This window comes from Eupeodes corollae, chromosome 1 (assembly GCF_945859685.1).
Source record: "Eupeodes corollae chromosome 1, idEupCoro1.1, whole genome shotgun sequence".
NCBI classification, from domain to species: domain Eukaryota; kingdom Metazoa; phylum Arthropoda; class Insecta; order Diptera; family Syrphidae; genus Eupeodes; species Eupeodes corollae.
Genome location: NC_079147.1, coordinates 230,645,523 through 230,706,470, shown reverse-complemented (window position 1 = coordinate 230,706,470; position 60,948 = coordinate 230,645,523). Strand labels below are relative to the sequence as shown.

The following is a 60,948-nucleotide window of genomic DNA, read 5'->3' as shown; positions in this document are numbered from 1 at the left end:
CATGCAGGCCAGCAACGAAAAGCAAAAAAAAACATCATTCGGAAACTAACTTAATTGAGAAAAACAATCACAGGAATAAGCTCAGGAGCCACCAGTTGAAGTATTAAGACAGAAACAGACACCTAAAAACACTTTCTTTTTCGATTCCAAGCTAATAACCTTCCATTCAATTGCCAATTGCTTCTAGACAAAATAGTAATTTCCTTACACAAGGAAATAAATAAAACAACAACCTATACAACTCAACTTGTGTACTATTTATTTACAAATTGATATTTTTTTTTACACAAATTATTTAAAATATTTTCAGAAGATTATTTATTAAAAATCCTTTATAAAGGTGAAAAAGAAGAGAAAAATAAAATGAAGGTTTAAGTAATAACACTCGCAACTGAGAAAAACTTATAAATGTATTTATAAAGATAACGTTTCATTCGCTTTTGTTGTTTTCTAGTTATTCATTCAACAGCTCGCTCACATCACGGAAAGGTGATCGGAAGGGATTGTGTTCATCACCTCCCGCACCGACTATGCAATTTAAAGAAGTTTAACATATGAGAGTCCCGAATTTTCGTCCTCAAAACATTTACCAATCTTAGCACATACTTTGCTAGGCTGAGTTTTACGTTTCATTAAGTTTTTCATACTTTCGCCATAGTATTTCAAAAGCTCCGAACACTTTTTGTAGTATTTTGCGGGCAAATCATTGCACACGGTTTCAATCATATTTTGGGATTTGTAAAGCTTACCCTGTTTTTCATTGATGTAAGTCCCGAGGCGAATTGATGCTCCATGACAAACTCCACATTCAATCACCTGCTCATTTAGTTGTCTTTTGACACCAACACCAAAACCAGCACCAGCTGGGCACAAACCTAGATTTTGACAGATTTCTTTTGGTGGTACACTCTGAGCCAAGGCAATTATGACATTTCCGTATTCCTCAATAAACTTGTCACACTTAGTAGTTAGGCTTTTGGGCATTACCTTGCAAATGTTTTCTATTACATGCTCAATTTCCTCGGTGGTGTTTTTGTCCTTGAGCTGATTTTGTAATTCTTTAGTTATGACTTCACAAAAAACACACGGTTCAGGACCAGCGGATTTGGCTGCAAGTTTACTCAAAGAGTTTTGTGAGCATAGCAGCATGTTCTCGCAAACTGCTTTTGGCGGCAAAGATCGCATCAAGGATACAATAAGGTCTCCGTACTTTTCAATAAATTCATTGCAATCAGTCTCGATACTGTCGGGCAATATAACACAAACTGTTTCTAATGCATGCTTTATATCATTTGTGGTTTCATTGTCTTTCAGCATTTTTTCCAGTTGATCTATTATTAATTCACAGAGTATACACGGTGGATCAGCAACTACTGAAGGTGAACTCTTTTGATTAGACAATGTTTTTGGGCATAACTCTAATTGTTGACAAATTTCTTTTGGCGGAACAGTTTGCAGCAAGGCAATAACGAGATCTCCGTACTTTTCGATAAACTGATCACAGTTAGCAGTCAAGCTTTTAGGCATTATCTTGCATATATTTTCCACTTCGTGTTTAATTTCATCTTCGGTCTTCTTGTCCTTTAAACGATCTTCCAGTTTCTTTATTGCAAACTCACAAAATACACATTGTGAAGGATCAACTTTACTATCGTCAGTGGTGGTTTTAGTATTCGATTGGTTTTGAACCTCTTCGGAGGCCATATCTTTCCATGAGCAATAGCCAAGTTCCTTGCAAATTTGTTTAGGAGTCATTTCCATTAAAATAAGCGCGGCTATTTTGTCTCCATATTCATCTATGTACTTATGGCATTTATCGGCTAACTTCTTCAACTTGCCGCATGCTTTATAGAGCTCTTTTTCGATTTCATCTTTAGTCTTGGCAGGACCCATTTTCTTTTCAGCTTCAGATATAACCTTTTCACATAAAAGGCATTCCGGGCTGAAGGTGTTTTCGCCTTCAATTTCACTAGATAAATCCTCTTTGCTAAAAAGATCATCAATCAGTTCCTCGTCGGCAATATTGATGTTCGCCCAATCCAATGATTTAGTATCTGACGTACAAAGTTTGATGTACACGCAAATCTGTTGTGGCGTGAAGTCAGTTATAAGCATGTCAACTAATTCGTTTGAGTAGGTTTCAACGAAGTCCACGCATTCATTCTTGACCTTTCCGGATAAATGGCTGCACAGGTTGTCCAAAACTGTTTTAATATTTTGCTTGGACTTGTTGTCCCTTATAAGTTCTTGAGCTTGTTGGACTGCAAAAAGGCACAATGGACATGTCGATTTGTTAGTTTCGACCTGTGGTTGTTGTGTCGGAGTACTGAGGGCGGGATTGGTTTCTGATTTTTTGGGACACAAATCAAATCGTGGACAAATTTCACGAGGATCAAATCCTTGAATCATTAAAGCAATCACGGCATCTCCATACATTTCCACGAAGTTGTGACAGTTTCCACGAACCGAAGTTGGGAACCTATCACATAAATGGACAACGGCGTCTTTGATCTTCTCATCGGTTGCTGGTGTAGCTAAGGTCTCTTGGAGGAAGTGCATAAAGTACTCACACATGGTACATAGTTCGGCATTTCCTTGTACTTGGTTGGTTGGAATTTTTTGTACCGTCAGTTCAATTGGAAGCTGCATAGAATTGACCTCTTCTTTGGTGTAAACTGGGTAGTTGCTTTTATCAATTTTGGAGATTTTAACATTGATTTTGGCTGGTTCGATGTATGGAATTAGGGGCATAAGGCTTTTCTGGCTTAAGAACCCACCTGCACTTCCTTTGGGACAGACTCCAATCAGGAAACATGCACCGTTTGCATCCAAGTTAGTAACAAGCATGTGGTAAATTTGATCGTAGTATTGGTCGACAATGCTGAGGCACTCTGCCTTGAAACCTTTAGTTTGCTTGCAAAGACCTTCCATTACTTGCTTGAATTCAAGTTCGGTCGTGTTTGCGGTAAGAACTTCTTGAAGATGATGCACCAACTGTTGGCATAGCTCGCATGGAATGTCGTCCTTTGAGGATAAAACACCTACACTCGACCAATTCTGAATGTGGACATCTTCTGGGTGCTGATGGTATTTTGCAACACACGTGCCAGAAAGATGGCAAATTCCGTTGGCATCGAAATTTTCACCCAAATACTCGTAAAATGTCTTGAAATAAGTTAGCACTATATTCGCACAAGCGTCTGAAAAGGATCCAGCATGTCCGCACCAATTCAAAAGTGATTCCAGAATATCATCGCGGCTGGTGATTTTGAATTTCGTGGAAATAATCGATGATACATATCCGCATTCTTCACATGACAAAGCGCGTTGTTTGTAGTTATCTGGTCTTTGTGTTGTCGTCGGTGCAAGTTCTGGTGTTGTAGCAATTGCAGGAGCTAAAGTTTTCACTGCATTGGCTGAGTCCAACAACATCTTGTCGATATTGGCATTGTTACAAAGTCCAGCAACTGAACAAACAACTTGAGGGTTCATTTGGGAAGCTAATGCTTCAATAAGTTCTGGAATGAAGTCATCGGCTAGTTTGATGCATTCCCTTTCAATTGGCTTGATCAACATAAGCCGACATGAGCCCTCGAATACTGCCTTCAAATCGTTTTGAGTTTCGTTGCTTTGCAGCTGGTCACGGGCTTGCTTAACCATGTCCAAGCAAATCTGGCAAATTGAATCATTATCTTCGGGGACATCCTGCATCTCCCATACCGTCTGAATGCAATGTCTCATAGCATTGCATTGTTTTGCAGTGCTGATGTTCTGACACCAATGCGCTGGACCCCTAGTACATTGATTAACATCATTTGATGAACTTTGCAGGGCGCTGGTCACACAAACCGATCCAATTACAATGAGCAAGAGTGCAAATTGTTGGGACTTCATTATTGCGTTTCTAAAATACCTCTATATAAATATATATTCGCGTATATATTGAAGATTATGCCATCAATAAGGCACAAAGAAAACTTTATAGACTGAGCGAACTAAGTCGCTTGTTTTTCTTTGTTCTTATCAGTACTTCAGCGTTTATTTTGTGGTTGACTGGATTGAAATTATTAATAGCTGGACAATGTTATTGCAGCCAAAGCATTAGTATAGCTATAGCTATAGGTGTTGAATATATGTATTAGGAAAACTTTGATCTATGGAAAGAAATGGAATATAAGACTTGTTTTCTTTATAAAAATGCACAGCTTATGAAAAACTCACCAACTTTTAGACCAATAACTTTTTGGAATAGCAGCAGATTCTTTTTGCCGATTGAAAATTTTATAAATCGTATTTCTTTGGCCGCACAGCCTAAAAACAAATAACCTTCTGCGGATTGTGGTATAATTAAATTTCTCAGTTTTCAGAAAAAAACCAAATGATGACAACTTCGTTGTGCTACGTTCGTTTGTCGTCTCGTCGTAGTCTGAGCTTCGGATTCGGAACGGAATCGAATAAAGTAACTGTGAAAGTGTGAAGTGAATAAAGAGTGAAAGAGTAAGAAAACAAAGTCGACAGTAAAACAGGCTTGCCATATTCTTTTATGAAAGAAAAAACAACAAAACTATTGCACTTAAACATTTTGTCAATCAATTGATTGTTAGGAAATGTTTCATTCCTAATTGGTAACTTTCTAGTGCATATTTAAAGTGTCGTCTTTGAGCATTTTAAGTGTTGATTAAAAGTTAAATCCGCATAAGAGAATCCAAAAATTGAACTTTAAGGTTTGAACGACTTTGAACAAACGGAAGCTCTTTCTGCGATTGCATTGGCTTACAGTAAAGTGAGGGTACTAAGCTCTTAAACTTGGGGTTCACCAAAGTGAAATTGTTTTTTTTTTATTTGAAATCTAAACTCCTTAAAATTACCATCTGTCACTGATAAGTCAGTTGACAATTGTGAGCTTTTTCCGTTGTACCCCTCCCTAAGCGAACGAAAATTTTGAATATCGCAAACTGAAATGTTCACCGGTCATGCTAGATTCCTTGGATTCAATCTTTGAGTGTGGCACCTTGAATATATTCCAAGGGCACTGACTCTTCTAAAGAATTCACGAATCCGTCAAGAGTAATTTTTGTCATGTAAAGTACCCCCCAACCCTGGCATTACTAGTTGTAAGTCACAAAGCCCTGGTTCTCTACGAGTTGTTGCGCCATGTACATATCGCACCCTTAGAAAATTGAAATTAAGTAAAAAAACTATTAATATAAACCTTTTCAAATAAACCCACTTTATTTTAAGAAAAAAATCGATAAAAAAAATAAAACAATCAAAACTACACTTTCTTGAAGGCTTTTGCTCATTTCCCACAAGTTGCAATTTTTGAGTTAGGACAATTTGATTCTAAGGGTACGATATTTAATTTTTTATTTCTGAAAAAGTATGAAGGCCTTTGTGATTTTTCGGGCGATATGGCAACCCTGCAGTAAAAAGATAAGAAAAAACAAATAGGCTGAGTCAGATTTAGAAACGGATGATTTAAGTTTGATTCACAATTAAACAAAAAAAAGAGACGTTTTTATATTTTTATGGTTTATTTACACGTAGGTATCATTTCAGTTCTACAAAACAAAAGTGATACTGCCATAGACATACTATACATGGACTGCTAGTGGTGTGAATTTTCAATACAAAATTTGAATAAAAATGATTACACTTCAAATTAGCTACACTAGCCCTTCCAGGCACAGTGGCAAAAAAAGTTATGGAATGTTTAGCGACATCTGTTTTTATATAGTTGAGATAAGCTTTTTCTGATATAGAAAGTATTGACATCTAGTATACTTTGTTAAAGACAAACGATGCCATTTTTTTTATGTTATTGAAAAATTTTGACAGTTCGTGCAATATGAAGCAGAAGAGGGCTATGCGCTGTGAGTATTTTGTTGAATTTATGTTTATTTTTCAAAATAAAACATTCTAAATTCCCATTCACAGTGAATACTTCAAATCACTTTCGTATGTAAAAAAAAACCACACAACTTCTAACCACGTTTAATTACCGCAACGGAACTGCCGGGTATAGGTATCTATGTGAAACTACCAGTCGAGGCTAATTAAACCGAGGCTAATTAAAAAAGAAAATTATGTAGAAAAAAAGAAAGAATCTCCAATGTGAAGTGTCATAAATGGTACACAATTTTTCCATATAGCCCTCTTTGCGCTAGTGTTTGGTCCGTTAAAAGTAGAACCATCGTGAAGTTGGCTACTAGCAGTCCATGTATATTATGTCAATTGCATTTAGTAAAATTAATTTTTGTGGATAGAAAGAAAATCCCTCCATGTAAAGATATTCAATTCTTGATTATAGGTAATTGGAGAAATGCTGAAGTCAATATTATAAAGTGTAAACACACATAATCACTTTTATTATAGCATCTTTGTTTGCGACAGTGTTGCTAAAATGTTACGAGTATTTTTTACATTTTTACGTTTTGACACACTTTTTTAAGAATTTTATTTAAATTTTCTCTTAACTGTGAGGTACTTTTCGGAATTTCAAAGAGTTTAAATTCATTCAGGTGTGCGTTAACATTGTATTGTCAAAAAGTAATTTATACGACGTTAGAAGTAATATTAGTATAAAATTTAAGTGCATTCTCTCTCACTTTCGGGTTTCGGCATATATCTGGATCCCTCTAATTTTCTGCATTATATGGCATGTGAAAATTTTCCTTAACTTAACCAGTTATTCTCAAAAACTTCTTTTAATTTCACTTGAATGTAAGAGTGTGTTCATAGTAGATAAATTTATCTCACAAATTTGGTGCGGAAAGTAGAGTAGTAAATTGTATATAAGGCAAATTACTTAATTGGACAAACCAATATACCAAATTACGGTGGTTTTAAGCTTGTTACTTTTTAAGAAAACGTCGTTCTCGCCTGCTTCAAGAAATACTTTTTTATATGTATGGAGAAACATTTTCAACCTTAAAATTAAATATAAATAAACTTTTTGGGTGGAGCTTTAATTTATTTGTCTGGACACTCTTTATATTTTCAATAAGTTCTGCACATATCTCCACTAATCCATTGAGGGACACTTAAAATATTATCTGTTAAAGACAAATTAATCTGGGGCAGAAAATCGTTGCCCGCATAATTTATTTGACATCATTGGATTTTATAACAATATTTTTTGTCACATCAATTGAAATTGTACGGCTTTCAAGATTTGAGACATAATAAAAGGATTTTAAAAAGCTTTCTCGATTTTAAGTTTGTACGTACAAAAATCTGTCTACTTGCTGCAAGAACAATAAATCCAGACCAAATACTAAAACAATCTGATAATAATCATTATCAAAAAATGCTTAACTTTATCAAGGCTGGGAATATAAACATGGTTAATTTAGGTTAGGTTAAAGTGGCTGTCCAAGATGGAAACAAGTTTGAGTCTCTTACGAAACGTGAGAAGCTGATTATATTGATATGGTTTAGATCGTTAAAGAAGAATTCTCCTAGGTAGTTTTTGCGTTTTCAAGCCAGAGCAGGGCATGTGCAGAGAAGATGAAGAACTGTTTCTTCCTCTTCCTCGTCCATACAGCTTCTGCAAAAGTTATTTGAAAATACGTCTAGTCTCGTGACGTGCTTTCCTATTAGACAATGTCCGGTTATGACACATATTATTGAGCTTATATGCGATCTGCTTAGAGAGAGCAAGCACCTTGAACGTTTTAAATCCAGTGTTGGCCAGATCTGTTTTGTGACTTGACACGTGGTAATGTTATTCCACCTAGTGCCTGCCCTCCTCACAGCGTCTTACATTAACAACAGTTTACAAGTAGCGATTGTTATGCCAGTACTTGCAAAACGTGGTAGGATGGGCTGTACTGTACCGTTCCTGGCGAGTTCTTCTGTCTTACAGTTACCTGGAATGTCTCTATGGCCCGGCACCCAGCAAAGGTGAATATTAAACTTTTGTGCCATCTCTATTAGAGATAATCGACAGTTATGAACTGTTATAGAGTTTGTAGAGACAAAGTCCAGAGATTTTATACCGGCCTGACTATCTGAGAAAATACGGATATCAGATGTTGATATCACGTTTTCTTTAAGCCATGACAAGACTTCCTTTATCACCAAAAGTTCTACCTGGAACACGCTACAATAATTATGAAGGAGGAATAAGAGACTAAATTTCAGTCATTCAGAGTACACACCTCCACCAACCCTTTCTTTGGTATTTGACCCATCTGTATAGAAATGGATTGACTCATCTTTCAGGAATGTCATATCCTCTGGGAGGTTTATAAATCTGGAAATTTCAGTCGAATCAGTCTCAAGAGGCAGTACCCGTGAAAAATACTTTAGATGGCATAAAAAGGGATCGAACCCAAGACAACTGGCATGACAGTCCAACGCACTAACCATCAGTACTAGTATTGTTTTCTACAGAGATTTATTTCATTGTATTAATTAATTAATTAATCAATCAATTAATTAATCAATCAATTTGAATTTTTCCTCAAATTACAATACAAACGAATTAATTTTTCACTTTACAAATTTCATCATCCATTTAAAGATATACTTCTGTAAAAATTCGACTCAAATCGTTAAGAATTAAAAAAGAAAGCGCAAAGTTTACGAGTTCGCAATAGAAATCAACTTAGTTTTAGTTAAGTTGAACAAGTTTCATCGACTTTAAGTTGCCGAAAAAAACATTGCTCAATGTGCGACAGGCCTAATATTTGTTGTCGAACGTGGTCATAGATAACATCGCTGCTTATTTAAATCAGCTGCTTTTGACTTATCCTGAATATAAAACAAACTTAAATATTTATACATTATTATTCAAATAAGTAAAAATCATCACCATCTTCATCAAACAAAATCCCAACATTATATATCAGGAGAAGTAGAAGTTTCCTTTCAATTTTCTATACAATAACTAATTAAACTATTTCAAAGCAACAATGCTTAATTCCATGGTCAAAGAACATCAAGCTAGACAAGCAAAACGCAAAGAAGAACAAGGCAATTACAATAAATATATTAATTTATAATTTCCATGATTATCTTTCAATCAATTTAGAAATTCGTCGCAAGGAAGCTATTGAATCCTCTAATGAACTTACTCAAGCACTTGTAGATCATTTAAATGTTGGGTTTGTTTCTTGAATTAATAACAATTGATTGTTTATAATATCTTTAATCAAAAACTTTATAGTGTGGCTCAAGCTTACCTTAATCAAAAACGATTGGATGCAGAAGCAAAACAGTTACACGTAGGTGCTACAAATTTTGCGAAACAGACCCATCAGTGGCTGCAACTAATCGATAATTTCAGCAGTGCTTTGAAGGTATGAAACTGAGTTAAATGTTCACTTGTTGCTTCATATCCTGGTTTCTAATTCTTGACCTTTAAATAATTGTAATATTCCTTTATCTCTTTGATTTGCTTAAGCAAGGAACTAGATTTGAAAAATCCTTAAGGCTTTTATGACTAGAATAATTTATCTAAGTACCTTCTTGTTTTTGGTAGTTGTACAATTAAAAGAGTTACCGATTTAATGCTTCTTACGGATTCTCACAATTTCCTATCATTTTTTTAATCTTAAGTTACTAGAAAAAGAACAAATAGGGGCGTTAACATTGACGAACATGCTCGACATCTATAGATGTTTCACTATCAAAACACTTAAACAACTGCTTGACGAACATCTTGAACACCTAAAGCTAATTTTAAGTAAAAGCTAAGATTTAGTAAAAGAAATAAACTATCCGCTTGTGCTTTCATCGGAAGTTAAAAAAAGTAAAGATCAGGTGCTGGAATAGACGATTTGGGCTGTCCAAGTTTGTGGTACTTCAACGAATTGAAGATATTGACAATCAAGAGGAGCAAATCATAGCTTTTTCATCTATGGAAGCTTAAGAAGAGTTTTAACCTGCGTTCTTATATAAGGCTTCACCATAGCCAATATCTTTTTATACATACATGTAGTAGCATCCATACGACAAAAGAGTCCGATGTTCATGGGCAGGTTCAGACAACATAAGGGACTTGAAAATAAGGCTAATTTCAAGTATCTGATTGGCCAGCTGCCAACAAATTAACTACCAATTAAGGCAAGTTAAATGGAGAGTTGACTTTGGAGGTTAGTCAAGAAAAATCTCCCTAACTATCAAGTCAAGTCTACTTCTGCCAAAATGACAGTTGATTATGTCTTTTTATCCAATTGAAAGCTGAACTTTTACTCTATGATTTATTTCTTTTCTCTACGTCTCCATTTAATGATTCTGTAAAAGGGTTCCTTGTCAATGTGGAAAAGAAATAAGTAATATTTCTTTACAGTACAAAATGCAAGATAAACTTGTAGTGTAGCTTACCTAAGGAGTGTTTCGTAGACAATAACACTTTTGGTAGTTTTTATACTATGAACTTAAAGTAGAGGTTTGTGAAGTAAATTTCTAAATTTGAAATTCATGGCACTTGAAAAACTAACTAGTTGCCTTAGTCAAAATTTACGTTCAAGGGTTAAAGTTGACTGCAAATTAAGGCCCTTATGTTGGCTGATTCTCCTACTCGAATAACAAAGTAATTGGACTATTATAAGTTTTTCCCTGAAGAACTACACCAAAAATCCTTCCTTAAATGATGATTGTTTTTCGATACTATCCCTTTTAAGAGCTATCATTTCGTTCGCATTAAAACTGGTATTCACACTTTGCTGTTTGCTTAGTTGTTAGAAATCTTATTTTCAATTAGAAGTGAAATTTCGTTAAGGTGGAACTTATAAGAGGTTTTAAAATTCTGGGTCAACACAAATGTTTCCGCAATAAGGCTCTTTAAGTTAGGGAAAAACATAACGAAATTAAAAATTGTTTAACACTAAATTCAATATAAGATCGAATGACGTCAAATGTATAACCCCGAAAAGCTCATCTTCTCCCTGGGTAGGGTTCACTTCGATGTACACCTGGGGTGGAATCGGCTAAGGTGATTGTTGATAAATACTTACTTATTTAAGGTGGTGCTACAGTCCTGTGTGAACTAGGGCCTCTCCCAACAAACTTCTCCATCTAGATCGGTCCCTAGCTAGATATCTCCAGTTTCGCGCTCCAAGTTGGGCAAGATCACCTTCCACTTGTGCGCGCCACCTGATCCGCAGTCTTCCTCTACTGCGCTGTCCTGTGGGTGTGGAATCGAAGACTTTCCGGGCCGGAGCATTGGTTTCTATGCACTCTACGTAACCCAGCCATCTTAGTCGTTGGACTTTTACCCTTCTAGCTAAGTCTACGTCGCTGTACAGCCCGTACAGCTCGTCGTTCCATCTTCTCCTCCACTCCTCCACGATGTTAAAAAAATCACATGACAGCGCATCACCTTGTCTAAAAACCTTTTTTGACATCTCAAGGTTCCGTTAAGTTGTTTCCAACCTTTATGGAGCAGCGTGAATTCTCCATGGTCATCCTGCACAAACGGACGAGTTTGGCAGGGATGCCAAAACTAGACATGGCTCTATACAGCTCGGGTTCTTGGGTTTTTTCCGGATATGCCGTAATGTGAATATTTGATGAACTGTGGACTTTCCTGGTCTAAAACCACACTGATAAGGACCTATCAGGTTGTTGACGATGGGCTTTAGACGTTCACATATTACGGCAGCGAAGATTTTATAGGCGATGTTAAGTAGACTGATTCCTCTATTCCTTTTTTCAGGATCTGGCAAACAATACTGAGGTTCCATTCATCGGGCATGCTTTCTTCCGACCATATCTTACAGATAAGTTGGTGCATGCTCCTAACCAACTTATCTCCAGCTGCTTTAAAAAGCTCGGCATTCAAGCCATCCGCTCCAGCGGCTTTATTAGACTTCAACTTAGATATGTCAATCTTTACTTCGTCTGAGTCGGGGGGAAGGGATTTTTGGCTTTCGTCGTCTATGTTGAATGGATCATCCTGCCTGACAGCGGAATTCAGTTTGTCGTCGCCGTTATACAGTCCGCAGAAGTGGTCCTTCCATATCCTCAGCATTGACTGCGGTTCCACTATGATGTTTCCACTTTCGTCTTTGCAGCCTTCGATTCTAGGTTTAAGTACCTGTGAATTTCGTTTCACCTGTTCTTAAAACTTTCGAACTTCATTCCTGCTTTTAAATCTCTCAACATCTTCGACCGGACGCTTCTTATGCCCTCTCTTTTTCCTTCTAAGAAGTCGGTTCTTCTCGCCTCTTCTGCTCGTAGAGGTCATGAGCAGCTCTCGTCCTTTTATGCAGCGTCGCTTTGCGTGTCTGTTGTTTGGCTGCATTTGCCTGCCGACATTCCTCATCAAACCAGGGGTTCCTTGTTGGTAGCTGTTGGAAACCCAGCACATCAAAAGCTGGTTCTCTGATTGCATCTTGGCAATGTTGCCACTGGTTTTCAATACATTGTGTTGGTGGCAGAGAACTTCGAGAGAGGTTACTTGTAACTCGGTCGGAAGAGGATTTGGCGATCTCTGGCGATTGTAGCCGTTCGACGTCTGACCTTCTCCCAGCACCTCCCTGTTTTGCCTTGGGTCTGGAAATCCGAAGTGTTCTCTTGGCTACAACGAGGTAGTGGTCCAAGTCGATGTTAGCTCCTCGGAAAGTTCGTACATCCATGATGCTGGAAGCGTGTCTGGCTTCGATCGCAATATGGTCAATCTGGTTGACGGTAGATTGATCTGGAGAAGTCCAAGTTCCTTTGTGGATGTTGAGGTGTGGAAAACGCGTACTGGCTACCATGACGTTTCGCCCCGCAGCAAAATCTATGAGCCTGAATCCATTGTCGGAAGTGTTGTCGTGCAGGCTGGTCTTCCCGATTATTCCACCAAAGATGTCTTCCCTTCCTAGCTTGGCATTAAAATCGCCCAGGACTATTTTAATATCGTAGCTAGGGCACTGCTCATATGTTTTGTCTAAGAGCTCGAAGAACATATCTTTGGTGTTGTCGTCTTTCTCTTCTGTGGGGGCGTGCGCGCATATCAGGCTAATGTTGCCGAATTTAGCCTTGATGCGTATGGTCTTGAGGCGCTCATTGATGCACCTATAGCTCAAGACTTCTTGCCTAAGTCTGGCTCCAATGACGAATCCGCATCCAAATAAGCGCTGTTGGTTTTCGTGGTAGCAGTCACCATAGTAAATATCGCAGTTTTTCATCCTCTTTTTGCCCGGCCCATCCCATCGTATTTCCTGGATGGTGGTGATATCTGCTTTAAAGTGGTCTAGGGCCTCCGCTTATTCTTCGGCCGCACGTGGTCTGTTAAGGAACCTAACATTCCACGTGCATATCCGAAGTTCGTTGTCCTTTATTCGTTTGCGTTGGTTGTCAACAGTAAATCCGTCCGTATCCGAAGCTTGTTGGTGCTTCGCAACTATGAACTATGATTGTTGATAAATGACAATCAAAATTATCGAATTTGATCTACATAAAGTGATAGTCAAATTGATATCTAAAAAGCTGTCACAAAAAAATGTGATAGTCGTTTGAAAACATATATGTTTATTCCGAATAGAGCTACCAGACGCTTACACAAAGGACTGGAAAATTTTCTTAGTTCACATTGTTTCTTTAAAAAACACATTTCTGTGACCGACAAAGCTTATGACACTCGAAAAAAAGCAAGAAAGTTAAGAATTTTATCAAATTCAGCCAATTTGAAACTTTTATTTAGACATTTTATAAGAATCAATTTAAAATTTCAAAAAAGCAAAAACGAATTTTGACAATTTGAATCTGAAATTATTCAATCGAATTGAATTGAGTTGAATCATCTTACACAGACGGAATTCAAATTATAGTCAATTTGACTATCAAAAAAAATTATAGTCAAATTATAGAACCTATTTCATGCATCAATTGATAGGCGGGTCGACGCTCTGTATTATATTGAAAACCTCATCTTGTTTGGAGGCTTGGTTGAGGAAAGAGACCAACCGAAAGATAATTTGTGACGGGCTTTGTCGAAATTCTGTAATTTTACTTTTTGACTAATTTTTCCGAAACGAGAGCTCGCAAAAACCCAAAAACGTTGACTTATAATTATTTTACTGATTCAGAGAATTTGAAAAAACTTTAGTGTTCTCAGATTCAATATTGGCTTTAACAATACTCGGAACATTTTATTTAACTTCTATACTTTTTCCCCTATTGTGAGTTTTACGCAGAAGAGGGCTGAATAAGATATTATAATTTGTTAACAGATTCTAACGTGATTTTCAAGATACCGTGCTTATTTCGTTTTTAAATTAATACAGGGATTATCCATCTTGCGGTTTCCAAAATAAAACACATAGGTAAGGTTAGGTTAAAGTGGCTGTCAATTATGAAAACGGACACACTTAGGCCAGTTTAATGGCCCATTGTGACACCACATGAATATTGAGGCTTCCTCCTAAGCTGGAACCAGTTCGAATCCCTTACGAAACGTGAAAGGCTGATTATGCTGATATGATTTAGATCGATAAAGAAGAATTCTCCTTTTTGAAACATCTGCAAAAAAAAAGGGTTGACTCGTCTTTCAGGAATGCATTATCCTTCCAGAAAGATCTGGGAGTTATAGAAATCTGGAAGTTTCTGTCGAATCGCAGTTGGGGGATGGTGTAGTGTGTGCTTTGGAATTATTTCTAAATACCCAAGAATTACGTTGTTAGTCCACTGCGACGAAGCTTTAAGACGAATAGTAGAGCTTCCAGATATTTGTTTGCTAAATATGTCAAGAGGTCTTAGGTAGAGTAGGGTGTCCAGTGCCGCAGATGGGGTCGTGTGAAGCGATCCGCTTTAACATATATTTTTTAATATATTTCTTTTTTATTATAAAGTTTGAACGTTATGTGTGAAAAAATGACCACCACACGAATTGTTGCAAGCCTCGATTCTTTTGAGGTAATTTTCGATTACTTTTTGACACATCTTGGGCGGTATCTCAGCCATAACTTGACGAATGTTGGCTTTTAAGTGATCAAGAGTTAAAGGTTTGTTATCTGCATAAACACAGCCCACAAAAAAAGGTGGCCCTTTGTGAAATTACGCGGCCAGGAAATATCTCTTGCAATTAAGACATATTCACTCGAGTTGTGTTTCATGTGGCACCGTATTGATGAAATCACATATTCTCCAAGTCGTATTCTTCAATATCAGTTAAAAAGAAGTTGTTTATCATAAGACCATAACGCTCCGAATCGACGGTGACAGTAGTTTCATTCGTTTTCGAAGAAGTAAGATCCAATCACACCTCCTCACCAAAGAGCGCACCTAACAGTTACTTTTGTGGGTGAAATGACCTCTCTTCAATTACTTCAGGATTCTCAGAACCCCCAATACAACAGTTATGTTTATTAACATGCCCACCGAGGGGTATCCTTAAAACTGCCCAAGGCAAGAAAAATAGCAATATGCTTTGGGAAAAACTGATTCAATCCCTTAACACAGAGGGTCCTCCACAAAAAGATCTTTAAGATTGGAAAAAAGAGCTATCAAATTTAATCAATTGCGGACAAAACTTATTTTCCATTAAACTCAACGTTCGGCGAAAGAACTTGGAAACTGTTGTCTGTGCATACTTAGCAACACATTTTGTTGGTAGCTTCCACTGGCTTGGATATTTAATGTTGCACAAAGCTGTGGAATTGGTGGAACTAATGTTCTTCTTCTGTCTTCTGGAAGATCTAACGAGCTGAGTATCGTGTGAAAACATTCCTTTTTGACTCTAAACTGCTGCACAAAGCTAAAAAAATTATTTTACAAATGTAATGATCTTTCTTTTCTTTTTGAATATTTACTCATTTTCACTCAATTCGAATGGGTTGCTATTATCTCTTAAATATCTTCTATTGATTTTACCACAGAACACTTCTTCGCCTTCACTTTCACTCTCCAAATCAACGAAAAACATCTCGAAAAAAACTTAAAATTGAAACTAGAATGAAATAATAGCTGTGTTCACTGACGCTGTGCTGGACTGTTCTAGACAGAAAAGTACAGCCTGGTCTACATTTCAAGTAACCTTCTTTGTATTGATAACAATTTGGACTCAGATGAGTTCAGTGAAAATATTCATTCATATTCAAAAACTGTTGGTATTTCAAGAGTGAAAGATCCGACTTTGCTTGTACTAATATTGGGAAACGGAAAAATGGCCCCTTTAACTTTTGATATCTAAATCACCTCTTTTTATTCTTAGTATTCAATCAATCAACCAAATTAAAAATAAACTTCTATTTTTGGATAGGGAGCGGGCGTTTCCTTAAAAATGTATAAGAATTTAACAACTATCCCTATCGTCCAAAAAGCACTTTTTTAAATTAAATTTTGTAAACTCTTTGGATTCCTATTTTATACTATACATTCAACACATATTTAAAGTTTCATTAGATAAAAAAATTTTAAAAGGGTTTTGGTCTGAACTTTTCTTAAAACGTGTCTATCGCTTTGATTTCATTAACCGTTGAGTAAAATACTATCCTTAAATAATGTGTTATCCCCAATGTGGGGATTTTCGTGACGTTAGATACTACGCTCAGAGTTAGATGAATCTCTCAATTTCATGAACTATTTAACCTTCCAGTTTTATTTTTACTATTATTAAGTAATTTTAAGACTAAAGTCCTTTTACTTTTAAATATAAAAAATAAATAAAATGACAACGTTTTTCCAATTTAAGGAGCTGGGCGATGTTGAAAACTGGGCACGCAGTATTGAAACCGATATGCAAACAATACAAGGAACTCTAGAAATAGCATATAAGACATCACGACAACCAACATCATCATCCACAACGACAACAAATTAATACATCACTAAAGTAAAAGCAAATGACCAAATTTATTATAATTATTCTAATTTTGAAATTTTTATTAATATTATTTTACAATAAAGTTTGTTTGTTTTTATTTTAAAATACAAAAATAAACACGGCCAAATGCACAAACAAATAGACGACTTACTGCCGTGCTGTAAGAGGCATGGATTAATGATTTACGTTCAAGTTCGCGTTTAGGCATTTGATATAAAAATAATGCACATTAGCATTACTAATTTTCTTTTCAGACAAATTGAAATAAAAAAAATAAAATATTGTTGAAAGAAATTCGGTTAATGGTTCCCATTATTTTTGTTTTCAATTTTTTACTCCGTCTCTTTAAGATTAGGAAGAAATGGATGGAGATTATAAACTGATTAAATTAATAAAAGAAAACTTAAACTAAACACAAACGTAGTTATTGCAAGGAAAATAAAATAAAATAAAAATTACACCAATTCATTCGTTTCTAACGCAAAAATAATAATAATATTAATAAAAAAAAACTAATAAGATAATTTAAAGTCCTTGTTTGAAATAAACTAAAAGTAAATGATAAGGTTGTTCTATTAAGTAAACATTTTTTAATAGCGGGAGCGTCCTGAAATTATAGTATTATAGTTATAATCATATGTTAAGATTTTGTTGGAAGTAAAATTTCTTACGTGCTGAATAAGATCTGCTTCGGCTGCGCTCGTATTGACGTCTTCTGTCACGATAAGGTGATCCCGATTGTCGTTTGTTACTACGGTAATCTTCTCTGTAACGGTCATGGTATTCTCTTTCCTTGTAGGCTCTGTAACGTTTTAGAAATGTAATAAGCAAACATAGAAATATTGAAGGTTCGTAAATTTGTTGTAGACTTGACGCTAGTAATTTTTGGATGTAAACAAAAACATTTATGCTAACTTACCGCGTCGGTTGACCCATATAAACACCTGGTGTTGGAGTGTGAGGTCTCTGTGTTATTGAATAATCTACTCTAATACGTCGGCCATCAATTTCTAGACCATTAGTACCATCTTTTGCGACCTTAGCGTCTTTTAAGTCATCAAAGTAAACAAAACAGAACCCTCTAGATCGTCCAGTCTAAAAGTAAATTTTAAAAATTATGAATTATATCCTTTCTATGATATTTCTTATGTTATAAAACTAGTAAAAAGTGTAGAGTGAGAAGAGAGGCTACATGGTAAACAATCTTAGGGTCATTTGCTGAAACGAAACTTGCTTAAGTATAACTTGAGCTCTTAAGACACAGTTTCTGTAGGACAAAAAGTAGAATCTGTAAAATGACTGGCATTGCTTAATTGTCTGAGAACTTTCCTAGAGTGATGCAACAAAAATAAAGAGACCGAGATCGATCTTAAGCTTTGAGTTCGAACTCAAAGTGTTGAGATCTATCTGTCAACGAAAGCGCTATGTGAGAAAGTTCTAGTTTTGATATGCAAAAAGATTAGCAAACGCTCGATTCTATGAGATCGATCTCACAAATTGTTGAGGATGGGTTTTCTCTTACAAATAAATAATAATAATAAAATAACAAACAAATCGTGTTTATAAAAATAGAAGATGTCGAATTGGTGAAGGTTTTGAAAAATTGTATAGATTTAATAAAACAGGTGTGCAATTATTGATAGATGAGTTCTTGAGCCCAAACCTGGAAACACCCGGTGGTGCTTTGACTCATCAAGACAAAATGAGGATTTTCCTGCGTTATGTAGGAGATCCTGAATTTCAAAGCGGTGTTGGTGAAGATATGGTGTCAATCAATCAACGATATCTAGGGTGGTAAAGCAAGTCGCAACAAAAATTGCAAGCCGTGCAACTGATTGGATCATATTAACACACACTTCTGAAGAAATAGAAGAATCGCAAAGGTTATGAAGCAGTAAGTATGAGCCTAACTAAGAACTGCGTTATCTGCATTCATAGTCAGATTTTCGATCGAACTAACCTAGTCGAACGGCAGTACCTACCGTTCATGAAAGTCAGACTGTCGTCAGCGTCAGGCTGCAGAAAGAGCGGGAATTATTAGTTTACAAAAAGAAGAAGAACGAAGTGGCGCTGACTCGTAAAGAATGTGAGCAATGGCAAATATTTGGATCATTTTTTGATAAAAATAATTTAAATTATTGTTTTTAAGGGGATGATGAAAGTACTGTAGGTACTGTGTGGACAACTAACCACATTAAACTTTTAATTACAAAGCGAATAAGCATGGAAATGAAATTCAATGCTGAAAAGAAGAAAAAAAAAAATTACATTGTGGAGGACGCCATTTTATTCTGATGTTTATGAACTCTGTTTACACACAAATCGGACTAAGTCAGACGTTTTTGTTTACTGCAGACATTCTACATTGGGAGTGCGTTCACAAATGCATCAGAAAAGAAATTCTATTGTACCACCGCAGATTTTCTGCGTTTATGAATACACCCTTTTCTTGCTCTAGATTGTACACATATTGTGCGTATAAGGAAACCACTCTATCACCACGAGGAGTACGTCAACCGCAAAGGATACTACTCAATAAATGTACAGTCTACGTGCAACGCGGATGGAAAATTTTCAAGCATCAAAATAAGCAATTTTTTTCCCCAGTCTCCACGAATTATTTTCTTATTTCCAGTTTTTTTTAAAATTTATTTTGCTTTTTAAGCGGAACTTCATATTTGACCCATTTTCTTAGTATTTTTTTTCAATTTTGTTCTCGCCGAGTCTGCTCGATCGATCTCACATGCTAGTTCAAGCTCAACAGCTGTGACTCTGAGAACTTTCTCATCTTTAAGCATTTGACCCATTAATAAAATCGGAAGAATTCAGCGTGATTTAAATGGGGCTTTTGCGACTATTTAGGCAGAGGAGGTAGAAAAATGTGTTTAGCGGTTAATGAAGGCAAAACAAAGTACATGCTGTCATCAAGAGATGACCTACAACACCGACGTCTCGGTCAAAACGTCACCGGAGACAGACGTTACTTTGAACACAGAAAACAACACCTGAGATCAAACGAAGAATTACTCTTGCTAACCGCTGTTTCTTTGGGCTAAAAAAGTTATATAAAGCCCATCATCTCCGTCCTGCTAAGCGGAAGGATGGCCTATGACAAAAGCGGATGAAAGCACCTAGGTTCATTTCGAGAGAAAAGTTCTTTGCGTGATCTACGGCCCCTTATGCATAGAAGGTGAGTGGACAAGAAGATGAACCGACGAGTTGTACGGGCTGTAAAGCGACGTTGACTAAGCCAGAAGGATAAAAGTCCAACGACTCAGATGGCTGGATTACGTAGGGCGCATATAAACTAATGTCTTTGAATCCACGTCCACAGGATAGTGCAGTAGAGGAAGACCGCGGATCTGGTGGCGCGCACAAGTAGAAAGTGACTTCGCCCAACTTGGGATGCGCAACTGGAGACTCTAGCTACGGACCGAGAAGTTTGTTGTGTGAGGCACTTTATTCACATAGGACTGTGTGAAAGATTTTCTGACAATATCAGTGACGAAGATTTTTCAGATGACGATATTACAGTCTCAGGTCAAAGTCTTCCAGCTGTACCGATATTCCAGTATAGCATAATAACATATATCATACCACCTCGACGGATTTTTAAAAAAAGATGAATCGGAAGTTTATGATGTACAGTTGACATTTCATTAATAACTTGGTTAGGGTAGGTTAAAGTGGCTGCAGTTATAGACTGTTATATAGTTTGCAGAGACAGAGTCCAGAGATTTAATAGCAGCCTGACTATCTGAGATGATAGGATATCAGTTGTTGATATCACGTTTTCTTTAAGCCAGGACAAGACTTCTTTTTTCGCCAAAAGTTCCGCCTGGACCACGCTACAATAATTGGGAATGCGGAATGAGGGACTTAATTTCAGTCGTTCAGAGTACACTCCTCCATCAATCCCTTCTTTTGTTTTTGATCCATCTGTATAAAAGTGGACTGACTCGTCTTCAAGGAATTCCCTTTCCCAGAAAGACCTGCAAGTTTCTGTCGAATTGCAGTTGGGGGATGGTGAATAGTCTATCTTCTTTGGAATGGATTATAAATACTTAAGAATTGCGGAGTGGATAATGTTGTTAATCCAATGCGACGAAGGCTTGAGGCGAATAGCAGAGCTTGCAGCAGATGGGGTCGTGACCTTTGGACTTTATTTATTTTGCTGCGGTTTATTGATTTAACGTTTGTTTATTGATTTAACATAAAAAACTATTGTGGACGAGAACCACGACCCAAACCACCACGGAATTCAACATCTCCGGCTCCAGCTCCGACGTCTCCCTTCTTTTCAGCACCGCCTGGGGCACGTCTGCATGCAGAACGATCTTCGCCGGTCTTTGTGGAATCTCCACGAGGACCAGAAACAGTTGGTCGTGGACGAACAGTCTCAGACCTGGCGGGGCGTTTCAATGTTGCTGGGAAAATCTCTGGGGGAAAGTGCAGGTATGTCCTGAGGTATTCAATACCTTCAAATGCCAGTAGCAATGCCTCCAGTCGAACTGTTCCTTCACCAATCCACGGAAATGCAGAGATTGAATTGTCTTGATGACATGTAAGTTGGGAATTGTTTCCAATTCGGGATGGTTTATAGCTTTTTCGGAAGCAGTCCACCATACTGCCACATTAAAACCAGTCTGATTACCGATGTGTGTAGCCAATGCGTGCTTCGGGGTTGTAAGACCCATTTATTACCAAAAGCTTAGTTTTTTGTCTAAAATAAGACCAAAGAACTAAGCCTTGTATGAGAACTTTAATTGGATTCCTTTGGGCTCCCGCAGATTGCAAACCTTTTATTGGTCGGGTTGGACTGAAAGTGCGCACTATGAGCCAACTAAACAGCTTGGTTAGTGAACAGCGCCCAGACTATCCAACAGCCGACCGACTTTCTACAATTAACAATTGTGATTTGGACGACGCTATATTCAAAATACTAGCACACGACACCAAATCACACAGCAAACTGAACTATCGTCCGACTAAACAATCGTCATGCATGCGCATGAATATTTATAAAATGAGCCATGTCCAAACGCAGTGATTACATACAATCGGTACATGGGAGGAACGGTATAGCACATTCCTCCACGTCCATGATATGGCAGATATAAATGCGTGGCTTTTGTAGATCCGGAATCTTGATAGCTTGAGCAATAGGTGCCCTCAGTTGATTTGAAGTACCCTATATCTAAAGACTTATGCCACGTACACAAACAAATTTCAACTTATAAGGATACCCTCTATTCTAGGGAAAGCTGCATCCAAATAAGGAATACAAAATTTCATGTTGCAGTATCTTAACACCTATTCTTTTATATACTATTTACTTCCACACATTTCTTTTTGAAGGAAGAAAACAAAAATCATGCAGTAAAGAATTAAGACTCTCTATAGTTCAAGAAAATAAAATAACAAAAATTGTCACTGAGTCCTTCCTCAATCTAGATGCTTCAAGTGTTTAAAGATTCAATTAGTTTACAATGTGCTTTGGGTGTTAATTTTTAAATGTTACAAAAAGCCTTTCATGGAAAACTGTGTTTTAGAGCATTTCCATCCATTTATTTTTGCAAGTTTTTTTATAGCCGATTATAAGTTAGTAAAACTTTTCATCTTAACAATGTTTTACTTTGGAAAGCTTAATTGGCAATTTTCGTATAAGAATAGTTTTGTTTGTACTAAAAAAAACTCACCTTTGCATCCAAAACAACTTGAATGCGTTCTATTCTCCCATATTTTGAAAATAAATCACGAATTTTGTGTTCATCAGTGTGGATACTCAATCCAAAAATTCCCAAGCATCTACTTTGCAATGGTTTGTCCTAAAAAATGTTAAAGAATACAAAAGTTATACATTTTACAAGATATGTTTTGGATATTGAAATTTTTTGTTTTTAAATTAATTACCCGCGTTCCTGTGCGGCGTTGTTGTTTTGAGCCATAGGGACTCCGAGATCGCGACCTGCGCCTATATCTGGGTGAAAATGACCTTGGGAAAGAATATAAAATTAAATTTTGAAATGTTTTTCTTCGACAAAAATGTGTGTTTTGTTTTATTTGCTTGATTTTGATTGTGTAAGATTTTGAAATTATAAAATTGACGTTGAGTTCTTGAATTGAATAGTTTTCAGTATTCAAAGTTGGCTGTGAATGTGTAGGAAGCATTTCATAAAAAAAAGAAAATACACATGCATATTTTTATTATAATACCAACCTGGATCGACTGCGACTGTTAGTGCGCCGACGACCTCCGTTCTTTCTCGGTGGTGGTGGACTTCGTGAATTGGACCGGCTTCGTGAATAGCTTGGTGTTTTTCTTAAAATAAAAAGAAGCCAAATTTATCTTTCAGTTCACAAATAATTATAAATATAATAGCAGTAATAGTAGTTTAAGATATTTTGGTTATCAAGAAATATAGAAAATAACCGATGATTCCTTTCGAATACTCAATGTGTCAAGTGTTCAACTCCAAATTCATTAAAGCAATTTTAAAATATTGAGACGACAGGATAACACTTGGTTGGCCGTGTGACCAATTTTTGTATAAATGAAATACTGGACAAAAGTCAAATAAAGACTTACTATAAAATGATTTTAAGGGAACAAAATTGGTGTTTTGAATTGGTATTCTTATAACTAGAGTAAATGAGATCCTTTCCATTAGACACAAGATTGAAGCAAGTAAACATACTCCAATACAAAAAACTGTAGATTCTCGAAGGAATTGAATTGATGAAAGTATTTTTTTTTTGGTAAGTGCATTATAAAGATTGCGGTAACAGAATCAACAAAAATTTAAATAATAAATTAACACATGACCAGAAACCAGCCTCGAATAAACCATATTACCCGGATTCAGCCAGATAATGTCTTACGCTGATTTTATCGAGGTAAATGCTTACACAGAAAATACTACTTACGAATTGTTCAGTTAGATTTTTTTTTTATAATAAACACACACTCAAGGGGATATTACTACCCTTATTATGCAGAGGCACAGTGTGAGCACTAGGAAGAGGAGAGAGGGTTTACAATGAGATGTCGGTGAACATTGGTTTTGAATTCCTGAATATTGCAATGACTAGGAAAGACAGAGTGTGGTAAGGCATTCCACATTCGCGTAGTACGGCTAAAAAACGAAAATCTGTATTTGACAGTACGACCGAAGTTGGGCTCGAGGGTATACTGATGTGATGAGCATTCCTAGAAGCGCGAGTATTACGGTTGAACTGTTGAAGGGGTGGAATGAAACTGGCTATTTCACTAGAGCATAAGCCGTTAAAATAACGGTAAAAAAGGGTCAGACAAGAGACCTTACGACGATGTTCAAGCGAAGTAAATGAACTTCTGATGATATTATCATCTATTAATTTAAATGCTCTACGTTCAATACTTTCCAAGAGGCTTAAGTAAGTTGCAGGAGCACCTGCCCAGAGATGGAAGTTATACTCAAGCTTCGGACGTATGTAAGTCTTGTAGATAACAGCCAGATCAGAAGGGATGAAATATGTCTTGCATCGCCTTAGAAAACCGAAACACCTGGCGGCATTTTTGGCGACATCGCGTATGTAATCATTCAACAAGAGGTGGTTGGTGACACACATACCGAGAATATCGAGGTGTTCAGTCTCACTGATGCAAGTGCCATCCATGCATAATGGCAATGGGGGTATATCTCGCTTTAACGATACAAGACAGCATTGTGTTTTCGAAGCATTAAATTCCACGCGGCTTTTTAATCCCCATTGAACAATGCTGTTTAGGTCGGAATTTATTGAGCTTATCATATTTTGTCGTTGCAGTTCCACATCCGAAGAAGAGGGATGTGAGTCTGGAAACGAATATGAAAAGCTAAGAGTACTATCGTCAGCGATACAATGAATTGGATTAGATGTTGCAGACAGAAGATCATTAATAAAAAAAAAAGAGTGTTGGAGATAAAACAGAGCCCTGGGGCACACTAGCATTTATTTTATGGTTTTCAGACTTGACTCCATCCAATACTCCTTGTATTGAACGATCCGAAAGGTAATTACTAATCCAATGAAGGAGGGATTCATGCAAACCGAAAGCACAAATTTTCGATAAGAGAGCCTGATGCCAAACCCTAGCAAATGCTTTTGAAATATCAAGTGCAATAATCTTAAAGTTTGGCTCCACTGTTCCGTTAGATGAACCATGGGATCACCAGTGGACCTATTGCTACGAAAGCCGTATTGCCGGTCATTAAGAAGCTTTCGATCTTCAAGATATTTCTTGAGCTGATAATTAATCAGCGTTTCCATGACCTTGGAAAGAAGGGACGTAAGTGCAATCGTTCGGTAGTTAGAGTCAGGAAAATTCGCCTTTTTTGGGAATAGGCTGGACAAATGCCGTTTTCCATCCGCTCGGAACGAGACCTGAGTAGTAGGACAGATGAAAAAGCTTACGTAGTGGTTTTGCCAGCGTTGAAGAACACCTCTTCAGAACAATAGCTTACTTCACTAAATCTGAGCCTGTACATTATTAAAGAAAAGACAAATTATATGGCAGCATCAGTTTCTTGAACGGTTGGCCAAATAAAGGAAGATTATTGTTGGAAATGTACTTGAAGAATATTATTAATTGAACCAATAAATTTCGTTCAAGTCAAGACCGAAATTAATGCGATGGATGTTTATATATATAGTTAGTTTAGAAGCTGCTTTTGCTTATGGTCTTAAACGAAAAATATATTTGTTAAAGACGTTATAAGAATATCTTGTGATTATGTATATGCTTATATAATCAGAGTCATCACTAAAGCACATAAATTGAATTCAGTTGTAATGCTTGTGTCAGGCGAATGGACTCACTCATAGCTGTTAGTCGGGCTAGGTGATCAACGGAAGCAAATGAACATGGGTTTGCAAAGTCTGCAGTCCAAATAAATATAAATTCAATAAAAACAAAATTTTTAATACGAATAAAAGATTATGCCTGTAAGTCCGGTGAAGGTCCAATCGTATTCTTTGGTTAGAATTTAAGAAATTTAGAGTCATTTCATTTCATAGTCAACATCAAGCCATTGAATTCAAATGTTTGTAATGTAAACACAGGGCATTACGAAAAAAAATTGTTGGAATAAATGTAAAACTAAAGAGAGTCACGGAGAACCAGTGTCTTTTCGATTTTATAACAAATTTAAATGCTAAGATAACCCATTAATGGTTCATTGACTCGGGAGCTTCAGAAAAACACGATAAGATTAGTTAGAAAATATACAGTGTATCAATTTCAATTTAGTACCCCTTCTAATAAAACTTTTAATGTTCTCCTGATCCTAAATGGCTTGATGTAGGACATTAATACCACCTGAAGGTTAAGTGTGCATTCATGGTTGATATATTTTATCAAATTTTCTTAGTTGGTAAAACTCATTTACTAAGTAAATGCTAAAATGATAAAAATTACTATAAAACTAGATCAATTTTGTATTCGTACGTTTAGTTCTAAGTAGCCAAGCAGAACAGATTTCATCTTAAGTTGTCAATGAAAAAAGGATTGAAAACTTGCCTCGCTATACGACAAGAAGTATTTTCAACACGCATGACAAGAGGATAATTGGGCATGAAATAAATAAAATCCAAAGATAAGTGCATCAAAATTGGCACAGAACCCTCGCCAATCCCTGTTAAAACAATTTCGCACAGAAACGTTGCGGAATTGTATAGGGGAACAGCAAAAAAGCATTTATTAGTCATATCAACAGACTTAAACGGCTTGAATTTGCCAAAGAATACCAAGCAAAAGACTTTCACTTCTAGAAAACGGTTATTTTAACAGATAAGTCAAAGTTCAATATTCATGGCTCCTATGGCAGACAAAGGGTTTGGCGCAAGCTTAATACTGAAATCCGCAAAACACTCGAGGAACCGTTGAACATGGTGGTGAATCGGTGATGGTGTGTAGTTGTTTTTTAGCAACTGGAATTATGGATCCCAAGATGTACATCGATATCCTGAAAACCAATTTTAAAGATAGTGCTGCACAAATGGGTCTAGAAAACAATTTAACTTTTTATTAGGATAACGACCCAAAGAATAATTGCAGTAAGGTTTTGGAAAACCCTCCACAATCACCAGACATTAACCCGGTAGAGAATTTATGGGACGAACTGGACCGCAGAATCCGCAAATGCACCATTAAGAGCAAAAACTAACTTATGGGACGAACTTGACCGCAGAATCCGCAAATGCACCATTAAGAGCAAAAACTAACTTAAAGAGAAAATTTTCTATGAATGGACTCAACATCGGAAACAACTGAAAAATTGGTAAGGTCAATGCCAAGACGATTGAAAGCTGTAATTACTTTCAACGTTTATGCCTCAAGATATTAAAGTCATTTTTTTTACTGATTAAAACAGGGTACGAATACGAAATTGACCCAGTATTAGTATTACTGTAGTTTTTTCTTTTCTTTAAATATTTCAAGAAGTATGAATTGTACCAGCTATACAAATTCTATAAAATATATCAACAATGAACTAACTTAAATTGCACATTTTTATTACTTTTGTATCTGAAGTCATTTTGGATGAGGAAAACATTCAAACTTTTTATTGAAGGGGTACGAATATGAAATTGATACACTGTAACTAAAGTCAAGAAGGAAAGAGTAATCATTGCTACTGCTTAAAATTTGGACGTAGAAGCAAAAGGAGAAGTCGCTTTCGATATTTTTAAAGGGAAAGTTGAAGACTGTTACCATAAATGATACTACACACTTTGTGTGACAGATAAAGGTGAACCTAGATCTTGCATACTAGTGAAACGTAGCATTAATGTATTTTTACTCCATCGTTTCAGTGACAAAGATACCACCCTAGCTAGGCTGGAAACAACCAAAGGAAGTTTCTGGCTGGTGTCGGCGTATTTTGGGCATGACCACCTTGGCCCTCTCCCTGGAAAAACCCTGGAGAAAGTCGTCGCTGAAACGGAAAGGCAAAGGATCCGCCTAATTATTGGGAGCGATGCCAACGCTCATCATACTGTATGGGGCAGTACGAATATCAACGACAGAGGTGAGTCTCTTTTTGATTATATTCTTGGTACTAACCTCTTAGTAACTTAGTAAGTAATGTTGGAAATGAACCAACCTTCATAACTAAAACTCGACAAGAAGTCTTAGACATAACTCTTGTCTCAGATAGTATACACCATATGATCTTGGACTGGAAAGTATCCAAAGAACACTCGTTCTCTGATCATAGATATATCCAGTTCAATATAAATGTGGATGATAACCCGAGTCCATTGACTTTTCGAAACTATCGGAAAACTGACTGGGCTTCAAACAGGAACTCATTACAGAGTTTACTAGAACCTGGACTATCTAGTCCTTCCTCTTACGCTAATGAACTTGACAACAAAGTCAATGACCTTACCTCAGCTATGAACAAATCGCTAGAAATTGCTTGTCCACTTATACACATAAGAGGAAACCACAATGGTGAGCCTCAGAGCTTGACTCGCTCAGGAAGGAATGCAGGAAACTTTTCAACGGGGCCAAAGCTGCAAGACTAGCCTTTCATTCGGACTCCTACAAAGAATCCCTAAGAATCTACAAGAAGGCACTAATACTACGTTTCCACCGGGCACTAAACCGAGATTTAGCTAGATTTGTCACAAATCTCCTTGAAATCTCACAGATTTACAATAGAAATTTTAATCTCCTCAAATGAAGATTTCAAATAAAACTCATTGAAATCTACTTGGAAACATTAGTTTGTCAAATCAAACAAACTTTTGTTTCGGAGAAAAATTGTTGAACCGACAATAAACAATAAAAAACTCAAAAACGAAAACGAAAGAAATCAAAAACGAAATAAAATGTAAGTATACAAAAATAATAAATACATACATAGGTACAAGAATAAAATAAAACTAATTACGATTGGTTGTTATGACAACGTCAAATTAATCTCCTTTTCTTTGGTGGAAACACCTCATGATTTATTTTAAATCATTTGCCTTAAATCTCGGATTATTTTTTGGTGGAAACGTACTATAAGGAAATCCAAGCGATCTTCTTGGCGATCCTTCTGTGGCATGATAGAAGAAACTTCTGAAGCCTCTAGGTTATGGAAAATTCTTTCAACTAATCCAGATATGCCAAGCTGCTTGAAAAATACCGACGGCTTCTGGACAAATTCAAGTAATGAATCGCTGAACTTACTATTGGACACTCACTTTCCTGGTAGTTCTCTTACCGAAACTTGCAACAGTTATATACGTTCAAGTTCAAATACAACATATCCACAACGTCTGATCACAAAGGATAACCTACAATGGGCTCTCAACAGCTTCAAACCATTTAAAGCTGCAGGACCAGCCGAATTACAAAAGAGGATAGAACATTTTTGGAGGATGAGTCAATCCATTTTACACAGATGGGTCAAAAACAAAAGAAGGGGTTGGTGGAGGTGTGTATTCTGAACGACTGAAATTAAGTCTCTCATTCCGCCTTCCCAATCATTGTAGCGTGTTCCAGGCGGAACTTTTGGCGATTAAAGAAGTCTTGTCTTGGCTCAAAGAAAACGTGATATCAACATCTAATATCCGTATTTTCTCTGATAGCCAGGCCGCTATCAAATCTCTGGACTCTGTCTCTACAAACTCTAAAACAGTCCATAACTGTCGATCATCTCTAATGGAGTTTAATATTCACCTTTGCTGGGTGCCGGGCCATAGACATTCCAGGTAACTGTAAGGCAGATGAACTCACCAGGAACGGTACAGTACAGCCCATCCTACCACGTTTGGCAAGTACTGGCATACCAATCGCTACTTGTAAACTGCTGCTAATGTAAGACGCTGTGAGTAGGGCAGGCACCAGGTGGAACAACATCACCACGTGCCAAGTCACAAAAAACATCTGGCCAACACTGGATATAAAACGTTCAAGGTGCTTGCTCTCTCTAAGCAGATCGCATATAAGCTCGATAATAGGTGTCATAACCGGACACTGTCTAATAGGAAAGCACGCCACGAGACTAGGCGTATTCTCAAATGACTCTCATATAGTAAGAAACGATTCTTCATCTTCTCTGCACATGCCCTGCTCCAGCTCGAAAACGCGAGAATTCTTCTTTAACGATCTAAATCATATCGGTATAATCAGCCTCTCACGTTTCGTAAGGGACTCAAGCTGGTTCCATGGAGCTTAGGTGGAAGCCTCAAGATTCATGTGGTATCACAATGGGCCATTAAACTGGCCTAAGTGTGTCCGTTTCCATCTTAGACATCCACTATAACCTAACCTTACCTACCATAAATGAAGTTCTATCATGCAAATGACTAAAAACACCATGATTGTTAGATTTCAAGATGATAAATGCAAAATTTGGAAGTAAAGAATTTTGGTTGCGTGTTTGAATAAACTTTATGATAAGTTCTAACTCGATATTCCAAAGCAAGTGAAAAATTTTAATAAACATGATAATGGAGATAAGATTTTCTTTGAGTTATGGTATCAAAGACTGGGAACGTTAGTCATGAAAAGGATAAAGAAAGCATCAAACAAATGCGTTTGCAACTCCTTTACGCAGTTTTAAATATAATGGCTAAACAGGTATTTACAGACAAATAAACTAAATTGACATACAAAATGTAAATAATCGCTTTTGTAAGTAAAATTCTCTCTAATCGGTTGTCAGTCTTATTGTTTGATCTAATTACGGAGCTTTCGTTCGATATCGATTTTTTTCATAATTTTTCGTGTTTAAAAACGTTTCCAGAATAAAGAGTTTCTTTCTGAATGTGAAACGGCGTATTCGGATTTACTGCAACAGAACAATATTCGTTGGCTAAGTAAAGGTCATGTTATTGAACGTTTCTGCAGGATTTAAGAGCAAGTTATCTCCTTCTTGCAAACCTTGGATACTACGGAAGCAAGGAAGCACTTGTAGTTCATAACAAAAGAGCGCAATTGTACTAGCTTTGGCTTACCTAAAAGATGTTCTGAAATTTTAAAATGAGCTTAACTTCCAGTTACAAGGAAATGGGAAATTTATATGTGACTTAATATAATGCGCATCCGCTTTTCGTCGTAAACTGGATGTTTTCGAAACAGATATTGCTAAAAATACAATTTATTAATTTCCCTACGATTCTTGAATATAAAAAGAAGAACTCTGAAGAAGACATTGCAGTACTTTTAAACTTTCTATCCAATCTTAAAAGCGAATTTGCTGTGAGATTCCAAGATTTTGCAGAAATTGGGAAGCTATTCAATTGCTTAAATTGTCTTATGAAGTCACTGCACTGAAGAATTTTGGGATAAGCATGTTCCAGAAAAATATAAAAATTACAAAAAACTAGCTATTAACTGGGCAAACATGATTGGCTCGACATATAAACATATGTATGCGAATCGTCTTTCTCAAAAATACATTTTTTTTAAGAACTAATATCGTTCGAGATTATCAGACCAAACAATAAAAAACTGCCTCAAGAACATCGTTGTAATTTTTATCATGAACTTCATTACTATTACAGTTACTTAAATGAAGCAATATAAAAAAAAAACCACTTCAAACTACTTGCTGCCCCCTGTTCTAGAGCTTTTTCAATCTGATATCTGTGGAACAATGGAACAGAAGTCACTTGGCCAATATTATCTTCTGACATTTTTGGATACTTTTTATATAAAGTTGTTGTGGTTATTTGCTATCGAAATCCGATGTAATGCAAACGTTTATTTTATTCTTACGTTTGATTGAAAACCAAAAGAACAAGAAGATCCTACAATGGAGCCGAATTCTATTCCAAATAATGAATCCCACTCCAATTGAATACGCTCTATGCATGATGTCGAAAAACGTTTGACAGGCGGCAAATTAATAAATCCACTATCCAGATCCAATTTCTATAGAAGAGATGATCAACATTAAAGATTATCGAACCGGACCTGACCAAAATAAAGACGAACATTTTGCATACATCCTTGCAAATTTGTCTGTTAAGTCTGTAAAACAATAAGACAGAGTTAAGAAGCTGAAAAAATCAATACTTATGTAAAACAACTCAGGCCGAAAACAACAACAATCTGTATTTCAAATTTAATCACTCTAAAGCCTAGTAGGCTATGCATTTTTAAATTTATATAGTTGCTATGTGGAATATTGGAATAGGACATTATATGCTAGAGCTTTATTTTACAACTAGCAAAACTAACGCGGTTGTCCGTTTCTGTTTTTAAAAAACAAAAGAAAATGTTCGAAAACGATATCAAATGTTTTTGCTACAAAAATTTAAATATATTTGTCTGCATCGAAAATGTAATTAAATTGAATGATTTCATTTAAATTGATTACTCAACAATTTACTTAACTTATTGCATTTGACAAAAATATTAAACACCAAGCCAAGGGGATAAAAGGCCTAGAAACGAGATAAACACCACACAAAATGTAGAAAGGCTTATCCCAAGATCTTAAAGGGGGAGACATCAAATAATGGAAGAGAAACCTTAAATAGAAACTGTATTTTCGGATCAATTATCGGGAAACGATGCCGATACGTCTAGACAAAAATCTCTTACTCCATTGGCCACCAAGGTGGCTGAATCATTTGACCTGGAAATACTAATAGCTATTGGATGGCCAGAAACAGATTTAAAAAAAAAAAACATATTAGCTAGGAAAGAAAAAATATTTTACTATATTAAAAACTAAATGAAAACCTCTTTTCGTTCAAATCCATTACGTTGGTCGTTTCTCTACAGTCAACGGTACGTTGAGAACTAGGGCCTAGTGACTTACAATTCTCAACCACCCTTATGTGCCAATACTGGGATCTCTACTTCCTTTTCGATAATTTTACTCCTTTTGTTTCAATATTGCAACGCTGTCCATTTTTATTCTTTTGGTTGTTTGCTGTTTTTAAGAATTACAAGAGCTCGTTTAAAAAAAGTTTGTTTTACCTGAATTCTATTCCAGTTCAAAAAAGAAGAATCGGAAATAACTTTGGTATAGAATCTAAATTAGAATTGATTTGCTTAGAGGGACCTTCTATTCTGTAGCATTTAAAAAATATAGTGTCCGCCATCTAACGTTTTTTCCAACAAGTGCTTATTTCGTGAATGGTAACAATAAGCTCATGTCTGATTTGACAGAAAATTAGTTTTATCTTTCCGCTGATCGAATATGGTTGTGTAAATGCTTGAAAAACGCTGGGAACAACGCTTAGAGAAGATGACTATTTTGCCAAAAAAAAATCATCTTTTCAGATGAAGCTCATTTTGATCTTGGATTGAAAAGCCGATACACCCAAAACGAGTCACTGTTTGGTGCGGATTTTGGTCCAGAGGCATAATTGGGCCATTTTTTTTTCGAAACTGAGCAAAGAAAGGCCGTTACAGTCAATGGTGATCGTTATGGGGTCTGTTGAACGAATTTTTGTTCACAGGACATTGCAGTTGCTACGTGCCACACAGCCGAAGCTACACTCGATGTTTTTATAGCGTTTTCAAAAAAAAAGAAGTTATTTGGCGGACCTATAAAAAGTGCTTTCTTAAATTATCCATTCGGATTCAGGTCCCCTTCATCTCTGAAATTACGCACACAATGGGCAAGGAATGGTTGATAGTTTTAAGTCACTAGGGCTTGGTTTTCTTCCTATTTTATTTTTTTTTGTCCGTTTTGCGATTACAAATGTATAGAGTTGGAATTTGATATCCGACAAACCAATCTGTTAAACCAATTTTTTATTTGAGTTGAAAGTCTGAAATTTAAGAAAATGGATCGCTTAACTATCGCACAACGCATACAAATTGGTTAAACCTACGACAAAAATGGTGATTCTGCTACAGCTACATATCGTGCTTTAAGAGGAGAGTATGGTTTACATAATCGTCCAACTACGCAAGCAATTGTGAAGAAATTTGAAGAGACTGGATTGGTTATTGGATGTTACAGGCCTGTGCATCATCGTATCGCTCGTACCACTGAAAATATAGCTGCTATAAATGGAAGTGTTGTCGACGACCCTAATGTGTTGATTCATCGTCGTTCTCAGGAATTAGGACTGTCTTCCGGCACATTATGGTGTATTTTATATTTGAATCTACACCTGCATCCATATAAAGTCCAACTCACACAATAACTGAAGCCATCTGACAATTCACAACGTCATAGATACAACAGGCGGTGGACAGCTGTTTTTCGAACAAAATTTTTTTCAGCGACGAAGCACGTTCCTGACTGTTTGTTGGATAGTCATGAGAATTCTCAAATAATTGAAGAGAAGCCATTACATCCACAAAAAATTCACTGTTTGCTCCACTTTGGGTCCGGCGGAGGTGTGATTGGACCTTACTTCTTCGAAAACGAACTGTTACCGTGAATTCTTTTTTTGCTGCTATTGTAGAATACGACTTGGAGAATAAGTGTTTTCAACAAGACGGTGCCACACACCACACAACTCGAGTGAATATGGCTTTATTGCTAGAAACATTTAATGGCCGCGTGATTTCTCTTCATGGCGATATCAACTGGCCTCCAGAATCATGCGGTTTGACAACGCTGGACTTTTTTTGTGGGGCTACGCGAAAGACCATGTCTATGCAGATAAACCTTTATGCCTTGAGCACTTAAGAACATAAAATCCTCCAAGTTATGGCTGAGATAAAAAAAAATATCGTTTTTTTTGTTTAACAGAATGAATTAATAATGTTGGCATATGGGAATAAGTCAATTTCCAGCACTGTATAATTGAAATTGAAACTTACGGGCTGGACATTAATAATTAAAGCTAAGATCCATCAACCTAGGCTGAGAGAAAATTGCATTTTTAACCTGACGGGACAACTACTCTATCGGTAGCTAAGCTACGGGATAACCTGCTGATATTTTTGATAACAGAAACTTCTAGTTTGTTTACTTGCTATAAACAACAAACAAATTTGTACCCGTCTCACTGTAGACCATTTATAAAATTTATATCATACACAATTTGCAATTGCCTTTAAGTAAACAATTTGTCTTAGAATTAGAACCTAATTTAATTAATGAAAACGACATAAATATATATATTTACCTCCTCCCATTCCTCCTTACAGGTGATCTGCTGATGCTTCGACTAGCACTGCGCGGTGTCTGCAAAAATTGAGAAAGGTTAGAAACGATTTGCATATTGCTCAAGTTTAATTTTTGTTTTATCTATTTAATAAATGAGATAGATATGTATGCAAGAATAGTCAGACTTGCTACAAATCAAAATACTAAACTAAGGACACTACAAGTCGAATAAAAACTAAGTTATTTGATCAATAACACATTCCCCTCTTGGCTTAAACCAATCGAAATGCAATCAATAACCAGGCATTCTTATTTAGGAGACATAAACAAACTAAAAATGCAAGATTTCGCTTGAAAATAAACAGAAGAATTTAATGTTTACCAACCATGCGTCTGTTCATTTTCTCCGGCATGTATATTCCGAGATTTGATGCAGTTCACATAAATATAGCAAGCTCCACGTTTTATGGTCCTTTTATCTGAATAAATGGAAATAAATTAATTTGTGTTGAATATTAATTTTGATAAGTATGAATGTACAATATTTGCTGGAAGTTTTTGGATAAATAAAACGAGAAGCTCTTTGCGCAAAACCAGAACAACGAAACGACACCAAAAACGAGATTTCTTCAGGTCTGGCTCTACTCTACTCTAAAAGTTCAGATAAATGAGATTTGAGAATTCTATTCTACAATAAAATGAAAAGTACAACAAAAATGGTAAAATTTACAATGCTGACAACATAGAGAAATGTAAGGAATTTGTTAATGAAAGTGACTACGTTCAGACGAGCAAATCTATTGTTTTCCTTATACTGTGGCTCCATCTAACAGAAAATAAGTAACCCACGTGAATTACTATGAAATTTAAATCGTCAGAGAAGAAAATGAGGACCAGTTTTGTGTTAGTACGTGATTATTTATTTCTGCAAGTTTAGTTTAATACTGGGAAGTTAAACACCGTGCATCGGTTGACCTCAAGAGAAAGGTATTGTGAAAAGTTGGTTATTTGCAGACGTCAAAATAATGGCAAATAAAAAACAAACCGAATTCTATCCAGTCATAAATTCTTGTAGGCCAAATATTCTCAGTCTGCTTGAACCTCATCGCCCAAAGGTTCACCGTGCACGTAGAAGTGGGTTTGTAGGTTACTTAAAGAAGAAGTAGTGATCATCTTTGGCATTCGTTGATAAATTATCATGGGGTGCATTATCTTAATTTTTTAGTTTATAACTGGCCAGCGATACTATATCCACAAAGCTGTGAATATAAAGGCGACTTCTTTCATGACTAACGGACAGGCAGCAATAACGTGTAGCCTGAAAAGATTGAATTCTGTGAGTAATGAAACACAACAAACAAATTGACAAAAACTTACTTTAAAAACCTCATATAAAGTATTTTGCTTTGTAAAATTGCCTTGAGGAAGTGTCATAAAAAAAAATACAACCAATATAACTGTCAAAAGTCAGTTGTTTTAAAATAATAAACTGTCTTACGTGCTCTCGTGGGAAACTGACGGCGGTAAAGTGCAGGAGGTAAACTGTCAGACTTCAGGCATAAACCGTCATTGGTTAAATGGCAGAGTTAAATTGTCCTGCAGTTTAGGTGTCAACCACTGATTAGCTAAAATGTGAAACAACTCAGATTAAAAATAGAAAACAATTTTTTTCACATAAAAAAACCTGAATCTTGGCTGAAATAAGAAGGCTCAGTTTGGTTTCTTGATTAAATTTTGGACGCTTTACATTTTCGCAACTATTTGAAGGACGTTAAAACAATCAAGTGGTGAAAAATGTAATAGGGTTTCCTAATAGATGTGTCAATTTGAACAAATCACTGTATATATGAACAGTTGACACGTTTCAAGCACTAATTTTTTGACATTTGGCAACAAATACAACAAACGCGACATCTATCTATGAAAAAGCGAACGAAGACAGTGTGACATCTATCGCTCAATTGTTTAAGACCGTTTTAACTTTTCACTTTTGTTTTATTAAGATGAAAGATACAAATTTCCCAGTGTGTTGTTAAAAGGCACAATATTTTTCCACTTTTGCACTTTTTAAAGTTGAAGCTTAAAGTTAGTTTTTTAAAATGAGAACATTAGTTACAATTTAATTTTCAATTTTAAAGAAACGTCTGAGTTGCGGTTAGTCGCGTCAATTTGTTTCCTGCCTAAAGAAAGTGTAATTACCACTTTATGCGAATGCAATTCTTTTTTTTAACTAAACAATTCTTTTTGTGTGTTCTCGCAGTTGGCCAACTTGGGTGGAATGACTAGCGCTTGTCCGTCCATACTTGTACCGCAATTCACGTATTGACACACAAGTCGTCTTATTTTTTGTTAAGAAAAGAAAGAAAAAAGGTCAAACGAATCAACATCTTCAGGAAAGAAAACACGAGAAACATCATAGCAAAAAAAATATCTAAAAATTAACAGCGAATACATTTTAATATCGAATCTTTTTATCGAACAAAATTTGTTGCTAAAAGAATAAAACAGAACAAATCTCTCATCACCATCAAAGATCAAACAATGGCCGGTGCTACGAAAATTGAGCGAGCACAAGAGCTCTCAACCCGCAGTCCAAAACACGGCATTGACTTCCTCAATAAAATCGTTCGAGAACAAGAGGTGGCCGAGAACGATGAGGAATTGATTCGCATCAAGGAGCAGGGTATCCAGCAGCTGGGTGAACTCTACAAACAAGATGGCAAGGCCAAAGAGTTGGCTGACCTCATTAAGGTAACAAGACCTTTCCTCAGTTTGATTAGCAAGGCGAAGGCCGCCAAGTTGGTCAGATCTTTGGTTGATTTGTTCTTGGATATGGAAGCGGGCACTGGCATCGAGGTGCAGCTTTGCAAGGATTGCATCGAATGGGCCAAGCAAGAGAAGAGAACTTTCCTTCGCCAATCGCTGGAGGCCCGTTTGATTGCTTTGTACTTCGACACTGGCCTATATCCAGAAGCTCTGCAATTGGGCTCACAATTGCTCAAAGAACTGAAGAAACTGGACGATAAGAATCTCCTTGTTGAAGTCCAGTTGTTGGAATCCAAGACCTACCATGCCCTCAGCAACTTGCCTAAAGCTCGAGCTGCTCTAACATCTGCTCGCACAACAGCAAACGCAATTTACTGTCCTCCAAAAGTGCAAGGCTCTCTAGATTTGCAGTCGGGCATTCTGCATGCCGCAGACGAGCGCGACTTCAAGACCGGATTTTCTTACTTCTATGAAGCGTTTGAAGGATTCGATAGTGTGGACGCTGGCCGCGCCTTGACTGCTCTCAAGTACATGTTGTTGTGCAAGATTATGCTGGGACAGTCTGATGATGTTAATCAAATAATCAGTGGGAAGCTGGTGAGCTCGAAATTCTGGGGTTATTGAGTGATTCAGAAATTTTATTGGAATTTTCTTTTTGACAATTTAGGCAATTACATATTCCGGAAGAGACATTGATGCAATGAAATCAGTTGCCGAGGCATCCCACAAACGTTCTCTTGCCGATTTCCAACAAGCTCTAAAGGACTACAAGAAGGAACTAGCTGAGGATGTCATTGTCCAAGCACATTTGGGAACACTATATGACACGATGTTGGAGCAAAATTTATGCAGAATCATTGAACCATATTCTAGAGTTCAGGTGAGTTTGTTTGTTTTGCTTCTAGCAGTCCTTGGGGTTGGCCTTGGGGTTAATTCGTTGAATAGAGAAACAAACAATGAGCAGTGCACAATGCACACAAAATTGTCGAGTCATATTCTTTGTTTAATTTTAAATATCTGTGGGATGTAGAATATGTGCGAATGAGTCAAAACGAATGCGTTATGTATTTAAAATAATGTGTTGCTTCTCGCTCAGAAAAATGTAGATTTTTCATAACAACAACAACAAAAATATCGTTGTTTTTAGGAAAGTAAACTTTTCAATAATAATCGCAAACCTAGGGAATTTAAATTTGGTAAAGTAACCATATAAGAAATAACTTAAAAGATTAAAGGGCTAAAAATACAATCCTGGAAATATAACAATATTAATACATTTCTTGTTTAAAATAGAACATTTTCCGCAGGTTCTTCTCAGATTGGTTTTATTTACAAACAAATGTTCTATATTAAGTTAATAGAAGATATAATTGAATGGTCAAAAAAATCAGGTGCAAAACTTTCAATTGAAAAATGTAAACTGCTTAATGTACATTGTCAATAATTTAAATAACGGAAATTTTTACAAAAAAAATTAACATTTACTGGCATCTAACGGTCTTCCGTTTTCATATTTAGAGACTTTTAGCTTGAAGTTATACTCTACTTTTCCAGGTGAACACCTATTATTTAAAACTGTCTGGATATAGGTTAGGTTAGGTTATAGTGGCTATCCAAGATGGAAACGGACACACTTAGGCCAGTTTAATGGCCCAATGTGATACCACATGAATCTTGAGGCTTCCTCCTAAGCTCAATTGAACCAGCTAGAGTCCCTTACGAAACGTGAGAGGCTGATTATACCGATATGATTTAGATCGTTTAGATCGTTAAAGAAGAATTCTCCTAGGTAATTCTTGCGTTTTCGAGCTAGAGCAGGGCATGTGCAGAGAAGATGAAGAACCGTTTCTTCCTCTTCCTCGTCCATACAGCTTCTGCAAAAGTCATTTGAGAATACGCCTCGTCTCGTGGCGTGCTTTCCTATTAGACAGTGTCCGGTTATGACACCTATTATCGAGCTTATATGCGATCTGCTTAGAGAGAGCAAACACCTTGAACGTTTTAAATCCAGTGTTGGCCAGATGTTTTTTGTGACTTGGCACGTGGTGATGTTGTTCCACCTGGTGCCTGCCCTCCTCACAGAGTCTTACATTAGCAGCAGTTTACAAGTAGCGATTGGTATGCCAGTACTTGCCAAACGTGGTAGGATGGGCTGTACTGTACCGTTCCTGGCGAGTTCATCTGTCTTACAGTTACCTGGAATGTCTCTATGGCCCGGCACCCAGCAAAGGTGAATATTAAACTGTTGCGCCATCTCCATTAGAGATGATCGACAGTTATGGACTGTTATAGAGTTTGTAGAGACAGAGTCCAGAGATTTGATAGCTGCCTGGCTGTCAGAAAAAATACGGATATCAGATGTTGATATCACGTCCTATCCTCCCAAATGATCTGGTAGGAATAGAAATCTGGAAGTTTCTGTCGAATTGTAGTTGGGGGATGGTGTAGTCTGTGTGCTTTGGAATTGATTCTAAGTACCTTAGAATTACGGAGTGGTTAATGTTGTTGTTAGTCCACTGCGACGAAGCATTGAGGCGAATAGCAGAGCTTGCAGCTATTTGTTTGCTAAATATGTCAAGAGGTGTAAGGTAGAGCAAGGTGTCCAGTGCCGAGACGGGGTCGTGCGAAGCGATTCGCTTATATATAGGCAGGCTGAACGTTGGACTTTATTTAACGTGTCCCTGTTTATACCTTTCTCTAAAGCAGTCCACCATACTGCCACACCGTACGTTAAAATGGGTCTGATTACCGATGTGTATAGCCAATGCCTGATTCTGGGTTGTAAACCCCATTTATTACCAATAGCTTTTTTGCAAGAAAAGAGAGCTACAGTAGCTTTTTTGACTCTTTCCTGTACGTTGCGTTTCCAATTTAGTTTTTGTCTAAGACAAGACCTAGGTTTTTAGCCTAGTCTGAGAATTTTAATTGGATTCCTTTAATATAAGGAGGGTTGACAAATGGAATTTTGTATCTCCTCGAAAATAAGACCAGATCGGTTTTGTGTGGGTTAACACCCAGTGCACACCGATTAGCCCAAAGTATTAGTCTGTCTAAGGCATTTTGTAAGAGTTCTTTTAGGACATTAAGATGCTTTCCTGAAACTGCTATAGCAACGTCGTCCGCATAGGCTTTCACTCTGAAACCCTCCGCATCCAGACTAGTTAGGATTTCATTCACCACTAGGTTCCAGAGGTGAGGGGATAGAACACCACCTTGCGGTGTCCCTCTACTAACGAATCGTCTGCTAGAAGAGTTGCCCAGTTTTGAGTTAATTATTCTGCTAGTAAGCATTAAATGAATTAACTCCCGAAGCGATTCTCTACATTTAGAGATGTCAGTGCAGATGTGATTGCAGATGTGTCCACGTTGTTAAAGGCACCTTCGATGTCAAGGAAAGCAACCATAGTGAACTCTTTATGATGGAGGGAATATTCCATGGTGCGTACTAAAGTGTGTAACGCTGTTTCCACCGATTTACCTTTATAGTAGGCATGTTGAGACGAAGACAGAAGTCTTGTATGGATACGTGCTCTTAAATGGATATCAATCAATCTTTCCAGGGTCTTAAGAAGGAATGATGATAGACTTATAGGTCGTAGATCTTTAGGATTGACTTGGGAGCATTTACCTGCTTTAGGTATAAAAACAACTTTAACTGTAAAGACAGCTGGTAAAAATTGCATCAAGGATTGGTGCAATTATATCAGAAGCCCTTTGTAATTCGACTGGTATTATACCATCTGGTCCTGCAGCTTTAAATGGTTTGAAGCTGTTGAGAGCCCATTGTAGCTTATCCTTTGTGATCAGACCTTGTGGATATGTTGTATTTGAACTTGAACGTATATAACTGTTGCAAGTTTCGGTAAGAGAACTACCAGGAAAGTGAGTACCCAATGGTAAGTTCAGCGATTCATTACTTGAATTTGTCCAAGAGCCGTCTGTATTTTTCAAGCAGCTTGGCATAGCTGGATTAGTTGAAAGAATTTTGCGTAACCTAGGGGCTTCAGAAGTTTCTTCTATCATGCCACAGAAGGATCGCCAAGAAGATCGCTTGGATTTACTTAGTGCCTTCTTGTAGATTCTTAGGGATTCTTTGTAGTAGTCCCAATGAAAGGCTAGTCTTGCAGCTTTTGCCCGGTTGATAAGTTTCCTGCATTCCTTCCTGAACGAGTCAAGCTCTGAGGCTCACCATTGTGGTTTCCTCTTATGTGTATAAGTGGACAAGCAATTTCTAGCGATCTGTTCATAACTGAGTTAAGGTCATTGACTTTGTTGTCAAGTTCATTAGCGTTAGAGGAAGGACTAGATAGTCCAGGTTCTAGTAAACTCTGTAATGAGTTCCTGTATAAAGCCCAGTCAGTTTTCCGATAGTTTCGAAAAGTCAATGGACTCGGGTTATCATCCACATTTATATTGAACTGGATATATCTATGATCAGAGAACGAGTGTTCTTTGGATACTTTCCAGTCCAAGATCATATGGTGTATACTATCTGAGACAAGAGTTATGTCTAAGACTTCTTGTCGAGTTTTAGTTATGAAGGTTGGTTCTAAGAGGTTGGTTGGCTAAGAGGTTAGTACCAAGAATATAATCAAAAAGAGACTCACCTCTGTCTTTGATATTCGTACTGCCCCATACAGTATGATGAGCGTTAGCATCGCTCCCAATAATTAGGCGGATCCTTTGCCTTTCCGCTTCAGCGACGACTTTCTCCAGGGTTTTTCCAGGGAGAGGGCCAAGGTGGTCATGCCCAAGATACGCCGATACCAGCCAGAAACTTCCTTTGGTTGTTTCCAGCCTAGCTACGGTGGTATCTCTGTCACTGAAACGATGGAGTAAAAATACATTAATGCTACGTTTCACTAGTATGCAAGATCTAGGTTCACCTTTATCTGTCACACAAAGTGTGTAGTATCCAGGAGTCCTGATTCCTCGAACAACGGATCCTACAATCCATGGCTCTTGGATCAGGACAATGTCTTCCCCGTTACTCGCCAGACGGAGAAGAAGTGAGGCCGAGGCCTTTATGGAGTGTTGGAGATTAATCTGTACTAACTGCAGCATTTTGGCTACAATTAGGCAGATCAACCTCCACTACGGTTTTGTTCTGATCCTCTGAGTCTGAGGATGAACCCAAGAGTTCGTCCTTGCTCAGAAGGATCATGTTAAGTTCGTCCTCAGTCTCCATTAAGGATGGACTGTCCACGACTTTTGTAGAGGGTGCAGTCGCGATTGGAGAGGACAAGGGTGCATCGTCACCCTCTGTTAAGAGAGAAGGCGACGTCCCAGGTTAACCAAACGCTAGTTCACCTTCTGTTAGTTTTGGAGGGCCGCTTTCCGCGTTAACCTTATCTTTTTTATAAATTCGAATTTTAATGGATTCGAAACCATAGTTTATGGAGCCCTCGTTTAGGGCTAGAGGAGCCAAGGATTTTTTATTGAGTACCACAATGGCGCTGCTATAAAGACCCTTCATTTCCTCTAGCTTGGCTATTTTCCAGTTATGCGTCGGAAGGGACGGGTTGCACACTTTGACCATCTCGAGAATGTCCTCGATACCAGCAGGTTCGATCGGTATCTAGATGCGGGCTCTAGGTCTGCTAGGAATGTCTTCCACAGCGACAACCTCGAGCTTCGCACCTGGCACTCTGGATATAGAGTGTTCATAAAAATAGCAGTGGTTTTGATTTTATAATTAAAAAGTGTTAAAAATTCAATTTTTTTTTTATTTTTCGGTAAATAAATATTTTACTATATAAAGTTTTAAGTATTTGTAACATACTAGCATATAAAAAATTAATAAATATTGGCTCAAAAATAAACAATCATACGGTCAAGACCCTACACCGACGAAATTCGAAAACTGCGTTTGGAGGGAAAATCCTACCAAAATACTCAAGACATCCTAGGCTGCTCAGCAAAAATGTTTAGTAACGCCTTAAAATAGTAAAATTAACCGAAAACGCGAGGCCCAAAAAGAATGACTACTGAAAGAACTGACATAATAATTGTTCAGCTAGCAAAACTGATCCCTACCATAGGGTCTTGGAAAATAAGAAATGGACTTCAACTGTCTGTTAGCGCTGTCACAATACGAAGACGTCTTTTGAAGCGAAGTTACAAGCCCGAAGTCTACGCAAGGTACCAAAAGGTACGAAAAGGCGTGTGGCAAAGAGAGAGGGCAAAAGAGAAATAGAGCAATGTTCTGTGGAGCGATGAAAGCAAAGTCGTCCTTTTTGGATCTAAGGGTCGTCGAGAATATGTGAGAAGACCCCAAAATGCAGCAAACGATTCACGGTACACTATAAAACCAGAGAAGCATGGTGAAGGAAAAATTATGATATGGGTTTGTTTCTCATACTACGGGGTCGGGACTATTTATCCCATCGATGGGGGGTATAATTGATGCAACCGAGTATGTGAAAATTATCGAGGAGGTTATGTTACCCTATGCTGAAGAGGAAATGCTGTTGATTTGGGTATACTATGACTCAAAGCATAAGTCAAAAAATGCAAAATCATGGTTTTGCGCAGAAGAACTTATCCGTTATGGAGTGGCCCGCTCAATGCCCCGACCTCAACCCCTTCGAAAATTTGTGGAAGGATGTTAAGAACGCAGTTCATAAATTAAAACCCAAGAATTCGAAAGAATTGTGGGAAGCAGTGCGTGATCCGTGGAACGCAATACCAATCGAGATGTGTCAGGTTTTAATGGACTCGATGCCACATACAGCTGTGTTCAAAATAATAGGAGTGCTTTTACAAAATTTGCTCAATTGTTTTTTTACCATGTGTATACTGGTAATCAGCCCATTTCTCTACCGGTAAGTATAACGGGACATTAAAGATGATAAAACAATGAACTGGTTTGGAATTCATAACCGTTTACATTTGTAACCAGAGATCAAATGATCTTTACTCTCAATCGGGCTATTCAAAATAATAGGAGTGTGAGTTATATTGTACGTAAAAAAAAAATCAAAAACTTAAAAAAAATAAACAGTAAGTAACTAAATTAAAATAGGAATTTAAATAGTAGGAATATCGAATATCTAAACAAGTTTGGTTATTTAGTGGACCGAGGAAAGCACGGCACCGACGAAAAACGGGAAATCATAAAAAAGTTGCGAAATTAAGGAAAAACTTATAAGGATATAAAGCCGATGTTGGGGTGCTCTGACCAAATGATCGCCAATGCTGTAAAATATGAAAAAAAGTCGAAACCCGGGGACGGAAACGAGAAACGAGTGAAAATGGCGATCGACGTATTGTTCGCTACAGCCGAAAGGATCCTTTTGCGTCCTCTAAGATGATCCAGGAAGATCTAGGACTGGCAGTAAGTAGCGTAACAGTAAGAAGGCGATTGTTGGAACACAATCTTTCCGCTCGCAGTCCACGAAAAGTGCCGATGCTTACAAAAAAACATGTAGCCGGTCGTTTGAAATTTGCAAGAAGCCATGCTAATTGGCCTGCAGAGAAATGGCGAAACATTTTGTGGACTGACGAGACCAAAATTGTTTTATTCGGTGGAACTGGCTCTAGGCAATACGTCCGTCGTCCAGAAAATTCCGATTTTAAGCCTCGGTACACCATTAAAACGGTAAAGCATGGAGGTGCTAAAGTGATGGCATGGGGCAGTTTCTCATATGCTGGTGTTGGCTAAATACATCAAATCATTGGCACAATGGACCAGCGCGTTTATGTGGATATAATGTCCAGTGTGATGCTGCCTTATGCGAGTTGGAAAATGCCGGTTAAATGGGTATTTCAACAAGACAACGACCCTAAACATACCAGTAAGTCTGCCAAGGAATGGTTTCGGGTCAATGGGGTTGAGGTCATGGACTGGCCAGCTCAGTTGCCTGACCTCAATCCCATAGAAAATGTATGGGCAGATGTGAAAAAGGGTGTTTCTCGACGAAGACCCTTGAATTAGAGGCAGTTGTGTGGGACGCAGTCGAGGAAACATGGAACCAAATTCCAGTTGAGCGTTGTCAGGCCCTTGTGAACTTTATGCCACGCAGATGTGCAGCAATTATAAAAAACAGGATTTCCCACAAAAAACTGACAAAAAAATCTTAATATTGAATATTTAGTTTTAGTTTTTTATACTTATTGTCAATAACCCAACCTTAACATAATCAGCAGAATTGATATTGAACTGTAAATATTCTTGGAAAGAACATTGTTTAGAGCTTCAGAAATCCTTAGCTACACCAACTAACATAATAAGATATTAAGCAACAAAGCAATGTACATTTAAACACCCTTTCATACATAACCAAAACTTTAGTTCTTAGTAAAATTGATTATGCGCTGTTTATATATGGTCAATGCCCAAAGTATGTTTTAAACATCATGAAACCTATCCACCACACAGCAGCTAGAAGAAGCATAAGCGCCTTTCAGCAACTCCAACAAAAAATATCTTAACTGAAGCAGGCCTCCCCAGGATCGAATAACGAAAGACACACTAACTTAAAGAATGCTCGCAAAACTAGAACTAGAACCTAGAACTCCCCCATGGACAACGACATCAAAAAAACAACAAATCAAAACCTAACCAATTCGAATTCCATCCGCAATCGGTACAATTCTTAAAGAATCAAAGTTTAACAATCTGCCAATCAAAAGAGAAGAACTCATCGCCCCACGCTACCTGCCATGGTTCATCAATCCTGAATCGCTGATATTGGATCTAAGAAAATATAAAACAGCGAAACGTCGGGTAACAGAAGATGAATTAGTTTTTTATTAATTGCATCAAGAATATTGATCATTAAAGCCCAATCAAACAAATATTAAATATAAAACATATCGCCAACTTTATTTATGTATCGCCTCTGACTTAAGATCTGACAGATTAAATTTTATCTTCACTTATAAAACTCCGGACACCACATCTTATGCGGTGACTGATGAAAACGGATTAACCATAACATTGGTATTCTCCCAGATTTTGCCTCGGTCTTTACAGCAGAAGCATTTGATATACTTCAAGCTACTAAAGCTGCAGCCAATCTTTCTGCAAAATGCATTATATGCTCCGACAGCATCTCAGTAATCAATGCAATTCACAACGCAAACAACAAAACCGAAATCATATCAGTAATTAGATATTAACTCATAAAATTGAAAAAAAACATTAAACTAATGTGGACTCCAGGCCATGTTGGAATACTCGGAAACGAATATGCCGACAGTGCAGCGAATTCAGCAAAGAACGCACCTGTACTCACCTTAACATTTTCACCAAATCCGATCTCCTCACGCATACCGGACATATATCTTCTGCGAAAAATAGCCACGACTGAAGCCTATATCAGCATCTCTACAAGGATATAAACCCCTTAAAATCTACTTCGATGAACCCTACTAACTCTTCGAACAAAAAATTACTAACTTCGCTAGACTTCGACGTGGACACACTACTGCTTCACACCAACACCTTCTCAACAAAAACGATCCCCAACCGGCTCCACTTGCTATAAAACATATTTTGGGACCTTATCTGTTGCCGCAGCCCATAATTAAACAAAATTTTCAAAATTATTTCCGTATATGAAATCCTCAAAAATCCCAGCTTAACAAATATAAATAATATTACAAAATAGTTAGAAAGCTTGAATCTTCAGACAAAAAAGTCAATAGTCTCTGCAGTTAGGCGTGTTTAATTTTATAAATATTAATAATATTAACTTAATACTGTTGCTCCTTACCACCAAAACTAAAGTACCGCCCTTCATGGTACCTCGACTCAATGGTCAAATCCTATCATTGTCTTTCAGTGCAAAATATTTGGGAGTTATACTCGAATCTAAACTAAACTGGGAACTAAATATTGAAGTACAGGTTAAGAAGGCCTGTGTTGCCTTCTACGCCTGCAGCAAAACTTTGGGCAAAAAGTGGGGACTTCAGTCGAAGATGATTTTATGGACGTACACAGCGGTAGTATGTCCAATCTTAACATATGGTTCGATTGTGTGGTGGCCTGCTCTTAGCAAAGCCTATAATATTGATAAGCTAAAGAAGGTTCAGAGAACAGCTTGCGTGGGCACCACAGGGGCCATGCGTATTTGCCCAACGGACGCCTTAAACGTTATTTTGGATCTTCTACCAATCGACCTTTTTATTAAATACATAGTTTCCTGCAGCGCTATTAGGCTGAAGGAATCAAATAGCTGGTTGTCAAAACCTTATCGTCACAGCAACACTACGAAATTAATTCACTCAGATATTATCTCGGTAGACAATGACTACTGATGCACTAAGGGTTTTAAGGTTATTTTCCCATCGAGAGAAGATTGGGAGGATGACATCGTGTCGATAGGTTTCGACACAACCATCTTTACTGATGGCTCAAAGATGGAGTGCGGAGTTGGTTCTGGGATCTTTTCTGAGTGCCTAAATGTAGCCAAATCCTTTAGGCTTCCTGACTTTGCTAGCGTTTTTCAGGCTGAACTGCTGGCAATAAGGGAGGCATGTAAGATACTTAAACAAAACCCAAACCAAAACCGAAATGTGGCTATCTTTACAGACAGTCAGGCAGCTGTCAAAGCCATTAACTCGGCCATATCCTCATCTAAATTGGTCCAGCAATGTCGCGATGAGCTTGCGAACCTGAATATTAACCTCGGTGTCACCCTGATCTGGGTTCCGGGCCATAGTGGTATCGTGGGAAATGAACGGGCTGACGAGCTAGCCAGGCAAGGATCGACCCTTCATTGCTCACTTACGGAAATGGTTAACATTACTATTGGTGCTATGAAGGGTAAAATCTTTTCTATCAACCAAACTGAATCAAACCGAAGGTGGAGCAATTTACCCAACTGCATTATATCTAGGAAGATATGGCCCACTTATAATAAACCCGTACAAACGATTTTTGTGCAGGTCAAGGCAAGACAAAGCCAGGATTGTTGCGGTTTGTACCGGACATTGGCCTATAGGAGTTCTTGCAGAGAAGTTGGGTATCACTTACAACACCTTTTGCCATAGCTGTAGTGACCAAAGAGAAAGTGAAACCATAATCCATTTCCTCTGCAAATGTCCTGCTTTATCAAACACCAGAATGAAATGCTTTGGAAAAGCATTCTTTCAAGAACTTGATGAGCTATCTGAGACAAAGATTAAAGACCTAATCTTTTTTCTCAATGCGACAAAATGGCTCTAACATAATCGCATGAAGCTTCTCTATCAATCTATCCCTTTCAATCAAAGGTCAAACGAGTTTTTGGTATCAAAACGGCGCACTGCAGCGCTTAAATCTCAGGCTAGGTTGCCTTGAGATCGCTATTTCTAACTACCTACCTACCTTAAGTTAAAATTATTACTGGTCTGAATTTCGGTAAATTTTGTACAATTTTGTAATAAATTATTCTATCAAATGTGGCTTATATATATATTAAGCCTAATGCTTAAATGTCCGATAGTCTGTCCGACAGTGAATTGAAAGTGCAAACTATCAAGAAAGTTCTATCGCGACAATATTTTCATAACTTCTTGCGAGTATTTGCAAGTGCAATTAATTGCTAGTTTAAACACTTTTGCAAGGACTCGCTACAGTTCTTGCAGCTTATCGAAAGAGTTTCGTATACCTCGCGCAAGTGGCTGGTTGACGTCTTTGCTTCATACAAAATTACAATCACAACAACAATTAAAGTTAATAATATTGAATATTTAAATGGGTGTATTGTTTTCCAACATAAAGGTTGGCTCAAACACCTTTCTTAAAAGTAACTTTAATAAGATTTAAACAAAAAAGATAGAAAATTCCAAAAATAAATTAAATTAAATGTGTGTACCGGCCAGGCTCCGTAGAAATAAAAATTAGTTTGAAAGAAGAGTTCAGTTGCGACGATAACCTAAAGATCTGTTGCATGACCCGAAAATCATAATATTAGACTTCGGGCTATTTATTTTGAGATACCAATTTTTTTTTTTTTTTTTATAATATGCAGGCACTCAAGGGGTTATTAGTACCCTTAAAGTCTTAAAGTTCTGAACATCAAAATGGGAGGGAAAAACAGAGTTGGCTAAAGCATTCCACATTCTCGATGTGCGATTTAAGAAAGAATCTCAATACTTGACAGTACGCCCGAAATTGAGCTCAAGGGTAAACTGATGAGCATTCCTGGAAGTGCGAGTATTACGGCTGAATTGTTTAAGGGGTGGAATGCAACTGGCTAGTTCAACAGAACATTGTTTGTAAAAATATCGATAAAACAACGAAAGGCATGAAACATTGCGGCGGTGATCTAGCGATGTAAATGTTTCAATTATAGTTCTATCGCCTATCATTTTTAAAGCCCTTTTTTGTATTCTATCCAAGAGATTTAAACTTGTTTTGGGGGCACCTGCCCAGATATGCGAATTATATTCAAGCTTTGGACGGATGAAGGCTTTGTAAATTACAGCCAGATCAGAAGGGGTGAAAAATTTCTTGCATCGTCGGAGAAATCCTAAGCACCTGGCAACTTTTTTTTCAATATCAAATATATGATCGTTCCATAAAAGGTGATCTGTGATACACATACCAAGTACTGACAGTTGATTAGTTTCTTGGATGCAAGTGCCACTCATAGATAGTGGCATCGGGGGTATGTTACGCTTTAACGACAGGAGACAGCATTGAGTTTTCGAAGCATTAAATTCTACACGGTTTTTGATTCCCCATTGTACAATGCTGTCAAGATCAGAATTTAATGAGCTTATCATACGCTGCCGTTGAAGTTCCACATCCGAAGGACAAGGATGTGAATCTATAAACGAGTATGAAAAGCTGAGGGTACTGTCGTCGGCGAAACAGGTTAATGGATTAGAAGTGGCAGACATAAGATCATTTATGAATATAAGAAAGAGGGTCGGAGACAAAACGGAGCCCTGGGGAACACCAGCATTTATTTTAAGAATTTCAGACTTGTAACCATCCAATACAACTTGTATTGAACGGTTACAAAGGTAATTTCTAATCCAACGAAGAAGAGATTCATCAATACCAAAAGCACGCATTTTCGATAAGAGAGCTTGGTGCCAAACTCTATCAAATGCTTTTGAAATATCAAGTGCAATAATCTTACTTTCTCCAAAACGATGTAAAGATTTGTTCCACTGTTCGGTGAGATGGACCATGAGATCACCAGTGGACCTATTGCTACGAAAAGCATACTGTCGGTCATTAAGAAGCTTCCGTTCTTCGAGATATTTCTTGAGCTGATAATTAATCAGCGTTTCCATGACCTTGGAAAGAAGGGACGTGAGTGCTATTGGACGATAGTTAGAGGGAGAGGAGGATTCGCCTTTTTTAGGGACAGGCTAGACAAATGCTATTTTCCATCCGCTCGGAAAAAGATCTGTAGAGTAGGAAAGATGGAAAAGTTTACGCAGTGGTTTTGCCAGCGATGAAGAACACCTCTTCAGAACAATTGGGGAGATACTATCCGGGCCAGCGGATTTGTGTATGTCAAGGTCTTTCAGTACTCTTGCAACTGCACGAGTGCGAAAGAAGATTCGTCCCATTGAATCATTTACGCTCTCAAGAACAGGAGGACTCATGACACTTTCCGGTAGCGTCGAATTAGCAGCAAACTGTGCTGCAAGCAAATTGGCTTTATCAATCGAGCTTACATAGGGAGTGTCATTGTGGACGAGCGTTGGAACCGAGGATGACGTGGTGTTTCGTACGTTTTTTACAAATGACCAGAAATTTTTACTACCTTTGGGACATTGTAGTATTTTTTGCCTTAATTTCTGATCATGCAAAAATTTGGTTCGACGAATATGACTATTACATGTCTTCCTAGCTTGTTTGAACTTATTCCGGTTTTCCTCAGTCGGGTTGGCTTTGTAACAACGGAAACTTACATCTCTGATCCTTATAACCTCTTTACAGCTCGAATCAAACCATGAGTTCTCTTTGGGTTTGATAGATTTTACCCTGTTCGGGATAAAATTTCTCATTCCACAAAGAATTAAATTTGTAACCATATCTGCGCTGGAATCCACGTCACTATCGAGGAAGCATAGTGACCAGTTAAAGTTCCTGAAGAATTCATTGAGACCGTCCCAGTTGGCTTTCTCATATTGCCAAACGGTTCTCATAGGAGTTTTTTCTTTAACTGGGTTTTTTCGACATGAGAATTTTGCAGATATGATACAATGGTCTGATGTGCCTAGAGGCGGTAATACACTAATTGTGTATTTATTAGGGTCAGAGGTAAGAAACAAGTCTAGGGTGTTGGCGGATTGACCTGCAACGTCAGGGATTCGAGTTGGCTCATCGACAAGCTGGGTTAATTGATTTAACTCAGCAAAGATCTCAACATACCTTCCTTCCGGTGTTAACTGACCAGAATAACGAAGCCAAGAAGAATTGTGTACATTGAAATCGCCCGCAATGACAATTTCAGTGTGAGGATAATGGGCAACAATTCTTTGAATGGAGTCAGACAGAGCATCAAATTCGTTAAAAGTTGAATTTCTGTCCAGATTTGGACTTCGATATAAAAAACATGTGTGGATGATGTGTTTATTTACCGTGAATTTTAACCGCATGAAGTTAAAGTTTGTGTTAGAGCACAAACCATATTGTGGCTGGAGTTGGTATGCAACATCATTTCTTATATATACGGCTAGTCCATGATGAGGAAAAAATAATGGCACTAAGTTATACCCATTTAGATTGAATTCCGAATGATCGGAATCTTCACCTATTTGAGTTTCACTCAATGCCAAAACAGCTGGCCTGTTTGATGCAATTGACACAGATCTTTTTTAACTTATTGATTTTGAAGCTGTAGAGTAAACGGTTTATCTGGCATAATAACGAGATCGCCTGCATAAAGGAGGACTTAAATAACAACATCAACTATCATAATAACTATAGTGATGTAATTTTCCACGTCCGTCATTAATAAATTGGGGAAATAGCAAAGGACTTAAAACACAGCCTTGAGGAAGGCCTCTTTGGCATTTGAAGTCTCTCTCTTTTCATATAATTTTATGAATTTAGTTGACAAAACATTTTATATATTATTTTGTGTTTTCGCTATTGTCAACTCAAAATGTAAAGAAAGTTATGTCTGTACTTTCAATGAGTAAAAAATATTAAGCCAACTAAAGTATTCAAAATTCGTGTATTGCGGCTAAAGCAAGAATCTCGAAACATAAAAGTACGTTTGAAGTTAATGTGTCAAATATTGATAGTGTATTCGAATTTTCTGATTATTATGCTGTTTCATCCTAGAAAAAATAAAAAACAAAGTAAGAATGTTATTCTTTTTATACCGAGAGAGTAACTTAACGGTAAAAGTATTTCAAATTCTTTGAGTATTTTGCAGTGGCACCCTAATTTGTAATAATTGCTTCCACTGTTCTCCTTATTGAATTCACCAATTTGACACATATCTCCACGGATATAAGTACCATTCCCTATTAAGTTTCGCCCACAACTCGTCTTTATTTTTGGATTTACAATCAATAAGTGCCAATTGGGTTTAGGTCTGGGGATTGTAATGGCCATTCCATAACATTGATTATGTTTTGTTGTAAGTTTTTTTTAGCCAATTTGGAGGAGTAATTTGGGCATGAACTCCCATTTGATTGGCAACCCCTCTTTAGTTAATCGGACCAAGTCTAAATTTAGATTTAATCCACTACGCTCATCTTATCTTTGATCCAAAATATTGGAATACACCAGAAGCTGGAAAGCACCCTCAAATCATTAAGCAGTACTGTCTGGGTCGTGTGAACTAATTATTGCACAGACTGTCCAATGTCCATGCTAACCAGGTTGGTTGTTCACACTAACCAATATTTTGCATATCAATAAAAACAACAGTTTTTGAACTTAAATTATCGTTTTATTTTCCTTCTTTTTCATTTAAAATAATGTTTTAACGTTTTTCTCTTAAGCGAATTGAATTGGCTAGAGGCGACCACTTTTAGGAGTTTCTCCTTATTTTTTCTTATTTCCGAAATTGTTGATTTAGTCACACAGTATCCCCTTTCTAGTTTCGCGATAATATCTCCTTTTTCTTTTAATGATTAAAACTTTGGTTTTTTGTAACCATATTTGCAGAGATGATAAATTAACTTGAAATTCCGAAAAATAAATTGCATTGAAACGAAGCAACAAACAGCACCGAGTTTCACGTGTTCAAACGTGAATGGTTTTTTTTTTTATTGGAATCAATACAAACATTTTGTACCAAAACGGAGTATGCGGTGGAAAAATGTTTTTAAAAACTACGATGTCTAAATTAGACGAAATCCCCAAAATGGGAGCATAGATTAATTGTTCATGTTATCGAGGTTTTTGTTGTTCACGCTTTAGAGTGTTCAGTATAAAACAATTGGTGTTTATGCAAGCCAGCTGTTCACGCTGCTCAGACTGCACTGTATTCCCATCACAGTGTTTTCTTTGTGCATCTTGGGTAAATTCTTTGTTCTTTGACCTTGTCACATATATTTTTCTATCGGAATCAAACAAACTGATCATCGATTCATCCGTCCACAAAACATTATTCCAATTAGAACAAGCAAGGTTGTGTATAGTATTTTTCTTGCTCAACCATGGCACTTTTCATGGACTTCTACCAGGAAGACTTTCTTCTATTAGTCTGGTTCTTAATGTTCTAGGTTCCACTGGTCCGTTTCTTCTTATCTTCTTACCAATAGTGTATCAAAACGCGAAAATGTTTTTATTTTTCTTCATCGTGTTTCTTCTCTTGAGGTTGAATGTAGCCCAGTTTAAGAATTTTGCAATTTAAAGGTTTACACACAGTGCGAGCTTCAGGAAAATTGTGCGAACTTTGGGAAAATTAAAGAGGAGATACCGTACACATTGGTCTTAAAGTTTTGAATATCAAAATGATAGGGAAAAACAGAACATTCCACATTCTCGATGTGCGGTTTAAAAAAGAATCTCTATACTTGACAGTACGTCCGAAATTGAGCTCAAGGTTAAACTGATGCGCATTACTAGAAGTACGAAGTTTGAAGGGGGAGAATGCAATTGGATAATTCGACAGAAGACTGTTTACAAAAATGTCGGTAGAACAACGAAAGGCACTAATGAAGGATTTGTAAATCACAGCCAGATCAGAAGGGGTGAACAATTTTTGCAATGTCGGAGAAATTCTAATCGAATAGGTGATCATACCATAATAGGTGATCTGTGATACACATACCGAGTACGCTTTAACGACAGGAGACATTGAGTTTTTTAAGCATTAAATTCTACACGGTTCTTAATTCCTCATTGTACAATGCTGTCGAGATCAGAATTGAATGAGCTTATCATACGCTGCTGTTGAAGTCCCATATTCCAAGGAAACGAAGTGAATCTAGAAAGGAATATGAAAAGCTGTGGGTACTGTCGTCAGCGAATTGTATTGTTTTTCAACTTAAACGTTGGTCCAACCATAACGCACAATGTCAAAAATTAAATTAACACATGAAAAGCCTTTTTAAAAATAATATTAACATTAAAAAGATTAAAACAAAAATGTAAATTTTTTTTGTGTACCCATTACCCAGTACCCATTAATCCTGTCTAAAGTAGACACAGACCGTTGATCCATTATACCCTCGATAAAAACATGGCCAAATTATTATTTTTGATTTACTTGTTTTTGCGTTTATTTTAGATGATATTTAAATGTATTAAATTAGAAACGTCTTTCGGTATGCTTCCTCGTCAACAGCTGTACTTTACGTCGGTTTCGTGCGTAAATATTCTTTTCTAAAAGTCTCCTGCTAACATTCACTATACTTACTTTTGCGATCAATAAAGAAAAGGCACAAGGCTGAATTTTGCTATAAGGCAACAATGCTTCTATCGTCTACATGGTAGTTGTCCTCGTTTAATCGCTGGTTTCGGTTTGTTCCTTATACTTCCAGGCATTCGCAATCATAGGAGCTGTACGCCTTTTACACTTTGAATTTCGGCATAAGTTTTGCCTTCATTCCTTAATTTTTGTATTAACTCTTTTTTTATGTAGCTTAAATTCTCTTGTATTCTGAGCTTGAGACACTGGACCCCAAATATTGTTTCAAAATATTGATGTTGGTCATTTGATACGTTTTGCCTTCCACAAAATGTTAGTTCCGAGCACCAGAACTTGCAACACATCCGCATACGATAACCGACCCACCGCCGTGCTTGCTTTCCGCCATACATACATTCTTCCATCGGAACATTTAGGGTTATATTTGCTTCCGTTCATGAACAAACCTTCTTTGTAATATTGTAATATTGTAATATTGTAACCTGTCTAACGGCCAACTAACAATATAAAAATATATGGTTCCACCTTATTCCAAGAAGATGTATCCTGTGTTATATTTCATAAGCAAACTTAAGTCTTCCATTTTTTCATTGATGTAGCATCTTATACACAGCTGCACACCCATTTCGATGGTGATGCTTCTTCTTCTGGTGGTTTTATTACTGATTTTCATTAGTCGTGCTTTCTTTCAAAAAAAAATCTTTAGAGATACTGGAGATTAGAAGGGATTTCAGTTGATTAGCTTAAAAGTTGCTTCTCATAGAACATCTCCAGCTTCTTTCCTTATACTTTTCTGTTCAAATTATGAATCCTACTTTTATTTTTAAATCGTGAAATTATGTAATGGACTGTGAAAGGGCTCCGTTGCACAATTTTTGATATTTTTTGTACTGATTTACCGTCCTCGCTATGCAACAAAACCTATTCTTGAATTTCCAAAAACACTGTTTCCTTTTGGTGCCATTTCGACGTGGAGCAGAAATAACCTTAACTGTAGGTAAGAGCGTTCCGTAATACAAAGTTGATATGGCTTGCTACCATGTTGTTGTTGACCTAATTTTTGCAATTCTGGATCAAAATTGGTCTCAGCCCAATTAGTTTCTGAAGGACGAGTCGCCACCTTTTCCTGATATCATTTCCCCAACAGATTCCAAACGTGTTCTTCATGTCGGGGCTCATCGGAGGCCAAGTCATCACCTTTATATCCCCTTTTGCAAACAGTGGGTAAAGTGCAAAAAGTCGTTCATTAACAAAACCTTACACAAGCCAAAGCTTAGTAACCAAAATACTTCCATCATTACTTTGTGCGAGTAATGACAGGGATGGAGGTAACCCACAATTCATGAAGAATCCGAACAGTTATGTAAGTTGAGAAGATATTCTTCAAAAATTAGGTGTAACGCTTTTTGCAAATGAACTTTTAAGTACTGTAGGCAACGATTAAGTTCAGGTATCTGGCGTGACAGTCACGCACATGAAGGACATAAGACAATCCTATCAAGAAGAAGAATATTTTTGTAGGCCAATTCTTCTTAGGTATATACAAAATTATCATAATTTCAAAGTTTTTAAATTAAATTTTTTGGTTATGCGTTATAGTGTTTATGTTTCATACATTTGATAAAACTCTCTTAATTTCAATTTCAGGTTTCACACGTTGCCGATTGTATTAAGCTTCCAATGCCACAAGTCGAAAAGAAATTGTCACAAATGATTTTGGATAAAAAATTCAGCGGTATCCTCGATCAAGGTGAAGGCGTACTTATTGTATTCGAAGAAACAACCGTCGACAAGACCTACGAACGCGTGCTAGAGACAATTCAAAGTATGGGAAAAGTTGTTGACACGCTCTATCAGAAGGCTAAGAAATTGTCATAGACGTTAGGACTTTAAATGGGGATTGATTTCTTATAATTATAATACAAAAAAAAAACAGGTTTTGTTTATTGTGGGATAATATCAAATTCATTACCGTAAAGTAAAAAACAAACAAATTAATTAACATAAATACTTTTTCCTTCTGTCCGAAGAATAACTATTCATAAATATTATATTTTAATTTTCTATTATTCAAATTTTTCGTTAGTCAAAATATAAAAATATAAAAAAAATTGAAACTGAAACTGAAACCAACAACTTTACATGCAACAATAATAATTCAAAAATATTTTTTTCCCAATGTCTTTTAATACATACATCAAATTATTATCATTATAAACGTAATATTAAAAACAAAATTAACAACTGGATACAATGGTTTTTTTATTTGACGAGGGCATTTTGAAATTATTCTTACCACATTAGTTATGTAAGGAAAAATAATATTAAAAAAATAAATACTGTTTAAAGATGTCAAAAAATAAAGAAAAAATGTATTGCTACCTTGGCCACATTTTGTGGATGTTTTTTAGCACAAAGCTTTTCTATTTTATTTCATGGTCTATGAAGGGCTTTTGGATTTGGAATTTTAATAGGCTATGAACCAACCTTTGCAACAAGTCGAATACAAGGATAACAAGAACGTGTTCATAGTCGTTTTGAAAATGTTCCTAATATTTGGTATGAAAAGCTGATGTTAGCAAAACGGTGAGTCTAACAGCCTTACTATGATTTTCATCAGGGGATTTTTTCTACATTTTTCACTTATGAGTATTCTACTATGAATTTGAAATTAATCTGTACTAAATTCAATAACGTCGCTGATACTGCACAATATTCTGTTATTCACGTCAATAGGAGGTTACTAAGGGATGCTTCCGATCCTTTACAACTTCAAGAAAAATTGTTGGTGAATGATTTCAAAAACATATTGTTTGCTAAAATATTATATATTACAGATTTTTGAAACACTTCCAATTACCAAAACCTGCATTTGTTGTTGGTGGACATCGAAGATCGACTAAAGACTCCTACAAGATGTACAGAAAACCTTGCACAGTGAACTGTTTCCCTTGTTCTTAAGGAAGTACTTAATGTCATGGAAAAACGAATTTCTCTAGAGAAACATTTTCAGACAAATCATTATTCATCAGATCCGGCTCTTCTTCAACTATATTATCCTTGTTAATGTCATTCTCATTATTGGTCATGCTATATGCAATTTCCAGTCCAATCTCCCGGCCAGGTGGATCATTGGAGGCTTCCATAGAAGGTAATCCTATAACACTTGCCTCCAAGTTACTGAATTGATGCAAACGGTATGGCCAACCGCCAGACGCCTGGATCTAATCAAAACTATCACAAGAACCTCTTTGCATGTGGTTCAAATTTATTATTTTAGAAATAACAGATACAAAAATTTAAAAACATTACATTTCTGTCCAGGAACTTATCAGAATTGTTCTCAGTCGAACATAAAAATGTAGACGACAAATAACGATAAAAGTCGTTTATCGATAGAAAAATGACACTCGCAAGGAAGTTCTACATTCGTCTTTTCTGATAATTTCAGATCAGGCAAGTTTCCCGGCCATTCCAGCACTTTAATATTTTTCTCCTCGAAGAATTGCTTAATTTTTTTCTTGTTGAAAAATCGAATCCTGCGCTGAATTTCTTCTTCGTAGTGAAGTTCTTCAGCGTATTTGACGCTATTCTCTACAGGACCCTCAAATATAAAACAGCACCAGAACATGACCTTTGGAGGGTGTTTAGGGGCTTGGACGATATGGCCAGGTCGGAGTTTTTTCTTTTGTACTTCTTCTCAAGACACTCACCCTGTATCCTTGGACTTTGAAATGGCTTTCGTCCGATAAAATTATCTTTTTCCAATCTTTATGAAGCCGACTTCGAACCGTTGAGGCACTCCAGCTGCTTCCAAATTTCTTTGAAGCTCCCCGCTGGTCTTCCCATGGTCTTGTCATCATTATCCGCTGATTTTTCTCCTGCGACCACGAGACGAGACAAGTATCGCGAAGGATGTCGAGTAGAGTACGACCCGTCACCATTATACAGTGTTACGCCCCGACGAAGCTCGCATTTGATGAAGACAAAGAATGCTTTTACAGTCTACTAGGACCGCCTACAACAACACTCCCCTAAATTCAACATCGCCAGGCTAAAGGATCCCATGACCCGTCAACAGAATAGTCGATCGTGCTGACAGAATAGTCGGTCGAAAAGAAGGAAGCAACAACACATGGCTTTCAGAAAAATCTTGGGCAAGGATCAACGAACGCAAATAGTTAAGGGCACGAATAACTGCTGCACGAGGGGAAGAACGAAATGAGCTGGAGTCCTGGTACCACATGAAAAAGAGAGGTTCACCGCAGCGTGCGCCATGACAAGCGTAACTATATTGACGCATTGGCGCAAGAAGCAGAAGATGCTGCAAACAGAATAACCAAAGAGCTGACCGGTACACACACCTCAAAGCGACACCTGGTGAAAGAAGAAGACGGCACTGTGATGAGGTGGAAATAACACTTTTACTCGGTTTTAAACTGATTGTTTGTAAAACCGTACCTGAACAAACTAATCCCCGAATCCGCAACGCACCTCCCAGTAAAGATGAGATTGTTGCCGCAATTAAAGCACTTAAGAACAACAAAGCGGTAGGACTTGATGGAATTCCAGCACAGCTTTTACTAGCAGCCCGAACTGCTTCATAAAAAAAGACTGGACCATCGAAACCTTCCCCCATGAGTGGAAGAAGGGAATTATTGTCAAGCTCTCAAAAAAAAAGAAGATATAACAAAGTGCGAAAATTGGAGAAGAATTTGCGTTCTACCTGCCGTTGCCAAAATAGCACCAAAAGTCATACTGGAATGCATCAGAGAACACCTTGAGGCCACACTCGATGCCGAACAAGCAGTATTCCGCGCTGGATCCTCCTGTATTGATCATATCAACACCCTGCGGATCATTATTGAACTTACTTACTTACTTAAGGTGGCGCTACAGTCCGGGCGGACCTGGGCCTCAACCAACAAGCGTCTCCAGCCAGCCCGGTCCCTAGCTAGCTGTCTCCAGTTTCGCACGCCAAGTTGGTTGAGGTCCTCTCCCACCTGGGTGCGCCGCCTGAGTCGCGGTCTTCCTCTACTGCGCCGTCCCTCGGGATTGGATTCGAAGATCATTATTGAACAGTGCGTTGAATATCGAGCACCACTACATCTGCTGTTAATCTACTTCGAGAAGGCTTTTGATATTGGTTAGCTTTACGGAGGAGAGGCATCCCAAAAAACTAATTGCTATTATTAAAGCAACATAATGATAAATCCAAGTGTCACGTTCTGCACGTGGTAGGTTGTCGGATAATATAGAAATCCGTAGCGGAGGCAGACAGGGCTGTATTCTATCTTTGTTGGTGATAAGCGATGTACTGCGCGCAGCTTTGTCAGGTAGCGGAGGGATCCTATTTAAAGCACTTGGATTACGTGTTGTCAAATGACAACAAGTGTGGAGAAAGAAGCAGAAGTTTTGGGGCTGAAAATTAATTCCGGCAAAACAAAAATGATCAGCCTCGGAACCCGATCATCATCTGAAATAAATATTTCCTCGCCACCAGTGGAAAAAGTGGAGAGCTTTTAATACCTTGGAAGTATCGTCTCCATCGAAGGCGGAACCGAAAAAGACGTCATCTGCCGCATCG

The 60,948-nt window shown here is 37.2% G+C and overlaps 4 protein-coding genes and 1 pseudogene across 4 annotated transcripts; 2 read left to right on the top strand and 3 right to left on the bottom strand.

Moving 5' to 3' along the window:
• Nucleotides 1-236: 236 nt before the first annotated feature.
• LOC129954113 (uncharacterized) lies at nt 237-4,436 on the bottom strand. Its single transcript, XM_056067800.1, has 2 exons — nt 4,222-4,436; nt 237-4,154 (listed from the first exon to the last, which is right to left on the bottom strand). The coding sequence occupies exon 2, from the start codon at nt 3,892-3,894 to the stop codon at nt 538-540; it is 3,357 nt and encodes a 1,118-aa protein (XP_055923775.1). The 5' UTR covers nt 3,895-4,154; nt 4,222-4,436; the 3' UTR covers nt 237-537.
• Nucleotides 4,437-8,812: 4,376 nt separating this feature from the next.
• LOC129954117 (biogenesis of lysosome-related organelles complex 1 subunit 1) lies at nt 8,813-16,841 on the top strand. The gene is made up of 4 exons (XM_056067808.1): nt 8,813-8,979; nt 9,038-9,110; nt 9,173-9,305; nt 16,628-16,841. The coding sequence occupies exons 1-4, from the start codon at nt 8,919-8,921 to the stop codon at nt 16,754-16,756; spliced, it is 396 nt and encodes a 131-aa protein (XP_055923783.1). The 5' UTR covers nt 8,813-8,918; the 3' UTR covers nt 16,757-16,841.
• Nucleotides 16,770-35,501, bottom strand: LOC129954116 (transformer-2 protein homolog alpha). The gene is made up of 9 exons (XM_056067807.1): nt 35,347-35,501; nt 35,193-35,285; nt 34,826-34,884; nt 22,980-23,081; nt 22,673-22,754; nt 22,459-22,587; nt 17,679-17,854; nt 17,431-17,561; nt 16,770-17,366 (listed from the first exon to the last, which is right to left on the bottom strand). Exons 2-9 carry the CDS (start codon nt 35,217-35,219, stop codon nt 17,350-17,352), a joined length of 723 nt encoding a protein of 240 aa, XP_055923782.1. The 5' UTR covers nt 35,220-35,285; nt 35,347-35,501; the 3' UTR covers nt 16,770-17,349.
• LOC129941068 (40S ribosomal protein S10b-like) lies at nt 20,824-21,456 on the bottom strand (annotated as a pseudogene).
• A 1,579-nt stretch (nt 35,502-37,080) lies between the features above and the next one.
• Nucleotides 37,081-57,778, top strand: LOC129938688 (26S proteasome non-ATPase regulatory subunit 11). The gene is made up of 3 exons (XM_056046378.1): nt 37,081-38,169; nt 38,240-38,452; nt 57,009-57,778. The coding sequence occupies exons 1-3, from the start codon at nt 37,348-37,350 to the stop codon at nt 57,237-57,239; spliced, it is 1,266 nt and encodes a 421-aa protein (XP_055902353.1). The 5' UTR covers nt 37,081-37,347; the 3' UTR covers nt 57,240-57,778.
• Nucleotides 57,779-60,948: the final 3,170 nt, after the last annotated feature.

Coding starts and splice junctions, on each gene's coding strand:
- LOC129954113 (XM_056067800.1), bottom strand. CDS start 3,894: ATGAAGTCCCAACAATTTGCACTCTTGCTCATTGTAATTGGATCGGTT.
- LOC129954117 (XM_056067808.1), top strand. CDS start 8,919: ATGCTTAATTCCATGGTCAAAGAACATCAAGCTAGACAAGCAAAACGC. Junction 9,111..9,172: donor GTAGATCATTTAAATGTTGG/GTTTGTTTCTTG, acceptor AAAACTTTATAG/TGTGGCTCAAGCTTACCTTA. Junction 9,306..16,627: donor ATTTCAGCAGTGCTTTGAAG/GTATGAAACTGA, acceptor TTCCAATTTAAG/GAGCTGGGCGATGTTGAAAA.
- LOC129954116 (XM_056067807.1), bottom strand. CDS start 35,219: ATGCCGGAGAAAATGAACAGACGCATG. Junction 17,855..22,458: donor AAGTTGTTTTGGATGCAAAG/GTGAGTTTTTTT, acceptor ATTTACTTTTAG/ACTGGACGATCTAGAGGGTT. Junction 17,562..17,678: donor TATATGGGTCAACCGACGCG/GTAAGTTAGCAT, acceptor AAAACGTTACAG/AGCCTACAAGGAAAGAGAAT.
- LOC129938688 (XM_056046378.1), top strand. CDS start 37,348: ATGGCCGGTGCTACGAAAATTGAGCGAGCACAAGAGCTCTCAACCCGC. Junction 38,170..38,239: donor AAATAATCAGTGGGAAGCTG/GTGAGCTCGAAA, acceptor TTGACAATTTAG/GCAATTACATATTCCGGAAG. Junction 38,453..57,008: donor AACCATATTCTAGAGTTCAG/GTGAGTTTGTTT, acceptor TTTCAATTTCAG/GTTTCACACGTTGCCGATTG.